The sequence below is a fragment of the Chenopodium quinoa genome, unplaced genomic scaffold (genome assembly GCF_001683475.1).
Source record: "Chenopodium quinoa cultivar QQ74 unplaced genomic scaffold, ASM168347v1, whole genome shotgun sequence".
Lineage (NCBI taxonomy): Eukaryota > Viridiplantae > Streptophyta > Magnoliopsida > Caryophyllales > Amaranthaceae > Chenopodium > Chenopodium quinoa.
Window position 1 is genome coordinate 3,482,500 of NW_018743503.1, and position 71,204 is coordinate 3,553,703.

Consider the following 71,204-nt stretch of genomic DNA (forward strand, 5'->3'; position numbering starts at 1 on the left):
GATCTGAAACAGCCAAATACGTGTATAGCTTCTCATATTTTAGGGGACTGACAAGTCGAGGAAGGGTATGCAAATGATTCTTCAACTATACAAAGGATTCCTTGGCCTCCTTTGTCCACTCGAACATTGCTTTTTTCTTGATAGTCTGGAAAAAATAGCAGCACTTATCCCCTAATCTTGATAGAAATCGTCCGAGTGCAGCTAAGCAGCCGGTCAATCTTTTGAACTTCTTTTATGGTTTTGGGCGATTTCATGTCTAAGACCACTTGGATCTTTTCAGGGTTGGCCTCAATGTCGCACTGATCAATTAAAAATCCGAGAAATTTATCGGACTCAACACCAAAGACACACTTCTTTGGATTTAACATCATCTTATGCCGCCGGAATTCGGTAAACGTTTCTCGGAGGTCACTCAGATGGTCGGATGGCCTCTTTGATTTAACAATCATATCATCAATATAAGCCTCCATGTTCCGACAGATATGATCTTTGAAGACCGTATTCACAAGTCTTTGAAAGGTGGCAGCGACATTCTTCAGGCCGGACGACATGACTTTGTAGCATTATAGCCCTTGCTCGGTCACAAATGTTGTTTTTTCTTGGTCTTCTTCCCACAAAGGGATTTGATGGAATCCGGAGTATGCGTTCATAAAGCTCATCAGGGCATGCCCGGCCATTAAATCAACCAAGCGGTCAATTTTAGGCAAGGGAAAAACTATCCTTAGGGAATGCCTTGTTGAGGTCATTGTAATCTACGCACATCCTCCAAGTTCCATTCGACTTTTTGACAAGAACTACATTGGCCACCTAGTTAGGTTAGTAACATTGTCAAATGAAACTGGCGTCCAACAGCTTCTTTACTTTGGTCGCAGCCGCCTGATTTCTTTCTTCACCATGATTCCTTTTTTTCTGACGGACAGGTTTTACAACCAGATTCACAGTCAGCTTATGAACTGCTAAGTCTGGACTGATCCCGGCATCTCATGAACTTCAAACGCAAACACATCTCTTAACTCTCTCAACAGATTCACCAAGTCATCTCCAAGCAAGCACATGGCCATAGTGCCCACTTTGACCATCCGATCAGGCTGGTCTGGGTCAAGCAATATGTCCGTATGTTCGCCGGCCGGCTGTGGCCTCAACTCTTCTGGCCGACCGACGGTGATTAGCTACTATGCTTGCTCTTTCTTGATGGACTTGGGCTTTTTGCCGACTTGGTATGCTTGGAGTGACCCTTCTTCAGAATTTTTCTCGAATGTTTTTCCTTGTCCGTGTGCTATTGGTTTTACGACCAGCTGATTACATTCTTTGGCCATCTTTTGATTTCCTTAAATAGAACCTATCTTCCCATCCGACCGCTCAAACTTCATCAGCATCAAATGAGGGACTATCACTGCCTTTTCTAATGTCAAAGTTGGGCGGCCAATGATAACATTGTAGCCTGTGAGCTCTTTAACAACTAGGAAGAGGACGCCATGTCCCCTCCTTCTCTTCTGCCCAAATCGGACGGGCAAGTCTATGCGTCCGACTAGGTGGATAATGCTCCCACCGAACCCAACCAACGGGTGGGAGATATCCTTTAGGGCATCCTTCAAAAACTTCAGATTCTTCAAACAAGCTAAACTAATTATTTCGAACGAGCTGCCTATGTCTATTAGCACTCGTTCGACCTTCAAATTGGCGACTTTCAAGATGAACACCATGGGGTCATTATGGGGGGCTTTGATTTTGCCTCGGTCAGCCTCACAGACTATCACCTCTAAAAAGGGCTCGTTCTTGACCCCTTCAGTGTGCATGATATTCCCCAAGTTCCAATCATCTTTCTTGATTCCCTTCATGGTTGGGCCGCCTGCAGCAAAGCCGCCTGATATGACGGCCATAAACCCTGAGTCTGTGCTATTTCCATCGTCATCTTTTTCTTTTTCTTTCTTTTTCTCGGACTTGTTGTCTGTCTAAGAGTAGGTGAACTTGGACTTTAGAACATATGAGTTGAGCATGCCCTTCTCGGCTAGCTTATCCAGCAACCTCTTCAAATTGTTACGATCGTTCGTGTCATGCCCACATCCTTATGGTAATGACAATACTTGTTCTTGTTTCTGTATTGGGCCGGCCCCCTCAAAGGCTGGGGCTTCTCAAACTCGAACTTATCTTTGATTTCCATCAAAATTGAATAACAACCTTTGTTGTAATCACACTGCGACTCGTACGTCTTGGCTTTCTTTGACTTTGTCTGTTGGCAGTCGACCACCCAAACCTCTTTTCTTTTGTTGTTTCCTTCTTTCTTTTTGCTGACCAAGTCTTGTTGAGAAGATGGTTTCTTCTTGGCACCCTTGGTCGGCTCTTCTGTTTTGGTAAGAGAACAAAAATCAGCTGCCTCTTATATTATTCGGCCTCCCGCAGAATACCTGCGTATGTCCGAATCATTTTTCTGATTAGAAAATTTGAAACCATTGTGCCTTAATCCTCTGAGAAACTCCGATTAGGCCGTTTTGTTTGGCAGATTATGAATTTATGCCTTCTCTAGATTGAACCTATGTACGTACGAACGCAGCCCCTCATTCTTCCCTTGGACGATGGTAGCAAAGTTAAGACTAATCTTTGCAGGTGGTATATTATAGGATAAGTTTCCAACGAACAATAAGCTGAGAGTTGTGAAGCAGTTCATGCATCCGGCCAGCAGACTATTAAACCAGTCTTGAGCCACACCCTTAAGGGTGGCCGTGAAGCATTTGCACCAAGTGGCATCATCCCCACTTACAAGTACATCAAATTTTTGTACGAGGAGATGTGTTCTTCTGGGTTGCCCGTACCTTCATAGGCGTCCACAAGTACACTTTTCACTTTAGCTGGATGAGGAGAGTTGAGAATTTCTTGAGAAAACAGAGGCGGCTTGTCACTAAGATTCAACAAGCGCATTTGCCAATCAATAGGCTGAGGTTGTGCGGATGGTCCGCTTAGGTATGCGGCCTGGTTATACGGCGGGCTATATTACCCATATTTCCCGTACACTAGGTTATAGGCGACAAAACTGCTCCATAATCATGCGGCATCTGAAACTGAAGTGGTTGAGTTAAAGGAACTAGAGTTGGAGTATAGTGAGCTTTACTTCTGCTGATCCTGGCCGAGCTGGTATGCTTGGAGAGGGTGTGGTTGGAGAAATCATGTGGCATGGTGGGAGTGGAGGCAGTGTCCGAGTAGTAGGTCTGTGCTCGCTCCTGCTGTTTGTGTTGGAGATAGTCTCTAGCATCTTTCCAGCGCTGAGACGGCTCGTGAGACTGCCTTTGAGACTGCTTGGTCAGTCCCCCAGTCGACTGCGTTTTCTCATTTAGCCTGGACCAGTTCATCAAGGGCACCCTTGGTGACCTTGCATGTCTCCTGAACGAAGTATTCTTGGCGTCCTCGGTATTGGCCGTCTTGCCCTGGGGTTTCTTTCGGACACCCTCTCCTTCTCTTCTAGACGGCTGTCTAGAAGAAGAGGGGATCTTACCCTCAAGCTCCTTTTGGAGCTTTTCCAAGGCAGCCTTTAAGTAAGCAACCGTGACAAGTGGATCCTCTTCCTAATGAAATGAAGTGGTCAAAGGATCGCTAGTGTTGATTATTGCAATGAGATTCTCTACATGGCCGTCCTGGCCAGGACCGGGTGTATGGCCATATTTAGCCATTTTAGACGTGGCTTCCTGGTCGTGGGTTCGATCCCCACAAACGACGTCAAATGTTTCGGGGTTTTTTGGAATCCCTCGGGATACAGGTCTTGAATACAGCCGGACGGTCTTGGATACCTGCAAACTTATCATCTTGGGAAAAGACGTTTTCGCCATGCTCAGTGTCGTGATTTGAATAACTTTATTAACTATGTAGGTCTTATAAATTTTGGATCTAATGGTAATCCATTTACTTGGAGCAATGCTCGTCAGGGTGCTACTTTAATCAAGGAACGCCTTGATCGTGCAATACAGGTTGGTTGGAGCAATTCCTCATACAAAGGTACAACATCTCCCCTTTACGTATTCTGATCATGCTCCAATTCTTATAGATTGTACAAATCCTACGGTTAGTGGTCCATTTCCTTTAAGATGCAAAGAAGTTAAATTTGTTTATCTCATCCAGATTTTATTTGCTAATTTTTTCACAAGTAATTGGTTAACACCAAATGATAATTATTTGCTTGGTTTAAAAAACTTTCATACTAAAGTCAAGGACGGGAATCACAATATATTCGGAAATTTAAAATAAAGAAAGGATAGACTTTTAGCAGATTGGGTGGTATCCAAACTTATCTTGCTAGAAAACATTCAACTTTGTAATTAATTTAGAAAAGGATTGATTATTAGAATTAAAAGATATTATAAAAAGGAGAGGATAATACGGGCTCAAAAGGCCATGATAAATTGGCGTAGGTATGGAGATTTCAATACTAAATATTTTCAAATTATAGCAAATAAAAAAAAAAAAAAAAAAAAAAAAAAAAAAAGTAGAGGAAAAAAGCACTTGCCTTCAAGATTCTGATAATAATTGGGTAACAGATGATTTAGTTTTGAAAAATATGGCAACAGAGTTTTACAAGAATATTTTTCAATCGAAAATAAAAAATAAAGGAGGAGCAGGTTCTTTTTTTTTTCCCAAAAAACAGGCTATCTCATACTGATGATCAATTTTAGCTTTATTTAAGCCAGCCTTTGAAGAAGTTAAGAGTTGTCTGTTTGGTATGGAGCCTATGAAATGCCCAGGGCCTGATGGATTGCAACCAAGGTTCTTTCAAGCTCACTGGGATTCTTTAGATGAGATTGTTCATAAATTTTGTGAGTGAAGTTTTGCTCATAGCTCTTTTCCAATACTAATATATAAATCCTACATCATCTCCTTAATACCCAAGTTGGATAATCCAACTAATTTATCCCAGTTTAGGCCTACAACACCATGTATAAATTGATTACTAAGCTTATTTCTTCTAAGCTTCACCCTTATTTGCATGATCTTATTAGTCCTTTACAATCGAGTTTTATACAGGGTAGGGGAATTGGGGATAATATCATTATCATAAAATAGATGGCTCATATTTTTTTATAAGGCAAAGACTGGTAAAAATATCATGGCCTTAAAACTTAATATCTCTCAAAAGCATATGATAGCCTAGAGTGGAATTTTATTGAAGAAACCTGCTTGGTTTTAATTTTCCCACAAATCTAATGAAGCTTATTATGTTTTGCATTGCCACACCACAAATTTCAGTTCTATTGAATGGAGAAATCACCAATGAATTTTGCCCTTCAAGGGGTATTAGGCAAGGTGATCTAATGTCAATCATGTCATCATAAATTTTTGTGCTGTGTCTTGAGCGTTTATCGCTTTGATTGAAGAAAAGGTGGGACAAAAACTCTGGAAACCAATTAAGGTATCTCAATCTATTTATTTGTCTCATATTTTTTATGCGGATGATGTGTTTATGTTTGGTCAAGCATAACTAAGTCAAATATTAAAGTTATGATGGATGTTTTATCTTAATTTGGGGATATGTATGGGTTAAGGGTAAATAATCAAGCTAAATCAATTGTTATTTTTCCTAAGAAAATGTGCCATAACATAACATTCAATTGGACCAAATCAAGGAGTTTAGTTTTCTCTTCTTCTATTTCCTTTGGTAGGTACTTAGGAGTTGAAATTAATCCTAATAAGTTGAAAAAAGGGGATTAATTTGGTCTCCTTGAAAAAACCTTTGCTAGGATTAAGGGTTGGCAATCAAAGTTGCTTAATATGGCCAGAAGATGCACTCTTGTAAAATTTGTTTTTATCTTCTTTCGCGGTTTATTTAATGCAAACAAGTCTTCTTCCTTATTCTATTTTGGATGATATAGAAAAGCAATGCAGTAAATTTTTATGGAATAAGGTGGATAGAACTAAGTACTCCTCTAGACTAAGTTGGAATCACATTACCAAACCTATGGAAATAGGGCGTCTAGGGATTAGGAGACTTAAATTATGGAATTTGTCCTTCATGGCTAAGTTAGGATGGACTATTCTTGCTTGAATTTTTAATGAGAGATATTTAAAGAGAAGTGCCCTTTTTTTTTGTAATAGTAGTGCTTCCCACTCTCAAATATGGAAGGATATTTTAAAGGAAAGGCATTTATTAGCTTCGGGTTTAAAAATAGGAAGTAGAAATGGTAAGACTACTTCTCTTTGGTATCATCGTTGGATTGGTAATGCTCCCTTGTATACTCTTATCAGTGTTCAAGTTCCTAATTCTAAAGGTCATTGGAATGTTGCAAATATAATTAGAAATGGATCTTGGTATTTGAATGATATTTTGCATCTCTTACCCTAACCAATTGTTGACATGATCAAGGCTACTCCTTTATCTAGAAGTAGTACTGTCAAAAACCGAACCGAAATGGTCAAACCGAACCGATTCAAACCGATCCGAATGAGAACCGAACCGATTAAAAACCGAATTTTTGAAACCGAAAACCGACCCGAACCGCATTTTAGTAAACCCGAAACCGAACCGATCCGAGTAATGTTAAACCGTTTAAGAACCGAACCAAATCTAAACCGAACTGAAAATGAACCGAACCGTTTCTAACCCGAAACCGTTTGAACTGGCATAAAAACCGTTTACATCGAACAGTTAACAAACTGCAAACCGTTTGCACCGAACCGTTTATAACCCGAACCGTTTATAAACCAAACCGCTTATAAACCGAACTGTTTATGAACCGAATCGCTTATAAATCGAACCGTTTACAAACCACTTACAACAACTCATCAAATCATGATTATGACACTATTAACTAAATGATCAAATAAGAAGCAGATAATAATCTGATGGTAAAACAATAATACATTAATGCATTAAACTTTTATAATCTACTTCGTAATAAACTAGTAAGATCAGTATGGCTAAACTTGAAACATAACATGATATGTATTTATAAAATTAATGAGAATTTGCATATAATATGATGTCTCAATATGAAGTGATGAAGTCTCGGCTTGATATAAAACTTGTTAACCAGCAAAAGGTTAGAAAGTAGTATAAAATTTCAAACCAAAACTGTTTAATTGCCCGAATCCAAACGACTCGATAAAAAACCAATTATTTGAAATCAAAAACAGACCCGAACCGTAATTTAGTAAACCTGAAATGAAACCGATTCAAATAATGTTTAATTGTAGAAGAACCGAACCCGTTAACGAACCGAACAAGTAATAAACCGAACTAAAATAAAACTGAACCAAAAAAGAACCGTACCGTTTCTAACCCGAAACTGTTTGAACCGGGATAAAAACAGTTTACACCGAACCGTTAACAAACCGCAACCCGTCTGCACCAAACCGTTTACTACCCGGACCGTTTACAACCCGAACAGAATTTAAACCGTTCAATAATAAACCGAAACCTAATCAAACCGATAATTGTTTAAACCGAACTGAAACCGACCCGTAAGACATTTGAATCGATTTCAAACTGACCCAATTTCAAACATAACCAAATTCAAACCGAACCGAAACCGAACTGTCAAACCGTTTTGACATTACTATCTAGAAGGAATGATATGGAGGATTTCATAATCTGGGATTTTAGTAAATCTGGCAACTTCACTATTAAATCTACTTACCATCATTTGTTAAAAGATTCTTGTACTCCTTCTACTTGTTTGCATTCTTGGAACGTTTTATATGGAAGATTCATGCCCCCTTTTAAGTATAGGATGTTTGTTTGGAATTGTGCTCACTCTATTTTACCTGTAGCCCTGAGTTACTTTCAGTTTATATGCCCTTAATCTCTTCGATGTGTTTAAGATGCAATTTGTATTCAGAATCACATATTCATATTTTCAGGGATTGTTTCTCATCTTCTATTTTGTGAAATGATATATTTGCTAGGGTGTACCAACCATCCAAGTTTGCGTTTTATGTTTTAAAAAATGCAAATTGGAAGGATTAGATGAATTACAACTTAAGCATGGACAGGACCATTGGTCTCAAAGAAGTATCATGGTTTTTGAGAATAAAAACATTTCTCCTTCTCTGTTCACAAAATTTCTCCTAGATTACCAATTTAGTAAGACTATTTTGCAGGATGCCAGGCATGGAGATGGAAAGAAGGATGGTCAGCCATCTAGCATGAAATGGGAAGCTCCGAAGGAAGGCTTTTCAAGATTAATACAGATGGAGCTAGGATGAATTCAACAATAGCTTCTGGTGGGGGGTTAAAAGGCGTTCAGATGGCACTTGGTATGTTGGTTTCTCATGCAAATATAATGTTGTCTCTCCCCTATCTGCTGAATTATATTCCTTAAATGATGGATTGTCAATTGCTGATGATTTAAGGGTTGAAAAGGTAGAGATTGAGATTGAGATTGATGCTGAGTCTCTAAGGACCATGTTGCTGACTTTAGGCCCTAATCCCCACCACGAATTAGCAGCAGCTATTTGTGATGTTGTTGTAGTCTTGCGTAGGTTTGAGGTTGCTATCATTTCACATGTGCCCAGGGAGAAGAATGAATTAGCACATAAGCTTGCGGTTTATGGAAAGGATATGGCTCTGTATGAATCAGACCTGGAAGGAGTGGCTGCACATTGAGGTGTGCCAAAATCAATTCCCATAAATATCACACCCTACCTTTCCTTTACACCTACCCTAGTGTGGTCTACGTTTGTTGCGTCTCTTATCTATTGTTCTTAGTTTTTACTTTTTCAAACTTCTTCAATTTCAGATTTCTGCCTTCAAGTTTTGGATTGGTTGATCGTTTCTGATCGGATGATTGTTTGTTTAATTCAATCCCTGAAGAATTAGGGTTTCGATTGAGTTATTAATGTTTGATTTCTCAGAATTTTATCGGTGATCTTTCTGATTGTTGCTGCTTTCTTCCTTGTTTCAGATCGATCAGTCGGATATTTGCTTATTTTGTGAACGAGAGATTGTTGAATTTATTGCTGAAGAATTAAGGTTGATTATTGATTTCCCGAATTTGCATCAATTCGATTTTTTGACGTTTGATGTTTTTGAAGTATATCGGCTGATTTGTTGATTGTTGCTGCTTTTTTTCTTATTCGGATTGATCAGTATTATAACAAGATTTGCAAGCGGGAGATTATTAATATTATTGCTGAAGAATTAAGGTTGATTATCGATTTTTTCTGAATTTACTTCGGTTTGAATTATTGATGTTCAATTTCTGCGAATTGTATCGGCTGTTTTGTTGATTGTTGCTACTTTCATCCTTATTTTGGATTGTTTAGTATAGTAGTTGCAAAATTTGTGAGCGGGAGGTTGTTGATTCTATTGCCAAAGAATTGTGTCGGATCATCGATATCTTAGAATTTACATCGGTTTGATTTGATTCGATTATATTATAGACTTAATTTTGTAATATCACTAGAGTATTAAGTTTTGGTTCAATATTTGGAGGATATTTTTTAGTCGATTTTTGATCAAATAGGCTTTGCTGCGGATTGCAATTTGCATAAAAGGCTCGCCCTAGATGAATATATCATTCTTTCGATTTGTCGTTTCCAATGTTAATGCAGATGAATATATTAAAGGTCTTTCGATTTGTCGTTTAGGCTGTTTCTGCGTTTTGTAGTAGCTGTTAACCTGGAAAAATTCGAAGTCTTCTTATGGGTTTGTTTATAACAATCAATATTAATTTCCACCAAAAAAAAATCAATATTAATTAATTTGTGGAGTTCGTTTTTTGTATTGTTCAATTTCATATTTCTGTTATTTCCAGATTGGTTCATCCTTTGTGATGGGAGGCAATTTGTTTGATTTGATGATTTTTATCTGTTAATTTCCCGAATAATGTTGACTGGTTTGTTGTTTGTTGTTTGTTGTTTGTTGTTGCCTTCTTCACTTATTTTGGATTGATGAGTATAATATCTGCATATTTGTCAGCAAGAGGTTGTTGATATTATTCTTGAAGAAATTAGGGTTTATCGATTTCTCTGATTTTACAAGGTTTCAATTTTTGTGATTGAATCCTTAGAATTATATTTTGGCTAACTTGTTGTTGTTAATGCGATCTTTCTTATTTCGTATTGATCAGTATAATAAATAGCAAGATTTTCAAGGAGGTTAATTCTAGGAAATTTTGACTTTTGCTACCACAAAAAACCTTGAGTTTCATTTTTGCTACCCCTTAAATTTTTTTTTATTTTACTACCACCTAAAAACACCTTTGTTAAAATTTGCTACCACTTAACGGAATCCGTTAAGATTCTGTTAAGTTTATTAAAAAAAATAAAAATTAAAATGTATAAAAAAAAAAAAAAAAAAAAAAAAAAAAAAAAAAAAAAAACCAACCACCCTTAATTGCGCCCCCTCCCGTCAGCCACCCTCCCCCTTCCCCTCTGCCGGCGGCCAAAACTTGGGCCAACGTCGGCGAGCCATCCCAATCCCTTTCCCCCACCAACGCCGGCGACCCCCACCTACGCAGCCACCCCCAATCCCTTTCCCTCTCCTACGCAGCCACCCCCTCGCTTTTCCCCCTCTTGCTGCCCCGACCCCCACCCTGAACCGGAAACCACCCCCCTCCCCATTCGCCCCACCGGAATCAGCCCCCCTCCCCATTCCCCCACCGAAATCGACCCCCCTTCCCTTCCCTACCCTTTTCGGAAACCCCAACTACCCCACCCTCGAAACTCTCACCGTCGCCAGTTGGGGTTATGGGGTAGTGCATCGATTTTGGGGAGCGGCAGGGGAAGGGGAGATGCGGGACAGGTGGCTAGGGGGTGGAGGGGGAGTGGCAGGGGAAGGGGATTGGTGGCTGGGGAAGGAGGAGAGAGAGGCAGGGGAAGGGGATTGGTGGCTGGGGAAGGAGGAGAGAGAGGGGCAGGGGTGAAGTGGGGCCCACAAACGGCAAAACTAACAGCTTCCGTCAACTGGTAGCGAATTTTAACAAAGGTGTTTTTAGGTGGTAGTAAAATAAAAAAAAAAAAATTAAGGGGTAGCAAAAATGAAACTCAAGGTTTTTTTGTGGTAGCAAAAGTCAAAATTTCCTTAATTCTATTGCCGAAGAATCAAGGTTGATCATTGATTTCTCCGAATTTACATCGGTTTGATTTAATAAAAATTTAATCATCAAATCAATTTTGAAATTTGAAATTTAACTAAAGTACTCAATTTTGATTCAACTTGTAGAGGATTATTTGGTTTATTTTTGATGAGCATAGTTATGTGTTGGCAGTTGATTAATCGGTGATTCTTGATCAAGTATGCTAACTGCAATTCGCATCAAGGTTTGTGCTAGACGATGATTTGATCTATGAAGTTGATTGAGTGCATAATTCTTTCGATTCTATGTTTTGAATGTTGTTGTGTTGCTTGCAGTTGCAGCCTCCTGAAATTCGCGGGATCTACAGAGCTGGTTAATATTAAAGTTATGTTGACTTGATTTTCTAATTGGAATGTTGCTGTGTTTTGTAGTCGCATGAACTCTTGCAGATTTCAGGCGTTCGATTTTTATCAACTTAATTTGGACATCAGAAGTCTTCCTTATCTCGTTAAAAAATAATCTATTTTTGGAGTTTATTTTACTTATTATTAAATTTCAAATTTGATGATGTTGATTCTAAACTGCTGACATTTCCTATAAATATTATCTGCAGTATTCTATTAGCAATGACAGTTTGATTTTCCCTGTGGTTAGGTAATCTGTCGTATGACCTCTGGTTTGCCTTCAATATGTTCAATGAATATTGCTGAGATTTTCAAACTTCAAAATTAACTTTCAGCGTTTCCAAAATTGTTTTTATGTGAGCTTATCCTATCTTAACTTTGTAAATAGTTAGTGCAATTATCCCTGCTTCTGATATACGAACATCAATATTGCGAAATATAAGAGGGCTAGAAGCTGTTGATTGGGAATACAATGATATGGTAAATTCCTAGGAATAGATTTTGAGGTTCAAGATTCCCAATATTGGTTTTGTTGCTGGAGGATACGTCAGTGTTGCTTTTGATGGTCATACACTTGCTTCTTGGCAGTTGAATTGTCGGTGGCTGCTATACCCAAGAATGTTATGATTTGCAAATAGGTTTGCTTTAGATGATTCTGGTCTACGTATTTCTGATTGATTTGAAGTTTCTGAATAGCTTTTTTCGACCTTTATTCTTGTGCTGGTCTACATATCTATGATATGGTAAAGAAGTTCTTGAAAATCTAAATGCACGGATGATGGTACTGTACTTAGCTAGTCAGATTATATTGTTGCTCTACATCTGAATTTCTTGCTCAATTAAAAATTCTAACACAGATTCACTTTCCCTTATTCCTGTTTGATCATGGAGTTTGAATTCATTTTATATTTCTGTGGGATGTTCAGATACCAAAACAAAAGGGCTAGAATTGGTTAACTACCTGAGATTGGGAACCCTATCACATGAGAAGTTTCTAGGATTTAATTTGAAGGTGTTAAATCCCCAATATTGGTTTATTTAACGATTATGTTTTTGCTGGAGGATATTTCTATTTGTTGCTTTTGGTGGTCCTATAGCTGCTTCTTTGCCGTTGAATTGACAGTGACTGCTTTGCCCAAGAATGTTATGATTTGCAAAAAGGGGTTTGCTTTAGATGATTCTGGTCTACATATCTACACATATCTATGATTGTTGTGCTTGTAGTTCTAAGACTATTGCAGATGTTATGCGGTAGTTTCAAGTTTTGTCCCGCCAACTCTTCTTGTGTGTGCTCATTGATTCTGCGATGGTGGGCTCGATCAAGTTCCCCATAAAAATCTAATTGCTTTTATGACGGTACTACACTTAGCTTTTTAGATTTAATAGTTGCTCCAGCTTTTTATGGTATTAGTCAATTCAGGATTCTATCATAGATTCACTTTCACCTTTTATTATTTATAATGGAGTTCGAATCTATTCAATATTTTCAAGTGATGTTCAGATATGAAAATAGGACTTGAAGCAGTTATTCTCCTGAGATTGGGAACGTTATCACATGAGAAATGCATAGGGTCAAATATTGAGGTTTTGAAATCCCTGATTTTGGTTTACTTATTGATATTTTTGCTGGAGGATATCTCTTTGTGTTGCTTGTAATGGTGGTACAGTTGGTTCTTGATGGTTGAATTTTCAGTGACTTACTATACCCAAGAATTTTGTGATTTGCGAACAGGTTTGATTTACATGTTTCTGGTCTACACAATTTTGATTGATTTAATGTTTTTGAATACTTTTTTGACCTTTTTGTGTGCTTGTAGTTCCATAACTCTTGTAGGTATCATCTATTTGTTTGATTTTTGGCCTCGTCACTTCATGTGTGTGCTGGTTGATGACGCTGATGGTGGGGTTGGTGCAAGTTCTTCGTGAAAATCTTATTGCACGGATGATGGTATTGTACTTGGGTTGCCCTGAATTAATTTTTGTTCTAACTTTTGATGGTGTTGGTCGACTAATGATTTTATTATAGGTTTACTTCGCCTATTCTTGTATGATTATTGAGTTTAAATTCATCATTTCCTTGTGATGTTCATATACTTTAATAAGAGGACTAGAAGCGGTTAACAACCAGGGAGAAATTTCAGGATTTAATTTTGAGGATTCAAATCCCCAATATTGGTTTATTCATTTATTTTTTGCTAAAGGACATGTCTTCATTTTGCTTTGGATGGTCATACATTTGCTTCTTTGCAGTTGAGTATTTGGTGAATTCGTTACCCAAGAATGTTTTGATTTGCATACAGGTTTTCTTTAGATTGTTTTGGTCAGCACACCTCTGATTGATTTTGAGTTTTGAATTGCTTTTTCGACCTTCGTTGTGCCTGTAGTTCCAAATTCTTGTAGATATTAAGTGTTTGTGATCTGCCAACTCTTCTTGGGTGTGTTCATTGATGACGCTGATGGTGGGTTGAAAGTTGTTCTTCTAGACAATCTATTTGCGCGGATGATGGTACTGTACTTAGCTTTTAAGATTAAATAGTTTCTCTGCATCTGAATGTGTTGGTCAATTAAAGATTCTATTACAGATTCACTTTTGCCTATTTTTGTTTTACCATGGAGTTTGAATCATTCAGTATTTCCGTGGGATGTTTATATAGCTAAACTAGAGGGCTAGAAACAGTTAACAATCTGAAATTGGGAATCCTATCACATGAGAAGTTTCTAGGACTTAATAGGTTTGAAATCCCCAAAATTGGTCTAGTTATTAATTATACATTGCCGAAGGAAATTTCTTTATTTTGCTTTTCATGGTCATATGGTTGCTTCTTGGTCGTTGAAACGGTGACTGCTTTACTCGAGAATTTTGTGATTTGCAAATAGGTTTGCTTTGGATGATTATGATCTGCATACCTCTGATTGATTTAAAGTTTTTGAATAACTTTTCCGACCTTTATTGTTCTTGAGCCATTTTCTTTCAAGTGATCGTCGAATTCATGGTTCAAATATTCGCCACTTTGATCCGATCGAAGTACTTTAATTTTCTTGCCAAGTTGATTTTCAACTTCTTTCTGAAATTCTTTGAATTTCTCAAGTTCCAAAACCCTGGCAGATATTATGTGTTTGTTTTATGTTTGGTTCTGCCAACTCTTCTTTTGTGTGCTCATTGATGACGCTGATTGTTTCGGGGTTTTTGGAGTCCTTCGGGAGAGTTACAATCCCTAGTATGCGCAGCCGACACCTGTACCTGCAAAACAACGAAGACTCCAGTTGGTGGGAGCTCCGCCTCCGACGATCAAGCTAGTATACGTCTGGAGTAGTAAATTGTACGGAAATGGTAAATACTTCTCTTTGGTTCAGAGAGAATTCCGCAATGAATATTACTCGGTTTTTGTGTATAGTGTTTATGGGTGAATTTATGAATGCCCAATAAATGAGGTTTGGTCCACTATTTATAGTGGGGGGAACCTGTCCCTCATCTAGGGTTCCATGGACACGTGTCACTAGGGGATTGGAGCCTTGTAGACCTCTGAGAGGTTGTCACGTGTCAAAGGGCCATTGGGCCACGTGTCTAGGGTAGTTTTTTACCCTAAACATTTGCCCCTCACAGGTGTGATGTGGCTTAGCCACGTGTCACCTGTGACAAGTTTCATGCTCTGGGGGAGTGACGGTTGGTCTACTTCCCGCCTTTCTCTCTTCTTACTCTTTTTTTTTTTTTTTTTTTGAATTTGAATGTTTGAGGCAGAAGGTGGCGGTTCGCCTTCTGGGTTTCTCTATAAATAGAGGAACCCTCTCTCTCCTCCTCACTTTTACAAACTTGCAAAAATTTTCTTGAGAGCTCTGGTACCGGCTGCTTTTGCGTTCAACCAGCTACTTTGATTCAGACGCGTCCAGACACCGGTTGAGTACTTCTTCGATCATCTCACTAAGGTACCGTCTAACTTAGTCATTTTCTTCTTTTTGATTTCAAGTAGAGCCACAACCGGTCTTACACTGTGTGGGGCACCTTTAAGCAATTTCTTTCACAAATTGCATTTAATAGACCCACAACCGGTATATAGGCATCTTCAAACAATTTTCAAAAATTGCATTCAATAGACCCTCAGAAATGTTCCGTCAGGGGGCATTTCTGAGCAATCTTCATAATTTGCTTTCTATAGACCCACAACCGGTCTTTTTACCGCCTCTGGCATCTTCAAGAAGTTTCTTGATTTGCATTCATAAGACCCTCAGCCAGTCTTGTGCAATCTTCTAAAAATGCATCCTATAGATACCGTGTGGGGTATCTTTGAGTAGTCTTCGAAAACAGCATTCTATTGATACCGTCTGGGGTATCTTTGAACAATTTTCAAAAAGGCTCTATAGATACCGTCTGGGGTATCTTTGAGCATTCTTCATAAATTGCCTTTTATAGATACCGCCCGAGGTATCTTTAGGCAAATTCCTTTCAAAATGCCTAACCATCTGCCTTTTAACTTTCTAAACAACCACAGCCGGACACTTCCGTCTGTGGTATCTTCGAGTGATTCTCTTCGAAAAACGCCTGACTGTTTGTTTTGTATTTCAGCTTTCACAACATACGCAACCGGACTCTACCGCATGTGGCATCTTCAAGCCACATTTTGGGATAACGGTCGTCTTCTACAAACTTCTTTACTACTTCAAGGTACCGTCTCTGCCCTTCGCAACTCTTTGAGTTTTTCCCGGTTGTGTAGTTTGTATAGTATAAATGGGCTCTCCCATAACACACACGGCACAGCCTAAGACAGAGGTCAGCCGGTCACCTGGGACGGCTGAGTCTAGGACTAGGGATGTCGTCTGGGGGTGTTTGGCCAGATGGACGGCAATTGACCCTGACTACCAGTCCGATGATGCAGTCGTGGATCTGGCTGTCTCTGTTAATAATGACCAGGCCGAAGAACCGACTGGGAATGTACCGAGTGAGGTACCGGGTGTGCCGAGTACACCCCGGTATCCTTGATGAATCTGACTCAAATGGCAAAAAGTCCGGTGAAGAGTCCGGCTCTGATGAGTCTTCATTAGAATCAGCCGACCCTAATAAGGAGGACGTCTATAAGTGGCCGGTTGTTAACAACCCCACTGAAGCAACTATGACCGCCAGGGATGTGGTCACCTTGAATGCCACTTTTCCCTGCGTTTTTGGAAAAGAAACCGGTAGGGGTAGGCTGGGAGGTTAGGGTCCCACCTGTAGATGCCACGGTTGTCTGGGAAAACGATTTGGAACATGCCGACGACTATTTCGGCTGCTATGAGGCGGCATTCAAAGCCGGCCTCCGGTTCCCCCTCCATAGTTGTATAAAAGCCATTCTAAGGGGTTACAACTTAGGCGTCTGGCAGCTGAATCCCAATTCCTGGGTTAACATACTAGGATACATAGCCGCCTGTGAGATGCAGGAAATAAAGCCTAGCTGGGAGACATTTGCACATATGCACTACCTCGGCCGAGCACCAGGCGGCTGGAATGCGTGGTATACTTTAACCACGCACCCGGAATATATGATGACCTTGGACAAGCCGTCCAAGTGAAGTAGTTGGAAGAGTAAGTTCTACGTAGTCTCTTCACCGACTCCCCAATTAAATCGCCGACTGGGTACCTACAATAAGAAACCGGCTCTTCTTGGGAAGAAGTGCGCTCTTCCAAAGGTGCCGGAGGAGGCCTGGGACCAAATAATGGAGACGGGTCTCTTTAAGAAGACGACCCTCCCTCTAGATGATGGGAGTGTTATTATAGATCCCAAGTTTTGGGTACCTCACCCGGATTGGTTCAAAGATGAGGCGTTCCTGTCCGCCTGTCATCGTAGTACTATGTTTACCAAAAGTAGGTTATCTTTTTCATCCGGTATATATTGTTGTTTGCTTGCCTCATCCGGGTATTTACTTGCTCTTTTCTTTTCTTTTGCAGAAGAAGCTTTAGAGATGCTGCTTGCTGAGAAGACACCGGCTACATCGGCTTCTGCCATCAGGAAGGAGCAGATAGAGAAAAAGAAGTCGCAGCTGGCGGCGAAGGACGGCGGGGTAAGCTGTATTCCCCCCATTTTCTGTTGCCGGCTGTACTACTTTGGTGTGAGTTTTGTGATTAACCGGTTGTCTTTCCTTTTTCAGGCGGGGAACAAAAATGTTCCACGCTCCCTGTCCAAGATGCTAAAGAGGACGGCTGGGGAGATAACCTAGCCAGCTGCTAAGGCACCAAGGGTGTCGGCTCCTGCCCCTGCTGCTACCCCATCCGAGAGGCCGTCTGTAAGTGACAGGCCAACCTCTGCTGGCAAGAGCCTGAGAGGTCTCATCCCGGCTACCGAGGCGGTGGTCGAGGCAGGAAAGGAGCCAGGTACTCCGGCTGGTCAGGGCCAGACCACAACTGGCTCAAATGCGGTTGGGGGAGCTAACCCCTCAACAACATAAAGGTATGGCTTCCACCTTCGATCCCCCCTGCCCGCTTGGGCCTCTACGAGTCAAGTCCCAAGTCAGCCAATCTGGGATTCCTCAGGCAGCCATCAGAATATAGGCACCGCCTATGCCCAGTACCTGACCCATGACTCTGTTGTTGCAGATGCTACCTCAAGGTGGCCCAACTTCCAACAATTCGCAAAGAGGATGCTCCGGACCCTCACCCGACAAGGAGGCGGTGCCGGGTATGCACTAAGTCAACCTTGACCGCATCAATTCTCTCCTGGTGGAGGTAATAAACCGGCTGTGTTTTTGGCTTGTAAACTCTTTCTTTTACCGGATATGTTGCCTTGAATGGGACTAACTATTTTGCCGGCTAATGCTGCAGGTGATGCTACGGGTGGATGGTCTAGGCGTGCCCTTGCGTAAAAAGCAAGAGGAGGTAAGGGATGCCCAGAAACGGGCATCTGACCTTATTGATGTATGTCAGTTCAACGCCATTATATATGACATGGAAACTAAACGCCGGGAGATGAAACAGGAGGAGCTTCTCAAGGAAGCTAAAGCGGTTGCTGAGACGGCAAATAAGAAGGCGGCTGACCTCAAGCTCCAGGTCAACAACCTCAAAGCCGATCTCAAGGCATTGGGGGAAGCCGACAAAGAGAACACCGGGCTACGCTCGGAAGTCAGCCGGCTGAAAAATGAGCTTGCCCTGAGCCAGTCGGCTTACAAAGAAAAGCTAGCAGCCGAACATCGACGTCTACGAAACTGACTGCGAGGAGCGCATCAAGCTGGCTTGGGGGCTGATCCATCCGGAGGTCGAGTATGACTTCTTCGACCTTAGGTACAAGTATGCCACTGAGGTATACGATGCTAAGGTCCTTGGCCAAGTCCCGCCGGCTCCATTTGAAGAGTGGGCTGGTATAGGCGAGGAAGGCGACAAACCGGAGGCTCAGGATCAGCAGGCGGAGGTTCAGGACCAGCCGGCTCAAAACCAGCAGCAGCAACAGTAGACTTCATTTTTATTTCCTCCTTTTACCGGCCTGCGAGCCATGTATTTTCAAATGTATTTCCCCGGTCAAGGGACCGGCTGACATTTGATTTTCAATGTATATTTCCGACCCAGTCGGTTTTCTCTATTCTTCATCTTTTGCAATTTTGTTTATTCGCAATTGAATTTTAATTTTTACAAGTAATATGACTCATACGGTTTACCGGGTGTGTTGGCTATATGTGCCCCTTGACGGTTGTCTGCTGACGTTCCAAGTAATATGCAGAGAGTCGTCCATATAAACACCCGGTTTCCTGGTTTCACATATTGGTTGTGGCTGGATTAGCAGACGGTGTCTGCTAACCAGTGTTCCTTTGAGCCGGCTGGGGTGTACTCATTGAGCACCCCTTTCTATGCCGTTAGATTGTATGAGGCCGGTTTTTTGACCGGCTGTTGGTATTTGAACCCTGGATTCTTAGTGCTAAGGTTTAAACCTTACTAGATTCGATAGCATAACCGTTTGGGGTGCTTTTGGGCAAAAGCCGGTTATGGCATGACCAAGATTTCATGTGCCGTCTGCACCGTCTGGTAGTACGGGCGGCTGTATTTTTGTGTTTGGGAGTACCGGCTGTAATACTTTGAAGTAAAGCCCGGGGGTACCGCTTTGCAGAAAAGACCGGTTGTATTGTTTTTCAGTGAAAACCGGTTGTGTCTTGGTTACAATGGATCATTCAAACATCCACGTGTTATCTTTTACCTTAGCCGGTTAAAGCCGTTTGATTTATGACCGCTAGAACAATGTACCACCCTAAATGGGCGTCGCCGGATGTCAGACGGTTTAAATTTCAGCTGGCCAGTTAGCCTTTTATTTTATAGCTGCCGCCTGTGTATTGCACAGAACATGGCGAATGCCGCCTGTGTTTTACACAGGATATGGCGAACGTATGTAAAAAGAAAATTTGGAAATAAAGCATTCTTATTAATATACTCTATTTCCAAAAATTTACAATTTCTCAGAAGTAGTACTTTTTCAAGTTGTCTACATTCCAAGTTTTGGCTAGCTGGCTGCCATCTGGTGTTTCCAGGCGGTAGGTGCCCCCTCTAACTTCTTCAAAAATCCGATAGGGGCCCTCCCAATGAGGGGTTAGCTTCCCTTGCTCATTTGCCCTACCGGTTGCCTCCATTTTCCGTAGCACAAAGTCCCCCACCTTGAGGGGCCATTTGTGTACTCTTTTGTTGTAGGCCCTCGTCATTCTCAGACGGTGTATCTCATGACGCAAGGCGGCTATGCCCCTACGTTCCAGGAGTGAGTCCAATGCAAGACGCATAGCCTCCCAATTAGCCTCTTCATCATATAGCATGACTCGGAGTGTTGGCTCATAAAGTTCAATAGGCAGGACGGCTTCAGTGCCGTATGTCATGAGAAACGGGGTTTCACCGGTTACCCCTTTTTTAGTTGTTCTGATGGCCCAAAGGACGTGAGGTAACTCATCCGCCCAAAGATCGCCAGCTCTTTCAATCTTCTTTTATATGTCGTATGAGATGAGCTTGTTGAAGGCTTCAACTTGGCCGTTTTCCTGGGGCCAGCCAACGGATGCAAAGCAATGTGAGATCCCTTGATCTCCCAACCAGCTGTTGAGGGTAGGCGTTTCAAACTGAGGGCCATTGTCAAAGACCATAGACATAGGAACCCAAACCGGGTGATGATGTTTCTCCAAATGAAGGAGATGACATCCTTTGTCTTGATGCCCTTGACCGCCTCTGCCTCAACCCATTTGGTGAAGTAATCCACAGCCACAAGGATGTATCTTCTTCCGCCTGATGCAGGCGTATAAGGACCTAAGATGTCCATGCCCCATTTTGCAAACGGAACCGGGCTGTAGATGACTAGTCAGATCTGTTGCCGGACGGTGTATGAGCCGGCCAAACCTCTGACACATGTCACATTTCTTCACCAATTCCATGGCGTCTGCCTCAAGAGTGGGCCAAAAATAGCCTTGCCGCCTGGCCCTCTTTGCTAGAGTTCTGCCGCCTATATGTGAAGCACAAATGCCCGCGTACAGATCGTCTAGCACCTCTTTTCCCCTTTTAGGGATAACACACTTCAGCAACGGCTAGAGGTAACCCTTTCTCAAGAGCTCCCCCTTGTACATTTCGAAGCTCAAAGCTCGCTTCTTTAATGCTGTCGCCTCTGAAGGGGCATCCGGCAGAGTGCCGTCTACCAAATAATCCCGGATGGGGTCCATCCAGGTAGAGCTTCAGTCAAGAACTCCAATGGGATCATGTTCAATGCTTCTTTTTTCCATGACCTCCCAAAAGGCTGATCTAGGCGTATCACGAGTGGCGGATGAGGCCAGTTTGGACAATGCATCCGCTTGATTGTTCTCTGACCGGGGCACCTGACTTAGATGAAACTCATCAAGTGTCCCAGCCTCATCTTTGACCGCCTGCAAATACTTGATCATTGCCGGATGGGTGGCCTCATAGTCACCGTTGAATTGGCTAACGATCAGTTGGGAATCTGAGCAGGCGTTAACTTTTCTTACCCCTGCCGCCTTACACATGCGTATACCGGCTAGCAGGGCCTCATACTCAGCTTTGTTGTTTGAAGCTTGAAACTTGAACCGTAGTGCATATTCATATGTATCCCCTTCCGGAGATTTACAAATTACGCCTGCACCACAGCCGTTCATTGTAGAACTTCTGTCGACGAATGATTCCAAACCTGATCAGTATTTTCTGGCTGTGCCGGCCTAGTCATTTCAACAATGAAGTCGGCAAACGCCTGACCTTTCACTGCCCGCCTAGGTTTGAAAGTTATCTCCAGGCTTTGTATTTCAACAGCTCACCTGATCATTCTGCCGGATGACTCTATAGTAGTCATTGGACGTTTACCTCCCGGTTGCAAACCTCTTGGTTGCAAGTGGATTTTCACTAGGAAAAGGAGACCGGATGGCTCCATAGTGAAATTTAAAGCCAGATTGGTTATCCAAGGCTTTAGAGAAAAACATGGTGTTGATTACTTCGATACCTATGCACCGGTTGCAAGAATTACCTCCATAAGGTTATTGATTGCAATGGCTTCAGTTTATAATCTAGTGATTCATCAATTGGATGTCAAGACGGCATTCCTTTATGGAGATCTAGAGGAAGAAGTGTACATGAAACAACCCGAAGGGTTTGTTTTGGAAGGACAGGAAGATAAGTTGTGTAAATTGGTTAAGTCATTGTATGGAGTTAAACAAGCACCAAAGCAGTGGCATCGGAAATTTGATGACACAATATTGTCCTTTGGATTCAAAGTGAATCAAGCTGATAAGTGTATATATAGCAAATTTGATGACAAAGGTCATGGTGTTATCATTTGTCCATATGTTGATGATATGCTTATCTTTGGTACAAGTCTACAACAAGTAGAATTGACCAAGGAATTCTTATTCTCATCTTTTCAGATGAAGGATTTGGGGGAGGCGGATGTCATTTTGGGCATCAAGATTATTAGGGACAACGGAAGACTTGTTTTAAGTTTGGAAGGACAGGAAGATAAAGTGTGTAAATTGGTTAAGTCATTGTATGGACTTAAACAAGCACCAAAGCACTGTCATCGGAAATTTGATGAAACGATATTGTCCTTTGGATTCAAAGTGAATCAAGCTGATAAGTGTATATATAGCAAATTTGATGACAAAGGTCATGGTGTTATCATTTGTCTATATGTTGATGATATGATTATCTTTGGTACAAGTCTACAACAAGTAGAATTGACCAAGGAATTCTTATCCTTATCTTTTCAGATGAAGGATTTGGGGGATGCGGATGTCATTTTGGGCATCAAGATTATTAGGGACAACGGAAGACTTGTTTTAAGTCAATCTCATTATATTGAGAAGATGATCAAACGGTTTAATATATTTGATAAGAGTCCTGTAAATACCCCATGGAACCTAATGTTAAATTGGTTAAGAATTCGAGGAAAATGATTTCCCAATTGGAATATTCAAGGATAATTGATCTTTGATGTATGCCATGACAAGTACAAGACCGGATATTGCATTGGCTGTAGGAAAACTTAGTAGATTTACTAGTAACCCGGGTGTACAACATTGGTTTGCAATTCGGAGGGTCTTGAGGTACCTTAAAGGTACATTGGATTTTGGTTTGACTTATAGTGGATTTCTTTCGGTTTTAGAAGGATATTCTGATGCAAGTTGGATCACTTACAAAGAGGATGACTCTTCTGTTAGTGGTTGGGTATTCATGTTTAGGGGAGGTGCTATTTCATGGTCTTCCAAGAAACAAACTTGCATTGTTGATTCCACTATGGCAGTGGAGTTTATTGCTCTTGCTTCAGCTAGTAAGGAAGCTGAATGGTTGAGAAATCTCATGTTTGAGTTGCCTTTATTGCCAAAGCCAATGTGTTAGAATCCGCCTCTTTCTCTATGTATCCCCCTTCCTTTTTCCTTGTATTTTCCTTATGTAGTGTCTTCTAAGTCTTTCTTTTTGCTTTCTAGGCTCTAGGGGAAATTATTGTGTTACTGTAGTTTCAGCGTTCACTAGTATTTTTCTATGTAATCAATATAAAGCTCTTTATGGGTCGAATGGTTGAATGGATGAAAGCTCCTATCCGGGTTGCCTTTACTTTAAGACTTGTGTGTTGATTTAAGCCTTTATAGATATTGTGCTTGCCTTGTTTTAAAGCCTCCCCACCAAACCAAGATAACCTCAAAAGACGCCTTCCTTATCGTCGGTCCCGCTTGTGCCCGCTTCGAAATATCGGCCGTCACAAGCCCCGACTCAGCACTCGTTGTTGACGAGTGCTTCGTTGAGATACCCTTGGTCCGTGCTGCTGTGTGCCACGAACCCCCTTCGCTCTAGGCTTGCGTCCTTGTCGTCAATAGACAAGTGCGCGCCGCACGATCCAGTGTCAAAACTCTCGGACCGTGACAGTTGGTATCAGAGCCGGGTTGCTCGAGATATGTCGAACGAAGAGATGCCAGGATATACGTTGGAAGAAAGACTTGCTTGGCTTGAAGGCAAGTCAGAACAGTGGGCTATGCTGGAAGAAAGGATGTCCAAGCTCGAAGATATTGTAATAAAGCAAGCTGAGGAAATGGAGAGGCTCGCGTCGACGGTGGATGGGTTGACGGAGCAACTTAACTTTGTGTAAGGCTTAGCTGATGAGGCACAAGACAAATGTGCCACCTTGATGCGTGCCTAAAGAGGGCTCGGGGATAGTGGAGGTACTAAAATAAAACCTCCTAAACCTCGGACCTTTAATGGCACGAGAGACTCGAAGGAGGTGGACAACTTCATCTTCGACATGGAGCAATACTTCCGTATATGTCGGTTGGAGGATGAACTGAAGGTTGATACTGCCACGATGTACTTAGTGGACAATGCTAAGATTTGGTGGCGCACCAAGTACGCCGATATTCAAGCTAAGAGAACGTCGGTAGACACTTAGGAGGATCTAAAGAAAGAGTTGATGGCTCAATTTTACCCCGAGAATACTGAGCTTGTCGCTCGCACCAAGCTTGCAACACTGCAACATAAGACCTCTATTCGGGAGTATGTGAAGGAATATTCGGCGTGCATGTTAGAGATTTATGACATGTCAGAGAAGGATCGCCTATTCAACTTTGTGCGGGGTCTGAAAGATTGGGCTCAAAGGGAGATATGGCGCCAGAAAATTGATACCTTATCGGGTGCTATAGCTGCAGCTGAAAGGTTGATGGATTACTCGTCAGACAAAGCGCCCATCCAGAAGAAGGGGAATAGTGGGTCAACATCAAGCACCCCAAGGAGTACCAGTGGTAATACTCAGGTTAGCTCGAACAGTGTGGGGAATAGGTTCAGGAATGGGGGAGAAGACTCGCAGAAGAATGTCTTCACCGCATCTACAAACAGAGGTGGGTCCTCGGGCTCATCATCATCATGGAATAAACCCCTCACCTGTATACTTTGTCGAGGGCCGCACAAATGGTTTGAGTGCCAACATAAGTCAGAAATAGACAACCTCCAGAAGATTCTCTCCTCAATGTCCTCTAACCCTCATAAAGGAGAGGACAAAGAGGAGGACATGGGAAGCGAAGAAGAACCCTCTAAGTTGGGGGCAGTGTATTGCATGTACGCTATGGGAAAAGAAACGTCGGAAGATAAGGGTCGGGCTACCAGCCTGATGTATGTAGATGTCTGGATAAACGAGAAGAAGGCTCGGGCGATGGTTGATACAGGGGCCACTCACAATTTCATCACGAAGCGCGAGGCAAACAGGTTAGGGCTGAGAGCCGTGCATAGTGGTGGTCGCATGAAGGCTGTGAACTCTGAAGCACAACCGACTTGCGGCGTGGCAAAGAATGTGAGCACCAGGATTGGGGAATGGAGTGGGAGCCTGGACTTCACAGTGGCAACAATGGATGATTTTGAGCTGGTCCTTGGGATGGATTTCTTACACACCAGCAAGGCTGTCTCGATGCCCCACCTAGGGTCCTTACTTGTGACAAGCCACCAACCGTGCCTCCTACGGACACACGCCCAAGCTGAAAAGGGAAAAGAATTGAAAGGCCCCCTTCTCTCGGTGATGCAACTCAAGAAGGGGATGAGGAGGAATGAGCCTACGTTCCTTGCCACTCTCTCGATGAAGGACGAGGAGGTCGAAGGCGATATCCCGGAAGTTATAGGAGAGTTGCTTGGGGAATATGCAGACATACTTCCTAAGGAGCTCCCAAAATCTCTTCCTCCTCGAAGGGCCATAGATCACAGCATTGAATTGGTGGCAGGTGCTAGACCACCTGCACGAAGCCCCTATCGGATGGCCCCTCCAGAACTTGCAGAGTTACGTAAACAGTTGGACGGGTTGTTAGAAGCTGGGTTCATCCGGCCTTCCAGAGCTCCCTATGGAGCACCGGTCCTTTTCCAAAAGAAGCAAGATGGGAGTTTGAGACTGTGTATCGACTATAGAGCCTTGAACAAGCTGACAGTGAGGAATCACTATCCGATACCGTTGGTAGCAGACTTGTTCGATCAGCTAGGAGATGTTGTGTACTTCACGAAGCTTGATCTAAGGTCCGGCTACCATCAAGTCCGAATTGCTCAGGGGGATGAACCAAAGACAGCTTGCGTCACCAGATACGGCGCGTTCGAGTGGTTGGTCATGCCGTTTGGGCTAACAAATGCGCCCCCAACATTCTGTACCTTGATGAATCAAGTCTTCCACGACTACCCTTGACAAGTTTGTGGTTGTTTACTTAGACGACATCGTAATCTTCAGCAACGCCCTAGAAGATCACTTAGAACACCTGAGGAAGGTGCTTGAGAAGTTAAGACAACATCACCTGTTCGTGAAGCGGGAAAAATAAGCTTTTGCGAAGGAAGAAGTAAGCTTCCTTGGACATTTTGTGGGAGGAGGCCGCATAAGGATGGATCCTAAGAAAATCCAAGCTATTAGTGATTGGCAAGCTCCGAAGAACTTCTCAGAATTAAGGTCGTTTTTGGGGTTGGCTAACTACTATCGCCGCTTCATTCAGGGATATTCAGAGATAGCAAGTCCCCTCACGGACTTGTTGAAGAAAGACAACAAATGGAATTGGTTGGAAAAACAACAAAGGGCTTTACTCAAGCTCAAAGAAGCAGCAATGAAGGAATCGGTTTTAGCCCTCCCTAACATTAACAAGCCGTTTGAATTTGAGACGGATGCTTCCCACTATGCACTGTGCGGTGTCTTACTCCAAGAGGGCCACCCAGTTGCTTATGAGAGCCGGAAGTTGAGTGGAGCCGAGAGGAGGTATGCTGCCCAAGAAAAAGAGCTATTAGCCATTGTTCACTGTTTGAAGGGGTGGAGACACTACTTGTTGGGAGCAAAATTTATTGTTCGCACCGACAACACTGCGGCCAGCTACTTCCTCACCCAACCAAAGTTAACGGGGAAGCAAGCTCGTTGGCAGGAGGTCCTAGCGGATTTTGATGTGGAGTTCACGTACAAGGCTGGAGCCAGTAACAAAGTAGCTGATGCCTTGAGCCGTCGTGCCGATCTGGCCCCCCTACAAAGATTGTCTCCCATGTCAGCCAGCAATGTCACCACCTCTGTCAAAGAGCAAGTCAAACAACACCTCTCACAAGACCCCATGACGAACACTATTAGAAGGCTGATAGAAGAAGGAAAGACAAGACGCTTCTGGATAGAAGACAGGCTCATTTTCACAAAGGGTAACAAGCTATTCATACCAAAGGCGGGAGGCTTGCGGAAGATGCTCTTAAAGGAATGTCATGATACCCTATGGGCTGGACACCCAGGGTGGCAGAGGACTTTAAGCTTACTATCCTTGGGGTATTATTGGCCGGGAATGAAAGAAGATGTCATGAGTTACACCCGGACCTGCTTGGTTTGTCAACAAGACAAGGTAGACCGTCAGAAACCTGGTGGCCTCCTAGATCCTCTTCCCGTGCCGACACGTCCGTGGGAAAGCATATCAATGGACTTCATCAGTGGTCTCCCCAAAGTGGACCAGTATTCCGTAGTGATGGTGGTGATTGACCGATTCTCCAAATATGCCACCTTTCTCCCCATGCAGAAGGCTTGTAGTGCGGAGGAGACGGCGACATTGTTCTTTAAACATGTGGTGAAGTATTGGGGGTTGCCCCAGAACATAGTCAGCGACCGAGATACAAGATTCACAAGCATATTCTGGACAGAGTTGTTCCAGCTGCTGGGGTCAGACTTAAACATGTCTTCAAGCCACCACCCTCAATCTGATGGCCAAACAGAGAGATTCAATGGTCTCTTAGAGGAATACTTGAGACACTTCGTTAGCGCCAACCAGAAGGATTGGGTGAAGCTCCTTGATGTCGCCCAACTTTGCTTCAATTCCCAAAAGAGTACTGCATCCAACAGAAGTCCGTTTGAATTGGTGATGGGCCAACAACCTCTCCTGCCCCACACCATAGCAACATCCGAAGATGGGAGGAGCCGCGAAGCACGAGAGTTTAAGCGAGAATGGCAGCAAAACATGGAAGTTGCTCGCGCATACTTGGAGCGGGCATCGAAGAGAATGAAGAAGTGGGCCGACCAGAATAGAAGACCGGTGGAGTTTGATGTAGGGGATATGGTGATGGTGAAGATCCTCCCAAAACAGCTCAAGTTCCTTAGAGGAAGAGATCGCAGGCTGATCAGGAAATATGAAGGCCCCATCCGCATCACTAAACGGATTGGGAAGAGTGCGTACAAAGTCGAGCCGCCTACGTGGATGAAGATACACCCTGTTTTCCACGTTAGTCGTCTCAAACCCTATCATCCAGATCCAGAAGACAGCAACCGCAACACCAGCAACCGCGCCAACATCAGAACCAGGACGAGAGCCACACCAGCAACAGAAGAGTGAAGCTGTTATTTTTCTTTACATATATGTTTTGTTTTGTAAGTCGACGAGGTCGTCGACAGCTTAAGTGGGGGAGGATGTTAGAATCCGCCTTTTTCTCTATGTATCCCCCTTCCTTTTTCCTTGTATTTTCCTTATGTAGTGTCTTCTAAGTCTTTCTTTTTTATTTCTAGGCTCTAGGGGAAATTATTGTGTTACTGTAGTTTCAGCGTTCACTAGTATTTTTCTATGTAATCAATATAAAGCTCTTTATGGGGCGAATGGTTGAATGAATGAAAGCTCCTATCCGGGTTGCCTTTGCTTTAAGACTTATGTGTTGATTTAAGCCTTTATAGATATTGTGCTTGCCTTGTTTTAAAGCCTCCCCACCAAACCAAGAGAACCTCAAAAGACGCCTTACTTATCGTCGGTCCCGCTTGTGCCCGCTTCGAAATATCGGCCATCACAAGCCCCGACTCAGCACTCGTTGTTGACGAGTGCTTCGTTGAGATACCCTTGGTCCGTGCTGCTGTGTGCCACGAACCCCCTTCGCTCTAGGCTTACGTCCTTGTCGTCAATAGACAAGTGCGCGCCGCACGATCCAGTGTCAAAACTCTCGGACCGTGACACAATGTCACCGGTGGCTATTCATTGTGATTCGAATTCGGCTTTGATAAAGGCATATAGTCAAGTGTATAATGGTAAGTCTCGGCATATTTCACTTAGGCATATCCTAGTGTAATAGCTTATAAATGATGGGGTCATAAGTCTTGACTATGTTCCAACTAAATTGAATTTGGCGGATTGCTTTACTAAAACATTGCCAAGGCATTCCATCATATTTGCTTTGAACGGAATGGGTTTATGTCCAAGAAACACGAATTTGTGAAACCCAATCTAACGCTTAGAGAAATATCAAGTCTTAGATTCAATGTGGTTGAATTGAATGTTTGATGTTTGTTAGCAATGTTTTGTGACCCATATTGCTATGATACTTGTGATGTTATTAGGTAGCGTTTATTCAAAGTTCTCCAGATTTAGAGTTGAGAAGCTTTAGATGAAGGTGTCTTATCACAAGGGCACTATTACGTATGTGAGAACCTACCTATGTAAGTTCGAAGTTTAGCCGCTTCAAGAAGTCTAAATGGACATATTGACCTTGATGAATTTATGAAAGATACGGACACATGGCTGTATAAAAGTGTCTAGTGATGTTAAACTCGATTTGTCTTGTGTGTATTTTACCTTCGAATGGTCAAAGATATCCGGGTGATTCAATCCATAGGAAAATCATAGGATATGATCATCGTTAAGTGCGTTGTACTAGGTGTCAATTCAATCCGTAGGGACATTGACATTGATGCATGAGATGTAGCTTAATTGATAGAAGTGAAGGTGTTTAAAGGTACACTCTAAATAGGGGAGGATTGTTGATGATTTAGAGTGTCGGAGTGGAGTGCCTGCGCCACTGTTCAGCGCGCCCACGCAAGGTCGGCGCGGCCCGCGATGAAAGCGCGTCAAAATCGCGTCAAGTCTCTAGATCAAGGCAAAATTTTGGCAGAATTGGGGAGGCGCGCCCGCGCTGCTTCCCTTGTCTGCGGTTTTTTGCGGTTATTTCCTTTTTAATTAAAGGAGTTTCGTTTTTACAGAGATTGATTTTCAGTTTTACTCTCCTCTCTAATATTCTCCTTCTCTACACTTTCTTTGAAGAAACTTGCAATCTCTTCTTGGAAATCTCTATCAATTAAGTTTGCATTTGAGAATTTAATAATCTTACTACAAATCTTAGTGCAAAGATCGTAGTGTCGTCTATTGTATCTCAAAGTGACTTTCCGGTTCAATCCAAGCACCGTTGTGGGGGAAATAATCACTTTAGGAAAGTGTATTCATGCCTTAGATGAGTATCAAGTATTGAAGACTCACGTGGTCATACTCATTCTCATGTTCTTGTTGTTTTCGTTGGCTTGGAGTAAGGCAAGTGATTATCTTTCATACTTGTAGTTTAGTTTGTAATTTTTTGTAATTTTCATTCTAAACTTGTTAGTGCTTGGTTTGTGTGTGTAGTTGATTATAATTATATATTGTAATTGCTTTTTATTCCCACAAATTCGTAGTACTAGAATTTGTACTAGTAGGAGGATTTCCTAACAAATTGTATGCTATTATGATGAGCTCTACTCAGTAAGTTAGACCTAGTTTTTCTACTTCAGTGGTGTTCACTGTGATGTTAGGAATTTCGACTAGATCATGTGGGTTGTGAAGGATTTAAGTGTAGTTTTTCTTCTCCTCCAACTAAGTATGCAAAATGTTGACACAAATTTTTCTTTGGTGGAGCTAATAGTCTTTCCAATAGTAGCTGTATAATTTTGTATAATAGCTGTAAACTGTTCTATAGATTGGGCAGTATCGAGCATTTGTACTCACGGTGAGATATGATTGATTGGCATGTCCGCATGTATTTATTGTTGTGTTAAGTTGTATTTCACTTGTCGAATGTATCTTGTATATAATGCATACATATGGCCATGCTGTTAGCCCTCTTTTCAAAACCGGTATTTTATATTGTTATTCCTGATTTCCTACAGACTAGCAGACTTATGTTGGAGGGACATTATTGGATTATTCTTGAGACCTTAATTTTTGTAGTTCTATAGTTTGCTGTTTGCTTTCGGTATGGAAAACTTCTGGTCTTTTTTTTTTTTTTTTTTTTTTTTAAGATATACTGTTTGGTTGTTTTGATGGTGTAACACTCTTTTGGATCACAGTCAATTTGGAATCTCTCAAGTCCTTAGATCCTGTTATCCTTCCAACCAACAGCCACTTTGTAATTCATACCGTCAATAAATTATTTTGTCAATTTCTATTGAGTTGAAGGAGTTTATTTCCAATCCCTTCACTTTCCTAAATAAATTTGTGTGTATACATCCTTAGGTTATGGTCTATTGTGTAAGTTTAGTATATATACAAACATTTGCCTTTTGCATTGGACTTAATTTTGCCCTTGTTGCTCCCTTCTCTTCTTTTTTTTTTTTTTTTTTGAACAATTGCTCCCTTCTCTTCTCATATACTTTGTGGGATGGAAAGCGTTTAGCTAGCAACTTACATTTAATGATGCTTGTGCGTCTCCAAAAAAAATAAAAAAAAATAAATTAATTATTAATGATACTTGTGAATTAAATTGAGTTTTATGGGGTACTCGAGCTGCACTAAAATAGATATATAGGTATTTCTTTCTCCTTTTATTTTACCTTTATTCACAATGGAGCTGCTGAGCCTGAGCTGCTATATTCACACTCCTGCTAGGTGGTTGGCTTTTCGGCTATTTTCTGATACTCTTATGCTGATACAATTTTTGGGTCTTGTTTGGCAATATTGTATGGTTAAGAGTTATTACTTATGTAACTGAGATTTGGATGGTCATTTAGTGTCCTTGTCTTTTTGTTATGTTCCATTGGTGGGGACTGTGTGCGCAAAAGTGACGTCTATGTTAAATTTAATCACTATCTAAGGCAATGGGGCAGTAATGCTGCTCAGTAGAATAGCAGATACCCTTTTCTTCTCTTTTTTCTCCCCCCTTTTTAGCTGAAGAACCCATCCTTAACTCCGCCTGTGAGTGGCACTTTGTGGCATTCACCACCGGTCTCAAGCCCGGATAAAGGAGGAGAGTTATATTAGACATGTGAATCGAGACTTTTATGCAAGTTTGGATACAATAGTATGGGAAAAGGACATTTTTAGACTTTGTATGAAAGATATAGGAAGACTCGAGATATTAGAAAGGTTAAGTGTGTCAAGGATGTCAGCCAAAATATTCTGGTTGGAGACAAGGAGATAAAGGATAGACCGATAGAGATCTTACTTAGATAATTTATTCAATAGAGATCAATTTTAAAAAATTGGGGATGTTTTGGTAGCTAATGTGCTGTAAAACGACTTTTAGTTTTCTTAGTGCTTTTTATTCTGGTGTTTGTCTTTATTTGAGATCTTCTAGAACACTGATGCATCTTGATCATCAGATTTACTGTTGATTTGTAGTGTCTAGAGGATTGATATGTTGGATCATACACTCATATAACTCCTGGATTTCTTCAGTAAGATTGTTGTGGTTTAGAAAATCAAAGGCTTATCTTATATGCAATTTTTTTTTTTTTTTTTGGTAAATATCTTATGCAATTATTCCTGCACTTCGATTCTCAATGTTGATGTTTGTTTTGTTGCTCTGGCCTTGCTGGTTTAAGCTCTTACAACAGGAAATATGTATGCAGATCTTGTCATGGTTGTTAGGTCCTACTGCTATAACAGATAGTCACCTCTCTTTGCAAGAGTGATAACAAATTTATAATTTCTCTCAGATTTGATCTGCTTCTATTTTCTTTGGTTTTGGTTATTGTCTTTGCTACTGAAATGACCTGTAGTAAATGAAGAAACTGTGATTGAATATGGTCTGACAGCAGTCAGATATTATAAGTACTAAACATCAGGGGGATATTCTGATCCTTATTGGTTAGTGTGTCTTTCAATGACATCAGAATGGGTTTACGTGCATAAACGCATTATCTTTTCCAGCACTTTTGTATAGACAGGTTACTTTGGGATAAGCGATCATTATATTGAAGCGAGTTATATAGAGAATGAGTTGGAATTTTTATAGTACATTTAGGACTTGTATACGCACTCTTTCCTACTTGCGGGATTTCTGGTGGAAAGGCTTTCTTAAAGCTGGGACTTTGAGGAGTTGCTATCTCAACTTCGAGTCATCCCTATTGTTACAGCCTTACAGGTTCATGATTGTGCTTAAGGTTGATGCTTTGAGGTTCTATCTTATTGTATTTAGAGAGTCTATGGTCCTTGCTACATTTTTTCCATTAGTTAGCAGCAAAGATGTTTATATGACAGTGACTATAGTTTGTAACTTTGTATGCTGTAGCTGATTTAATTTTTTCTATCATAAATATTATCTGGTAGACATGCTCTTAAGAATTACTTCATATTTCTCATTTATAACTAGCGATTATCATGAATGCCCCAGGTTCTTACTTTTGATAATTTTATGTTTAGTTAGGAACATGGCTTGCGTAAAACTTCCCACCTAATAAGAAGGTACCATGCTCCAGTTATGCGTCTTGGGCACTAGAAATTAGTGAAAGTGACAGTAATGACCAAAGGGTGTTTGTAATGTGTACTGTGTTTGTAATCCTACCCCTTGCATCATAGGCTTATTGCTGTCTTGCTGAAAGGTGGTTGGTACGGAGTATTAGATTTCCTACTAAATTACTGTCTTGAGGTTGTCAGTAACTTGTAATTTATGTGAATCAAACTCATTTAGTAGCTAATTACTAAAGTATGTTTAATAAATACCTACAGAAGAGGATGTCAAGTTGTCAACTACTTTTGTGGTACCTTAAATTTGAATCAACTTTCATCAATATGTTGTGTCTTTTGTGGCTCCCATCTTCTTCAGCACTCCCTCTAGTTAGCGGTGATAGTAATACAGATAAAAACCGCAAGCTAAATCGAACCAAACCGATTTAATAATTTGAATTGGATTTTTTTTTTTCAATTCGATTTGGATTGAATTGGAAAAATTGCAAATTCGGTTTTTCGGTTTGAATTCGGTTGTGGGCTTCTCAAAACTGAAAAAAGGAACCAAATCGAAATATACTTTATATGCATGCTCAATTTGTAAAGAGTGTAAACTAGGCCCAATTTAAAGCCCATTGCTACCCTTATATATATATATATATATATATATATATATATATATATATATATATATATATATATATATATATATATATATAGGGTCGGGATCCGGTGAGAACCACCCTTTATGTGAGAACTAGCATTTATATGAGAATCAATACCAACCGTTAGATTTTATGAAATTCAACCGCTAAGATCTCCACTCTCACGTTCTCTTTCCTCTCCTTTCTCTCTCCTCCTCTCCATTTTCTCACGCATCTCTCCTCTCCATTGTCTTTGAAGCTTCAGAAGCGGCTCACCGCCGATATTCTCAAGTGTGGTCGTGGTAAGGTTTGGCTTGATCCTAATGAAGGCAATGAAATCTCCATGGCTAATTCTCGTAAGTTCTTTCTCTCTTCTTTGATTTCAATTTTCTTCGGTTGTCTTTTTGTTTTAGTTATTTTCAATCGATCGTCAGATTTTATTGTTTTCTACTTTTTCTGATGATTATCTAAATTAGAACCCTATAAATTCTTACGGTAGTTGATGTAGTGCTTTTTATGTGATTTTTCTGGAAAATAGTGATCGTTTGATGTATTATTGACCGAATTGTAGGAAGTATTATGAAAACATCGTAATTTTTTGTGAATTATATTTGTTGATTGATTTCATTAGTGTTTATTCTATAAACTTGAATTTGCAAATGACGATATATCTGCAAATTTCGGTTTTAATTTTGGAAGAAATTATTTAATTGATCAAGTTGAATGATTTAGTTCGTATTATGAATAAGTTATATGCTGTTATATTTACCTTGATGATTTTGTGATCTTGTAATGGTTTTGTAAAGTTCGTTGGAGTTGATATGGCTTCATTATGCAATTGAAGTTTATATTATGTTGATTGTTTTGGTAATTAGGTTTTTTTTTTTTTCTGTAAGATATGAATGAATAGGAATTTATGTTAAATTGATTTGTTTAGGTCAAAATATCAAAAAGTTGGTTAAGGATGGTTTCATTATTAGGAAGCCTGCCAAGATTCATTCAAGGTCTCGTGCTCGTCGTATGATGAAGGCGAAGAGGAAGGGTCGTCACTCAGGATACGGTATGCGCACCATTAACCTGTGTTAATTGTCGAATTTTCTTCTGTCTAAATTTGTTGGTTTGTGTATTGACTTAATGTGTAGCTGTTGTGTATGAAGCTCCTCACATTAAGTAGATTAGCTACCGGAAACACTGATGATCACTTAGAGAGCATTCAACAATAGTGGCTTGTGATTTAAATCTTGGTCTGATATTTCTTCTGGTGTGCCGTGTGATGTCTTGGCTAGTTTAGTGATAATTCTATGCTAGATCTCATAGTTTAAACATCAAATAGTTGAGGGATGGCTGACAAATGTCTTGTGTAAACTTATAATTCTAATTTTAAACGTGTTCATTCTAATTGGAAACTCCTTGTGCTGTATAGAGTCATCAGCCATTGTGTCATGGGCTTTCAAGAAAGAGTTGTGGAGCATGGTGATGTGAAGCAAGATGATCAATCAAGGGCTCTCAGCCTGCATGCATTTTCTGATTTGTCATGCGTTTCACCCGTTGTATTTCTTTTTTTATTAAAAGAATCTTATATCTATGGTAGTACTTCTGTGTTGCACAATATTATTAGGTGGTAGTTAATCACGATTATTTCTCATGTTCTTTACTCTTCTTTAAATATTTTTTGTGAACTAACTATTGTCTTGCGGACTCTTGCCTTTTCCTGTTCTATTGAGTTACTTCAAATACTTTAATCTGTATCATACAGGTAGGCGGCAAGTTCATTTGTCTCTTGCTCTAAAGTTATAGGCATCTGAAATTCTGGTTGTAATAAATGCTGATTTATGTTTTTTTTTATTTTCCTGGAGCATTCGGTATAGTGCATAGTCATTAGTCATGCATTTCTCTTGCTTGTTTATAAATTTTATCAGTTGACAAGTTGTTTTTTTTATCAATAAGGGAACTATGATTCTAGCTTGGCTGATAAAAATTGATGTTAATGAGGTTCAGCAAATAGGCATTGCAAGTAGAGTAGTAATGTCCAACTTTTACTAATTTATTATAGCCTTCTTTGCCAAAGAAGGTGAAGAGAGGAAGAGGTGACTTACAAACTTTATGTGTTTTGGAACGTGGTTTCTGCCATTGTACACGCTGTAAATTACAGGACTGTTTTGTCAAAAAAAAAAACAAATAATAAAAAATAAAATTACAAGGTCGTGCTTTCCTATATAGCAGTTAACATAGTACGACTATATGAGCAATCACTTTTGTTAAAGCTAAAACCCTAAGATTTCCTATTTGCAGTGTAGTTGGATTTTAAATTTGCAACATGTCATATGTGAACCTATTAGCTCAATTGGTAGAGCACTATGCTAATGCATAGGAGATGTAAGTTCAATTCCTACATAGGTTATCTTTATAAACAAAATTAATTAAAAAAAAAATCAAATTCGTACTAATTATAAGAGCAAAAAAATGGTTTGAAATGATTTATAACTATATAAACTTTGTTACAATTAAACTCTCATACAAACTTGTGTCTCCACTTACATAAATAAACCTACGTGGGATTCGAACCCACATCTTTTGTGCATTTGCACAATACTCTACCCTTGAGCTAGTAGGCTGACGTATTTAAAACATTCAAACACACTCACAAATGAGCATTAATTTGACAAAATGAGCAAATAATTAATTGCTCATTTGAAAAATGAGCATTAAATAATTTGTTCATTTGACAAATGAGCATTGAATTTTTTTGCTCATTTGACAAATGAACAAAAATATTATTTTTTGCTCATTTGTCAAATGAGCAAATAATTAATTGCTCATTTAAAAAATGGGCATTAAATAGTTTCCTCGTTTGACAAAGGAGCTTTGAATTTTTTTGCTCATTTGACAAATGAGCAAAAAATTAATTGCTCATTTGTCAAATGAGCAAATAATTAATTGCTCATTTGACAAATGAGCATTAAATAGTTTGCTCATTTGACAAAGGAGCATTGAATTTTTTTGCTCATTTGACAAATAAGCACAAAATAATTGCTCATTTGACAAATGGGCAAATAATTAATTGCTCATTTGTCAAATGAGCAAATAATTAGTTGCTCATTTGACATGATAAGAGGTTGAGAGAGATAGTCGAAGTACATTAGTACAATATCATTCACACACATTTATCTCATTTACATATGGCTGATAAAATTTTCATGATATGAAGTACTTTTTGCCTGAAGCTCAAAATGCTAAATAAGATCTTCTTTTATTGACATTTATATTTCATAAAGAGATAGTCACTGGTTAAAAGTGCCAATTACAGGACATATATACTAATTCATTACTTTTGCTCAAACAACGGTACCTGAAATTGAATTTACAAACCAAAATAGACACCTGTCCCTTAAATTGCAGCTTTAATAAAACTGAAGCAAATAATTAGTAACTCGAGCAGAAGCCACTTAGTCTATACACCAGGATTAAGAAATGTAAAGCATAAGTGGTCAGATGTGTACTCTTTAAGTTGAACCTAAAAATCACACAAAACAGTTCATCTATCAAGGAAACAAACTAGCAAACTTTTAGCCATTCAAGGTCAAATTTATATTACTAGTCGTCAACTATGTGTTCAGGACAAGGACCCTCCCTCACCTCCACATTGTACCTTTCTTACATTGATACATGCATTTGACTGAGAAGAACATTATGTGAGAATAAGGGTTGGACAAAAATTCCAGTTTTAGACAATGTGATTTGCCCATTTCTTGTTAGTTCATCTAGTTAGAAGGTACGTCATAACAGTAATACAATTAGAATACGTCACAGCAGCATGAATGATATTGTATAAAACCATTTAATCTAATGAATTATTCAGTTGAGACAAGTAGAACAAGATTAAGAAAAGCCATCCAATTCATATATGTTATTATAAGTCTAGCAAATTGATTGGGGGAGGGGGCCTCTAGAAGTCTAGAATATCCGAGCAATTACCTATAACTTCAGTTACAAGAGGCCTGATAATTTCATGAAACAAACAAGTATTTTATGGCAATGTTTGTTACTTTATCTAATTATATATACTGTATATAAAATAGACAAGATTATAAGGAAACAGATCACATACTTCTTCCAGTCGACGAGCTATCTCCTTTGTTGTGTGAAGCAGCTCATTATCAGTCTTCAAATGCGGTTTATCCATGTAAGCAATGACATTATACTTGCTCACACTTCCTAAAAACATTCTGCCACCAAACAAAGTTCACAAGTTTAGCAGCATTATGAATAAGTATTAGCCTAAAATATCATCCGGGTGAACTCAAAAGTCAGAAGAGAAAATTATATGCTCGAGTGTATGCTTTTGAATGATAACATCCTGATTAGGAATCAAGTGAGAATATCACTTATTCATAGACAGAAAACAATCTTGGGGAATATTACATAAGAAGATCATCAATTAAATATGTACTACATTTGAAATTGATAAAATAATAGGATTCATTGGGGAATATTGTCAAACACTTAGTGTGCATCAAAATTTAAGTACAAATTAGTGAAATGCAAGTACTAAAATTGACAAAATCAATCTCTATAACCATTCATAACCTCAGAAATTATAAATAAAAGTTCGAATTACACTATAAAGAACCCTAAATTAACAAAAGCATTTAATGATAAACTACTGAAATTGAAATCGTGATTTAAAAAAACAGAGAAAAATATCTTGAAATCTAAAGAAAACAAGGGGATGTTAGTAAACAACACAAATAACAAACGGAATCAACAACATTAACTTCCTAATCGACAATTCAGTAAGTTATAATTTATGAATTTCAATTAATGTTGACATTTTCAATTGGAATTTTATTATTTTTATTTTTTGTAATATGTGATGATTACCTTAAAAATCGCTTTAATGGAGGAGAATAAGTTTAGAGGTCGCTTCATGGGAGAGAGAAAGCTTAGATTTCGCTTCAATGGAGGAAACAAGTCTTAAGAATCTGCTTCGATGGAGGAGAGAGAGAGAGATGGGTATATGAAAGGTTACTGAATGTTTTTGGGGAGATAAAGCAAATGACGTGAATAATAAGATTGAGGGTATATGTTACATAATATTACGAAAATTCCATTACTCATTAATTAATCTCAACCTTCAAATGAAATGTAATCAGTGGTCTTGATTTGTTCTCACATAAGAAACTGGTCTCATATAAGAGAGGGGTTCTCACATGATCCTATTTCTTTATATATATATATATATATATATATATATATATATATATATATATATATATATATATATATATATATATATATATATATATATATATAAGAATACTCTTGTAAGACATAAGGAAGGCTCTTGTAAGAACTCTCCTCTATATAAGAATACTCTTATATATAAGAACAAATCAGGGCTGTTGATTGATTATGATCCAACCGCCCAAAATTACAGCCATAGTAATGGAATTTTTGTAATTTAGTGCATTAGTCATACACCCCTTCTCCTCTCCTTTTCACGCATCAACTTATCAATCTAAAATTCCAAGCAGCTACTCCGTATCTTTCTTTTCTCTCTCTTCCTAGTGTATTTTGGCGAAAATTCATCATCAAATTTTGGTATGTTTATCAATTTCATCATCAAGTTCTTTTTGTTAATCGATTGTTTCAATGTATAATGTTCAATCTATTTATTCATTCTTATTATGGCTATTTCACCAAATGTCACTAAATAATTTCAAAATTCACCAAATGCCATCAAGTTTTTCAAAATTCACCAAATGCTACTGAGGTTTAATACAATATCACCAAATGTCATTTCCGTTAGTTAACCGTCAGTGTCCGTTAGTTGACCGTTAGTTGACCCCACCACTTGCCACGTGTCACCTTCTGATTGGTCCGTTTTTAAAAAAAAATTAAACAAAAATTTAAAAAAAAAATAAAAAAAAACCAAAAAAATTAAAAAAAATATTAAAAAAAAAAAGAAAACCACCAAATTAAAACCAGCCACCCTGCCCCAACCTCCGCCACCCTACTCCCCACCCTAACCACCTCCCGCTGGCGCCGTACTACCCCTGAAAACGCGCGCCAGATCCAGCGACACCCACCTCAACCTCGAACCACCTTCCCCTTCCCCTAAACCACCTTAACCCCCCCTAAAACCCCCTTCCCTCGAAAAACACTCCCTCCCCACCGGCCGGCGCTAAAACCCCCTCCCCGACGTCGACAAACACGATTCGCCTCACCCTCTGCCATCTCCACTCCCTTTCCATTAAAACCGAACCCTAACCCTAACTACCTGAGCTCTTCGACCGTAGCTATGGCGGCACAATCCCTCAGGTTAGGGGCGAGAGAGGAGGAAAGAGGCACAATCCTTCAATCTCTTCGAAAAGTTCTCTAAATTGATTTCTTCTTTCATCATCAGAATAATCGAAGAAGATTATTGAATCGATGATGAAATATTAGGGTGTCAAACAAGTTCTTCGACTGTGGTAAGGGAGTACGATTCGAGAGGAAGGTGAACCCGAATTTTGCACTACTATCAATTTCGAACCCATCCTTAATTTCTTCAGCTGCAAATTAATTTCTTCACTGCTGCAAATTAATGGCGGGGCTTTTATTGTTGGTGCGAGGATCGAGAACGACAGCAAGGCTGCTTTTCGTGAAGGAGAGGGTTGGTTTCGGTTCGTTGGCTGTGGTTTGTGGGAGTTTTTGGTGGTGGAGGTTGGCTGCGATAGTCAGTCCGGTGCGTTGCAACGAGGGAAAAGGAGGGGAAAGGGAGGGGAGCCGGTGCAGGTCCCGGCGGTAGGGGCTGGGCTGGTGGCTGCTGGGGTGGTGGTTGGGGTTTGGGGTTTTCTTTTATTTTTTTTTATTATTATTTTTTTTTAATTTTTGTAATTTTTTTTGGATTTTTTTGAATTTTTTTTATTTTTTGTTTAATTATTTTTTAAAAAAACGGACCAATCAGAAGGTGACACGTGGCAAGTGGTGGGGTCAACTAACAGACACTGACGGTCAACTAACGAAAATGGCATTTGGTGATATTGTACAAAACCTTAGTGGCATTTGGTGAATTTTGAAAAACTTGATGGCATTTGGTGAATTTTAAAATTATTCAGTGGCATTTGGTGAAATAGCCGTTTTTATTATTTTCGGTTTAATTTTTACAGTTATATATGGTTCGATTTTTTCGGCTTAATGTTTTCAGTTTTTGTTCGATTTTTTGGGCTGAATATGTTTAATTGTGCTTGGTTTTTTCTGCTTAATTTCAGTTTGTGTTTGATTATTTTGGCTTTCAATTTGTGTTCGAATTTTACAACTTATATTTTTCGATTGTGTTCGATTTTTCAGCTTAAGTTTATCATCTTGTGTTTGATTTTTCGGCTTAAGTTTATCAATTTGTGCTCGGTTTTTTTTAATTTCATCATCAAAATTTCTGAATTTTGTATTTTTGTCCAATTTATTTTGATGATATTTTGCTGATTTTGCTTTAAATTATTTTGTCTGATTTTGCTGCATTTTACTGATTTCATGTGTTTATTATGAATATCAGGTTTAACATTTTTCATTTTTAATTCGAAAGTTTATCCTTTTGTTTAAGATACAATTCAATTCCTGTAAAATACTAAAATTCGAAATGTTTTTATTCTTAAAAAAAACTGACTTGTAAGTATTTTGATTACTATTGCATCTGATCTAATTAAGTATATCAAACAAACAATGTTAGTATCAAGGTCTAACTTTGTTTGCTATGGATTCTTTGTGGTTTCAACTTTCAATTAATCATGTGTAATGGACTTATAATCAGAATATTATTATCTTTATATAATGAGTTGTTGTTGGACAGTGGATTGCTTGATAAAATTAGTTGTTTGGACATTGGTTAGATGATGTGTTTAATAATGCACCATTCTATTTCACTATAGATAATTAAGAGTTTACATCAACAAGACTTTCCTCACCCAAATTGGTATCCAATTTGGCAGAAGGCTTGGTCTTAAGGAAAGGGTAAAAACATAACAACTAAATGCTAAATAAAACATAGAAAATCACTCTACTGGCACAAAGCACTTCCTTGCTCTACTACCTCATGGATATCATTGTGGTAAGTAGCTTCCAGACATCAGTTGCTTATGTTAAATGCATATACATGCCAATTTTCTGTTGCTGCTAGTTGAAGCTGGATATACCTTGTTAAATAGAGATAATTTAGAAGAACTGTTATTTTCAAAATGTGGGATGATGAGAGGGTGGTTCTTTATGCTTTTCTTACCAGTAATAAGAATAGAGAATCATGAGGCCTGAAATTAAATCTTCTCAAGTATCCCAGTCAAAGGATGTGTAGGTACGTTTCATTGTTCTGGCACATTTATGTGGTTAAGGACACTGTTTTCTTGTAAAGAGTCTAGGACCATTAGACCAATAATATTGTTTCTTAATCAAGAACTGACCACCTACACCTTGTTTCATTTTATGAGGGGATACTTGCTTCATTTCATTTATTTGCATTATGTAATATGCCCATCTCTTCTACTTGGCTCTAATTCATTGTGTTTGCTATGAAGCTGGGATTTTTTTATCAGTCAAGAACGGGAAGCTTGACTTGAGTACACATCCATGGCCTTCAAATTCTGCTCGTGCCAAAGACTTAATTGCTAAATTGTTTGAGAGAAAACCTAAGGCAGAGGCACTTGGTATTTTTTTTTTTTTTTTTTTTTGCTCAACTAAGGTTTTTGATGATAGGGAATTATGACATGAAAACTGCTTTTAACTAGCTGGATTTAGTTTAATTTTTTTTTAGTTTGAATGTTTTATATACATTAGTCTACTAGCTCAACGGGTAGAGCATTGTGCAAATACACAAAAGATGTGGGTTGGGTTCGAATTCCACGTTAGTTCATTTTGGTAAAGTGAAGACGAGAATATGTAATAAAGTTAGTTGTAACAATTTTTTCTGTTATCATTACTCATTAGTTTTTTAATATACTTTTGCTATGATTTATTTTTGAGATATATTGATTTATTTTTAATTTTTTAGTTATTTTTAGAGATAACCTATGTAGGAATCGAACCTACATCTTCTATGCATTTGCATAGTGCTCTACCAATTGAGCTAATATGTTTTTGCATACCTAATAAAAGTTAAATAGCGTAATCCAACCCCTTTGCTATGATAGAAAAACACATTGCCTGATTTGCAAGAAATGAGACTAAAAATCTATAAGCGATCCTAATTATGCATACGTTCTATTTTCCACATCATGTTCTAACTATAGCTAAAAATTAAAAATATATCTGAATTTAATTAGAACATAATAATCATAACTCAGAACATAAGAAGAATTTTATTTTATTTTTCCTATGTTCTAAATTTTCTTTGTCTATGTACTAATTTTGTTTAACTATCTATGATCTAATTTTGTTTTATACGTTTTTGAACATATGTTCTAGATTTTTTTTCCTATGTTCTAAAATTTTTCTATCTGTGTTCTATTTTTTTTTTCCGTATGTTCTAAATTTTTTTCTATGTTCTAAATTTTTTTCCTATATTCTAAATTTTTTCTAATGTTCTAAATTTTGTTCCCATGTTTCAAACCTATATGTTATAAAATTTTCTACTTATGTTCTAAATTTTGTTCCTATGTTTCAAACCTATGTTTTAAATTTTTTCTACTTATGTTCTAAATTTTTTCTGCCATGTTTTAAATTACTTCCTATGTTCTAAATATTTTTACTATGTTCTAATTTTTTCTGCTTATGTTGTAACAAAATTTTCCTATGTTCTAAACTTTTTTTCTACGTTCTAAATATTTTTTACTATGTTCTAAATTTTTCTGCTTATGTTGTAACAAAATTTTCCTATGTTCTAAACTTTTATCTATGTTCTAAAATGTTTTCCTATGTTCTAAATTTTTCTACCTATATTCTAAATTTTTTTTATGTTCTAAAATTTATCCTGCATTCTAAATTTTTTTTTGGTTATGTTCTAATTTTTTCCATATGTACCAAATGTTTCTACTTAAGTTCTAGTTTTTTTTTTTTTTTTTTTTTTTTTTTTTTTTTTTTTTTTTTGTGTGTGTTCTATAATCTAAATATATGTTCTAAAATTTTTTCCTATTGTCTACATTTTCTTTCCTATCTACTAAACACATGATCTATTTTTTTTTTCTTTTTTGTTTTTTAGGTTCACAAATAAAATACAGAACCAAATAATCAATGGGAAAAGATTCTCATTCAACAAAATTGAAACAAGCATTAATGTAAGAAACACAACTAGCTATGCTATTAAGCCACACATTGTTTATTTTTACCCAAAATAAAAATTCTAGAATATCAACCAAAATAAGCATCTAATATGATTCTCCATCTCCAATACCTCTTTAATTTCCCCCCAAATATCCAATGTATTTGTATATAGAAAAGAGACAAGCATTAAGAAACCAGGGTAATTAATTAACGAAACCAAGTATATCAGATTCCCAACTAATCAACCACTAAAATAAAGGAGCAAAAAATTGCAAGCCTTCAAAATATAAGTACTAGGCACAATATTGCACAGACATGACTAATCACACTAAATGACTACTCCTAGTCCTAACCAAACAACTATCAGCTTTTTGTTATTAGAGGTACACATAATCAACATGTTCTCAACATCAAAGAATCATTTAGTTCTACTATAAAACTCGAGACTATTAGAAATATCAACCAAAAATAGCAAAATAAATTTATAAATAGTTCGAAATTACTGAAATAGAATGATGAAATATAAAACTTGGGCAATAAATAGATGATAACAATGAATTTGAACTTATAGTGAACATAAGCAATGAACATTAAAAAAAAAAAAAAAAATTAAAAAAAAAAAAAAACCAAAAAAACAACTAGACCTGAATTTGAAAATTTGAAAATTAGGGTTTTTTTCTCCAAAATTAGTACTAAATTGAACTAGTATTACGAAAATTGTTGAAAATCCTTGAATTAATGTAAATAAATCTTTGAAAAAATTTCGAATTGCAGCTACAATGGCAGTTTTTGGGAGTTTGAGGAGCGAGAAATTGAATGACGATTTTTAAGAGAGAGAAAGGAAGGAATGTTTTGTACTTTGTGTTAGGTGAGGGAAAATTAAAAGTTTTGAGTTTACTCTTTTAATCTGAACCGTCTACTCCAATCTAATCCAACAAATTAGAATAATTCTTATATAGGGAGGAGTTCTTATATAAAGAGGGGTTCTTACCAGATCCATATATATATATATATATATATATATATATATATATATATATATATAGGGGAGGGATCCGGTAAGAACCCCTCCTTATATAAGAACCCTAGTTATATAAGAACCAATCTCAGCCGTAGGATTAAGGTAATTTAGACGGTTAAGATTAAAACACGTATTTTTCCTCATACCCCCTACGGCCCTACCACCCGATCAAAATTTTCTCTCTCCTCTAACTTTCTCTCTCTTCGTGCTCATCACATTCTCTCTCTGCAAACCCCCAAAAATCTCCATAGAAATTGCAATTTGAAGGATTTTCGACTCAGGTATGTTTTTATTTTTCGATTTTGTTCAAATTTCCATGAACTTAGCATGTTGTTTAAGTAGATTTTGCGATTTTTTGTTTTGATTTTTGCGATTTTATGTTTTCCGATTTTTTGATTTGATTTTGCGTTTTTTTTTTAGGTTCGGCAGAACTTCCGCAACCTCTGGCACACTGACCTTCTTCGCACTATTCAGGCTGATACTCCTTGTAAGATATTTCTTCTTCTTCTTTTTCAATTTATCCAGTTTTCACAACTTCGGATTTTCACTGCGGAAATCACTGTTTTCTGATTTTTTTTTTTTGGAATTTTTTGATTTTGTTGCAGATTGTTGTTTGTCGTTGTTCTGGTAAATTCTTTGATCCGCTAATTTCTCAATTGCTGATTAGTTGAATTTTAGTTTTGTTAGTGTGTTTAGTGATTGTTTGACGAGATATGGATGATTTTGCTTGTTGACTTTGCGGTTTATTCGAGATGATTGATTAGGTTTTCAGTTTTAAGAAAGAACTGAAATGTAGGTTTTTAATTGAATTTTGATTGTCAATTTTGTGCTTTGTAACTGAAATTCGTGGTAAGGAAAATTGGAAAAATTAGTGATTTTTTCGAATTTTGATTTCGAAATTGGTGATGTTGGTGCGATTGCCCCTGTTTGTAGGGGTTGTGGTGTGGTGGTTGATTTATGCAGCATCAGCTAATTGGTTAGGGGTTGTTGGTAGTGAACTTGTGATTGCAGGGCTGAAAATAAACTTTAGAACATAGGTAGAAAAAATTTGGAACATAGGAAAAAATTAAAACATAGGTTGAAATAATTTAGAACATGGGCTGAAAATAAACTCAATCAAACCTTATCATGTTTCTGTTTCATTTGTCTTTTAAATTTCTAGTTTACTCATTCTATTTTGGGTTTTTCACTCTCCAACATGTTCTAAACTCTTTTTAAGCATGTTCTAAACTATTTTTCAGCATATTCTAAATTATTCCTATGTTCAAAAATATAATAATAATGTTGGAATGTTACTAATGTTTTTGATTTCTTAAAATTGCAGCAAAATGCAAAGCCAAAATGAAGAAAAATCAGAAGGAGGAGTTACTAATATACAAGAAGAAGAAATTACTTATGTAAAAAAAAGGTAACTAAACTAATGTTCTAAACTTTACCTATTATGTTCTAAATTTTTCCCTTAAGTTCTAAAGATTTGTACTAATGTTACTCTATTTAATGTTAGTTGTATTCTAATTATTTTTAATTGTTTTTAAAGGAAAGTTGAAAACGTTGAAGCGGAAGTAATTGATAGATCGGAATTTGAGAAGCATATTGAAAGTAAAAGTGTTGCTATAAGACATAGAAAACTTCCAACAAGGCTTCAACCACCTCGAAAATTGCAAAAAAAGGAAGGAAGAGAAAAAGATCAAGAAGAAGGAAAAGATCAAAAAGAAGAAGAGGGTAATAATGTTGAGGATGATGACAAGAATAATGATAGTAAAGATGATGGTGAGGATGATAATAAGGGTGATGTAAAGATGAAAGAGAAAGATGAAAAAGAGGAGATGGAAGATGATAGTGAGGAGGAACAAAAAATCAATAAAAAAAATCAAACTCAGGTAATAATACTCTTTAATCTTTACAATCTTTATTTTTATGTTCTAAAGTGCACGCTTATGTTCTAATTTTGCTTATCTATGTTCTAATTATGTTTATCTATTCATGGTGAGGATGTGAAGAAGAAGAAAAGAAAGATTGAAAAAGAAGAAGATGGTGAGGATGTCCAAGTAGTAGAAGCTAATGAGCAAGATAAACTAGTTAAGAGGCAACCTTATCAAAGAGTACCTCCTACTCAATTCATGAAGGATGTGTTGATAAATCTTTCGGAAAAACAAAAGCAAGCTATTCGGAACATTGGTTTTGGAGGCTTTTTGGAATTGGATTTACCAATCCATATTAATTCTACGTAAGTAGTAGAATGTTATGTTCTAAAATCATATTCTAAAATCATAAGTATTATCAATGTTATGTTCAAAATTATGATTTGTCATGTTTGAATTGCTATACACTAATGTTCTAAATTATAAGATTATGTTCTAAATTAGTTATGCTCTAAATTTTGTGCATATGTTCTAAATAATATGATTATGTTCGAAATTAGCTATGTTCTAAATTATGTGCATATGTTCTAAATTGTATGATTATGTTCTACATTATGTGCATATGTTCTAAATAATATGATTATGTTGTAAATTACTTATGTTTTAAAGTTACTTCTTGTATTCTAAAATTATGAACTCTCATGTTTGAATTGCTATACACTAATGTTCTAAATTAATTTTTTGTTATGTTCTAATGTATGTTTATTATGTTCTAAAATAGACTTTTTTTATTATATAAAGTTCTAAATTATGTTCAAAAGTTTAAATATTATACTAAATGTTTTAATCTTCTATGTTCTAAAGATTGACTATTATATTCTAAATATAGCTGTATTGTGCTTTAAATCTTACATTTTTCATTATAATTCTAGGTTGACAGAAAACTTGGTTACGAATTTTGACACGGAGAGATGTTGTTTGATGTTAACAAAGAGAAAACAAGAAATCTTTTTGGAGGCAATTGATGTTCATTTGGCTTATGGGTTGCCATTGGGAGGCAAAAGGATTGAGCAACCAAATGATGAGTCAAATCTGAAATGGAGCAAGTTTCTAAAAGCTTGGAGAAGCAAGTTTGGCCTCAAAAAAGTATGATGATATAATGTGGTTATGTTTTAAATTTTATGTTCTAAAGTATGAATTTTATGTTATAAATTGTATGTTTTAAAGTGCTTTGCTTATGTTCTAAAGTGTTTTTTGCTTTAAAATAGATCTATTATCTCCATAGGTTTCAATTTATATGTTTTTTTTTACTTCTAAAAGGGAAGTCCAACCAACAAGAGATTGATTGACAGAATTCAAGAATTGAAGAAGGAAAAATCAGTTTCTAATGAATTTCTTTGGAACTTTGTGGTATGTGTTGTCAATTGTTGCATTCGATCAACAAACAACCCACAACTATACATTAAATTCTTGTATAGTTGTATGGATGTAAAGAAAATTGCTGAATTGGATTGGTGCACATTTGTGATTGAGCACTTGAAAGATTCTGTAAGTGTATGGAAGAAGGGAAATTCTTACTTTACAGGTCCTTTACCTTTTCTAATGGTAAGTTTTAAATTCTTACCATTATGTATATATATTATTCTTGTTATGTTGAAAATGTGTGAAAAATATTCTAATTAATTCTTAACATGTACTAAATAGGTATTCTATTTTGATCGTCTACAAAGAGGAGGGTTAGAAAAACCAAGAAAATGTCCACTAATTTCGGTGTGGACAAAGGAAAGAATTCAAGTGAGATATAAGTTTGAAAAAGATCATGGATTTGGATATGGAAAACTCTTGGAAAGAATGGAATCAATTGTGGTATGATATTTGTATATGTTTATGTTTAAACACTACACTTTATGTTGTTGTTTTCTAAATTTTATAATTTATATACTAGAAGGCACCAAAAGGAAAAAAGAAACAACCAAAACAAAAGGAAAAAGAGAAGAGAATGGAAAAATCATCAATAGGTTCTAGTTCTACAACTTCTCGAAATGACATGATGGTATGATTTAGTTTATATTGTAAATTATATTTTATGCTCCATTTAATCCTTTTCTGTTAAATTATTCATGTTATGTCCTTTATGTTCTAAAATATTTTTGTGTTCTAATGAAGGGCTTTTTGAGCAAATTTGGAGATTTGGCAAAAACACTTGCCTCGAATGTTAAAGAGATGTATGGCATGTTAGAACAAGCAAAAGATCTTTTTGTTGAGGAAGAAACAACAGGAAAAATGCAACATCTCATAGACAACATATGGTGCAAGTACACAACAAAGGTATTATAATTATGTTCTAAAGTATTTTCTGGTTGTGTTCTAAAGTATTTTCAGCTTATGTTCTAAAGTATAATAAATTTATATAAATATTATGCATATTATGTTCTAAATTATAATTTCTTATTTTATAGACATTCGTGAACCAAGAAGAAAAGAAAAGCCCTTCTATACTCAGCCAAGATCAACATGTCTTCGATGAACCGGCATTTATTGAAGAATTGGATATGGTTATGGATAAGGCATGGAAGAAATTCGAGGAAACAAGGTCACCAAAGTCACCGACAGTTGGTAATTTCACATGTACATGCTTAATTTCCAAATTATACTTATGTTCTATATTAGATGCTTATGTTTTAAAGTACTTTTTTATGTTCTAAAACATGCGCTTAAATCACATGCTTATGTTCTAAATTATATGATTATGTTCTAAATTAGTTATGTTCTAAATTAGTTATGTACTAAATTAGTTATGTTCTAATTGTTAAGCAGATTTGAGATCAAAGGAAGAGGAAAAAGATAAGAACAAAGAAGAGAGAAATGAAGAGAATAAAGACAAAAACTTGTTGATTCCCTCACCAGTAGTTGGTAATTTCACATTATTTTCAAATTCATTTTTTATGTACTAATATTTACTAGATATGTTCTAATATACTTCTTATGCTCTAAATTTTTTCTGGTTATGCTTTAAAGTTAATTCTTAATTTTTTATATTCTAACTATTTCTAGGTTGTCTCCTAATTGTATATATTTCTTATGTTCTAAAGTTACTTTTTATTTTCTAATTATTTTTTGCTATTTCCTATAATACTTAATTTTTATGGTGTAATTGCTATGAAGATTTGGGATCAAAAGAAGAAGAAAAAGAGCAGTGCAGAAAAGAGAGAAACGAGGAGGAAAAAATTGAGAAGAAAGAGAAAAGGAATGAGGAGTCACCAAAAACCCCAATTCCTCCAAAAAAGAAGCAACCTTTTGATATAACTCCTCCAAGTTTCAAGTTATTGACCCCCTCACCAGCAGTTGGTAGTTTTACATTATTTTCAAACTTTTTTCTTTTGAAATAATATTACTAGATTTGTTTTAAAATTACTTCTTATGTTATAAATTTTTTCTGTTATGTTCTAAAGTTATTTCTGATGTTCTAAATTTTTTCTAAATCAGATGCTTATGTTTTAAACTACTTTCTTATGTTCTAAATTATGTGCATATGCTCTAAATTATATGATTATGTGCTAAATTATGTGCATATGCTCTAATAATATGATTATGTTCTAAATTATGTGCATATGTTCTAAATAATATGATTATGTTCTAAATTAGTTATGCTCTAAATTATGTGCATATTTTCTAAATAATATGATTATGTTTGAAATTAGTTATGCTCTAAATTATGTGCATATGTTCTAAATTGTATGATTATGTTCTAAATTATGTGCATATGTTCTAAATAATATAATTATGTTGTAAATTAGTTATGTTCTAAAGTTACTTCTTGTGTTCTAAATTTTTCTGGTTATATTCTAGTTATTTTTAATGTTCTAAATTTTTTCCAACTATTTCTATGTTGTGTCCTTATTGTTTCTACTTATGGTTTGATGTCCCAGAAAATCAAGAAGATAATGAAGCAGAACTCACTTACGAAGAAGTGACAGCAAATGTTCTAAATTGTGCTTTTCTAAATCCAGATCATCCACCTACATTGGATGAAGAGGAGAAGCAAGAAGAGGAAAAAGAGGAGAAGAAAGAAGAGGAAAAAGAGGAGAAGAAAGAAGAAAAGGAGAAGAAGAAAGAAGAGGAAAAAGAAGAGAAGCAAGAGGAGAAGAAAGAAGAAAAGGGGAAGAAGAAAGAGGAGGAAAAAAAGGAGATCCAAGAGGAGAAGAGAGAAGAAAAGGGGAAGAAGAAAAAGGAGGAAAAAGAGGAGATCCAAGAGGAGAAGAGAGAAGAAAAGGGGAAGAAGAAAAAGGAGGAAAAAGAGGAGAATCAAGAGGAGAAGAAAGAAAATGAAGGAAGCAAGAATGAAGAGAAGAACAAAGAAGAAAAAAATGAGAACAAGAAAGGGTAATCATTTTGTAAACTTTAAAACAAATGTTGGTTATGGTTTAGTTAAATTTTAATTTAGAACTTGGTAATAATAAATTTTGGTTTGATTTGGTTATGGTTTTTGTTATCAATAAATTTTGGTTTGATTTAGTTATGGTTTGTGTTATCTATGTGATATTTTTTAATTGAATTAAGTAGGAAACAAGGAGAAGAAAAAGGAGAAGAAAAGACACGGAAAAAAAGAGGAAAGGATAAGCTTCCAATGTACTTGCGTTCACCTTTCATGGTTGAACATGAAAAACTTTTCAAGAATGTGGACAATAGAAAGGTAGCTGAGTATGCGTTTGCTCAAGGAGATAATAAGTAAGACTTTAAAACTTTAAAATTATATGCTTATGTTCTAAGCTATATGCTTATGTTCTAAGCTATATGCTTATGATCTAAGCTATAAATTATGTTCTAAACTTCATTCTTATGTTCTAAACTGCGTGTTCTAAGCTCCGAGATTATGTTATAAAGTACATGTGTAAAACTATATGCTTATGTTCTAAAATAGGTACTTATGTTCTAAACTATATTCTTATGTTTTAAATTATGTGTTTATGTTCTAAACTACATGCTTATGTTCTAAACTACATGCTTATGTTCTGATTTTATTGTTCTGATTTTAGGGAGCTTTTGTATGCTGATAACATGGGGACAACGATTACGAGAGATGAGATTCATAGTCTCATAGAAGATAAGCACATGTTGAACAATGTTGTGGATGCTTATGTTTGCCTATTGAATTTTGAAAATAAAAGACGTGGTGTAGACAAGAAGAGTAGATTCTTTTTCACTACTGAATGCTATGTATGTTTTTGAACTTAAAATTATAACTATGTTCTAAGAGTAGATTCTTTTTGTTTCTCATATAGATTATACTATGCACCTATGTTCTAATTACTTATGTTTTAATTTCTTTTTCTTTTTCAGCTCATACGTTGTACAGAAAAATACTTCAAATCAAATGAAAGGCAAGATGATAGAATGAAGGCTTTGTTTGATAGAATGCAACAAGAAATGACAACGACCGAAGTAACAAGCTTCAAAAGCATTCAATTGGTAATTTGGTATCTTATTATGTTGTACTTTTTTATTATTATATGTTCTAATTATTGGTTTTGTTTATGTTCTAATTATTTTTATCTATGTTTTAAAGTATCTACTTATGTTCTAAACTACTTATTTATCTTCTAAACTACTTACTTATGTTCTAAACTACATGTTATAAAAATTATATGCTTGTGTTCTAATCTATATGCTTATGTTCTAAAATGCATGCTTATGTTCTAATTTTGCTTATCTATGTTCTAATTCTGTTTATCTATTAGGTTTTCTTCCCGGTCGTTTTACCAGATCACTACTATTTGCTGTGTGTCAACTTTGTGGAAGGAACATTTGATTTGATTGACAACAGATTTCTTCCACCAAGTATTCCTTTTCACAATAAATATGGAAATTACCATAGATTAATGGTAAGACATCAAGTTTACATTTTTTTAATTATACTTTTGTTCTAACTTTTGCCTTATATGTTCTACAGTTTTTCTTTATGTTCTAAAGTTTACCTTATATGTTCTAAAGTTTATCCAATTTTTCAGTTGAATGCATTTGCTGATTTCGTTCACTCAATTGACTCAAATATAAAGAGTGACTTTGTATCCTCCTTCAAAACAAGAAACTTGAGTATGTCATGGAAGAGCAATAAGAACAAACATGATTGTGGAGTGTTCCTGTTGAAGCACATGGAAACATATGAAGGAGAATCTGTAAAACAATGGAATTCGGGACTAGAATTAGACAATGTAAGTTTAAAACATAAGATACATGTTTTAAATTAGTTTCGTTTATGGTTTTGGTGTTATGGTTTTAGTGTTGTGGTTTGGTTTGGTTATTGTTTAGATATATTATGGTTTATTATATTTATTTATACTTATATGCTAAATTATATTCATGTTCTAAATTATATGCTTATGTTCTAAAGTATTTCTGTTTATGTTCTAAAAGTTACTCTTTTTTTTTTTTTTTTTGCAGTTTGACCAAATGTTTATGTTTATGTTCTAAAAGTTACTCTTTTTTTTTTTTTTTTTGCAGTTTGACCAAATGAAAAAATTAAGAGTGGAGTATTGTGGGAAGATAATAACAGCAGAAGTAAATGAAGAACGGAACAAAGTGATTAGGAGATCAAAAAAGTGGTCAAAGGAGAACAAAATGGATATATGATTGTTAAGATCTTAAGTTTATATTTGTAGAGAGATATTTGCAAAGAATATAACAGTAATTTTTTATGTTCTATGTATTTACCAGTTACAAGAAATATATTGTTGAATCATATTAAATGCTAAAATTTTAATATAAAATATATCATATAAACTTATATGCTAAATTATATTCATGTTCTAAATTATATGGGTATGTTCTAAAGTATTTTTGATTATGTTTTAATAATTATATGCTTATAAAGTTAGGATATTGGAATATATTATTATATATTAATTTTGACTTAAAACTTAAAGTGTAGAACATTAGAACATAAGAAAATTAAAAAAAAGTAACAAGAAATGACAACAGCCAAAGTAACAAGATTCCAAAGCATTCAATTGGTAACTTGATTCTAATTATATCTTATTATGTTGTACTTTTTTCTTATTACATGTCCAAATTATTGATTTTGCTAATCTTCTAATTATTTTTATCTATGTTCTAAAGTATTTGCTTATGTTCTAAACTGGCTGCTTCTAATCCATTACTTTTGCTTTATTTTTCCTTTTGAATACAATGCATACACTCTTTAGTGCATATCTAAGAAGGCATATGTAAATCAATGTTAAGAAACTTGAATAAATAAAAGTTGATTAAAGCAAGATTCAACTAAATGTTGTTTAATAAAGGTATCTAAAATGCTTGTACTATCATTACTCGTAGTTCAAATTGACTTAATAAAACAACTTATAATTACGAAAAGGGGGGAAGATGAAGAGACAGGAGATGTTATAAAACATTATAATCAACTTTAATTAACATAAAAATTGATAAGAAAAACACTAGTAGAGATACTCTGAATAATAATTGGACAAAAAAGAAATAAAAATATATTGTTTCTAAAAGTAAATAAATTGAGTTCTTATATTTTAAGAATTACATGAATAATATTTTACGTGCTAGTAAATGAGATATTGTTTCTAAATATATAACATCTCATGCAACTGGATTAATAGTATATTCACCAACCTGTAAAGAAAAAAAAATAAAACAATATTAGAACATAAGCACATAATTTAGCATTAAAAAATGTTATAACATGCCATTTCTATTAGTTTAGAACACATGATATTATATAGAGTAAAAACTTTAGAACATTTAAAGAAACCTTTAAAACATATAAAGAAAACTTTAGAACATATAAAGAAAATATTTTGAACATAAAGAGAAAAGTTAAAATATAAAGGAAAACTTTAGAACAAAATGAATAACTTTATATTCTAAACATTAGAGCATATTAAATTACACTAAAACAGAAAGAATAAACATTAGAACATAGAGAAAACACTTTAGAACATAGAAAAGTAACTTTAGAACAAAGAGAAAACACTTTAGAACATATTGAATTACTTTAGAACATATATGAATAACTTTATGTTCTAAACTTGCTTAAAACATAATTACTTTAGAACAAAATAAATATAAGAAAATTAAAAATAAAGTTTACTTACAATATCACTTGACTTTTCCAGGGCAATTACGACTATCATGATAACCAAGCTCCCCACATGCTCTACATAATCTCTTCTTCTTTTGACTTTGTTCAATAGACTTTTCTCTGTCACTCTTCATTCTTTTGTCACTATTTGGAACATGAACCTCATTTGGAACATGGACATCATTTGGAACATGGACATCATTTGGAACATTTACCTGATTTGGAACATGAACCTGATTTGGAACATGGACATCATTTGGAACATTGACCTGATTTGGAACATGAACCCCCGTGCCTTTGTTCTTCGAAATTTTAGGAGGTTTGATTAAAACATTAGAAGGTAGACTAGCTCCAATAAGCATTTCAATGTCTTTAACTTTGTTCGAAAGATTGTTGCTTCCATTTGTTTTCTTCTGTTCCAAATCTACCCTCATGGCTCGAAGTTTTTTGACAAGATCACTAAGATCATCTTCATTGTTTTGCACTAAACTCACACAAGCATGAATTTCAGACCACAAATCATTTAATAACATTTTCTTATCTACTGCATTAATACATTCCTCCAACACATTACCCTCTAAATCAAAAATGGGCTTCTTATAAGCCATTGTACACCATCTATTTAGAATGTAGGCCTTGGGAATTTTTTCTAACATCCTTGCCTTCCACACCCAAATCATATGCCTACAAGGCACACCATCACGTTCAAATTTTTTACAAAAACACTTGGTATCAAAGGTAGTTGGATCAAAAACAACATCAAAAGTCCTCCTTCTAGTGCCTTCCCTCAAATTGAAAATGTAAAGCTCATTGTCCTTCCTCATCTCCTCAACACCACAATTAAAACATCCAATTTCAAGCTCATATTGAAATTCATAGAAAATTGTTGTTGTAAACAATTCAGAAGCATCTTTCTCTAAAGGAATTGGAGTCTTACACTCCGGACGCTTATTCTTCGAATCATTATCCATTTTATTTTGAGTGTGCCTTTGAGCATCCAATGCACATTCAAACCTATAGAAAATAGAAATTAACTTTAAAACATAGAAGATAATTGTAGAACATAGAGTGAATTACATTAGAACATATAAATATACATGACATGTTTATTATGATCTAAATATTATTAAAACATAAAGAGAAAAAGAAAACATAAAAGAGAATTATAAAATAAATAGTAAAACTATAAAGCATAAAAAGAAAACTTTAGAGCATACAAGGAAAACTTTAGAACATAAAGAGTAACTTTAGAACATATATAGACAATTACTTATTACCTCATGTAGAACTCAATCAAAGTGAGATGGGGATTTGTGAACATAGTGAAAAAATTATTTTCACTTTCTGATCTAGATGTGGTTCTCATAATGCCACCCAAAAATAAATCTCTGAAATACGCTGGAATCCACATATCACGTATGTTGTACATGTATGCCAACCATTCATGATCGTTCAAATGGAATTCTGAAATAACTTTGTTCCACTTTTCTTCAAATTCTGCCGGCTCAATCTCTAAATGCCAAACACATGAACACAGTTTTTTCAAGAAATCAGTGTCTTGGGCAATCGCCCGACCTACTTTTTCAGGCACCTTTTTCATAATATGCCACATACAAAACCTATGTTCTGTAGTTTGAAAAACATTACGAACAGCAACTTTCATTGCAGGGTCTTGATCGGTAATCAAACACACAGGCTCGTTATTTCCCATTGCTTTAAGAAAAGTTTTGAAAACCCATTCAAAAGATGATATATCCTCATGAGCTACAAAAGAAGCCGCAAAAGTAACACATTTTTTATGATGATCAACTCCAGTAAATGGACCAAAGATCATATTATATCTGTAACATACACAAATTATTTATGCAGAAAATAGAGGTAAACTTTAGAACATAGAGGTAAATTGTAGAACATAGAGGTATACTTTAGAACATAGAGGTATACTTTAGAACATTAAGGATAAACTTTAGAGGATAGTAATTTACTTTAATTATTAAACTTGGCAGTAATATAGTTGTTTTAAAACATAATGAATTACTCTAAAACATAAACACTAAACTAAAAATATACAGTAAAGCTTTAAAAACTTATAAGTAAACTTTAGAACATATAGACATAATGTTTAGAACATGATGGATATTAGTTTAGAACACAAAGAATAAAGTATAAAACACAAAAGCATAATGTTTAAAGCATAAAAGCATGATGGATATATTTTAAAGCATAAGGTAGAACATTAGCAATATATGTTTAGAACATAAGGCATACATAGTTTAGAACATAAAGAATATTTGTTTAGAACATCAAAACATGATGGATATTTGTTTAGGAACACAAGGCATGATATTTAGAATATAAGAACATATGTTTAAAAAATTAATATGTAAAAGTAAAATATTAATTACATTATGAAAGAAATTTATATTTAAAACATCACCTGTTTGTTTTGAATGTGGTATCAAAAGAAACCATATCACCAAAAAGTGCATAATTTTTTCGACAGATTGGATCAGCCCATAAAGCTCTACAAAGTCTATCTTCTTCATCAACATCATAGGAAAAAAAAATGCACTCCAGAGCACTTTCTTATTTTGAAAATTATCCACAAACATTTGGGCATCTGATCCATCAATATAAGCCTTCAAATCTCTATAAAAATTTTTGAAATCTTGTTTAGATGCACCAACATTATCATGTGATCCAGCTAATTCTTTCATCATAGTATAAGACCTCACAGGACCAACATTTACCTGTTAGAAAAAAAAAATATTACTAAGATTAAGAATTAACTTTAGAACATAGTAAATCAAAACAAAAAAAAAACATTATTTAGTACATAAAAATAAATCACCTTTGAATTATCAACAATCAACTTTTTATGCATAATATGCATTTTTCTATTATCCTTCTGAAATTTTGCACAACTTGGAGTATATAAAGGATGATTATGTTCTTCTTTGAAATGAGTTACAACATACTTTCCAGCATCATATCTCATACATATGTGAGCATTGCATCCTACACGAGTGACTAAACGTTTCCTAGTAATATGAACTTTTCCTTCTTCATAAACTGTTTGTTGAGCAATAGGTTTTCTTATTGCCCTAAAACCTTCCTTATTGCAAACTCCATATTGAAAAGCAATTATATCTTTGTTATTCTTCTTCCTTTTAGTAGTAGATTTCCTAGAAGTAAACCCAGCGGCATTTGCATATGCTTTATAAAAACTAAGACCCTCTTCAGGATCTTTAAATATCATACCCAAACTGGGTTTTAACTCCTTGGGAACATTTGGAATCCATTCCTTAGTGGTACCACCAGGGCTAAATGATCCAACAACCTCTGGAGTACGATAAATATCACCAACTGCATTAGAACATGAAAGTAAACATTAGAACATACAATGAAAGTCATAGAATATGAAGAAAACATTAGCACATAATAAAAAACTTTATAATATAAAGAGAAAGATACATAGAAAACTTTAGAACATACAGAGAAAACTTTAGAACATCAAGGATAACCTTTAGAACATAGTAAATTAGGGACATCCTTATAACATATTGCTTTAGAACATAGTGAATTACTTTATAACATACATAATAAAATTTAGAATAAAGTAAAAAAATTAAACTAAAAGGTTAACTTTAGAACATACAATGAAAGTAAACATTAGAACATAAAAAGTAAAATTTAAAACTAGAAGGTAAACTTTAGAACATAGAATGAAAGTTTTAGAATATAAAGATAAAGTAGGATTCCCTACTCCCTATGTCAGATTGGTGGGGCCATGGTTTGGTGATTCCAGTGGCAGTGACATGCATCAACTATCCCTATGTCAGATTTCTAGGATAAAGTAGCATTCCCAACTCCCAAGCCCCCAATGCCCAGCTCCAAGACGAGCCTTGAGGTTGTTGTGGCATTATCCAATAATGATCGATATTGTTTACCCACAGTTTACTTTGAATCATTACAAATTATTTAAAATGGATTAGATATTTTTTATTTATCAAATTAATTAACTTCCTCAATAATGATCAATATTGTTTACCCACACGTACTACTTTTTATAATCCTTCATCAACCACTCTTTCATACTCCGATGTATTCTGCATTCTAAAAGGAGTTCAATAGGCAACGGAACATGGCATTTGCACTTATCATTCGGATGGGAACATATAGAGAAAACTTTAGAACATTACCGATAAACTTTAGAACATAGTAAAGAAACTTTAGAACATGTAAGTAAATTGAAATTAAAACATTAAAAACAATAAAATTACCTGAATGAGTAACACAAGAAGAAGGATAATTAGGTTGAACACCATCTAAATCCATCAATATGCAAAAACCTATTTAAAAAAACACATATTGTAGCAAAAAAGCAACTAGAAATTAAAATCCATTAAAAAACAAAAATATGGAAAAAAAAACTCAAGCAAAGGAAAAAACAGAACAATCTGGAAATGAAAAATCACAAAAAAAACAGAAAATTAATGAAAAAAAACTGAAGAAAATTCGCAAAAAAAAAAAAATAGATAAAATCGAAAAAAACAAAAAATAATTGCTCGAAAGTAGGAAAAAAAAAACAAAAAAACATATAACATTGAAAAAATCTGGAAATGAAAAATCGAAGAAGAAAGAGAAAACTAGAAAATGAAATTGATGAAATTAATGAAAAAAACTCAAGAAAATTCGCAAAAAAAAAAAAAAAAAAAAAAAGATAAAATCGACATAAACTTACATTAATCTCAATAATAAAAAAAATGAATGATGAAATCGCAAAAAGAAAAAAAAAAACAGATTTTTGCTGATTTTCGAATTGATGAATTGCATATCCACAAATAATATGAAAAATAAAATTTCACACAAATTCGCCAAAATAAAAAAAAAATCAACAAAAATTCGCAAAGAATAGATATCAATAAATAAATTAACTAAAAGAATTATCAAAATTATAAAAATTGAATAACAAACCTTAATTTCTTGAAGGAATTTGCATCCAAAAGTATGAGAAGAGAGAGAGTTGTAATGTATGAGAGGAGAGAGAAAGAGTTGTAAATTTGTAATGTATGAGAGGAGAGAGAGAGCTGTAATGTTCAAAGCCCAAAAAAAAAGGAAAGAAGAACCGTGAATGAGGAGAAAGAAAGGGAAAAGAACAGCAAAAATTACTAAAATGCCATTACTAATCATTCATTTTCAGCGGTCAGATCAAACTAATTGTACGGTCCAGATTAGTTCTTATATATAATGGGTTCTTATATAGAGGAGGGTTCTTACATGAGCCTTCCTCTATATATATATATATATATATCAGAAATCCTAAATACCTTTGTCCTTCATCCGCCCCATTCAGCTTTCTCCATCATCACTCTCTCTCATCTTGTGATCTTGTCCCTCCTCCTTTCCTTTTCTACATAAAATGCAATCTTCTATTTATTATTTTCCTTCATTGTGTATTCATATAATTTAAATATATATTAATTTTTTGGGGATGTTGAAGATGAAACGAAAACTCAATTTCATTAAAGTTGTATGCAAGGAAGCACAAGAGTGACGTACACGATTTGATTTTTTTTTTTAATTATGTATGATGTATCTCGGTTATTTTTGAGAATATTGGTGGGCACATTTAAGCCTGTAAAAGTTGAATTTGTAAAATATTTTAGACGGTTTATCTATTAGATCTTGTTATTTTGTCATTAAAATTATAAATTTTGCTTAGAAATATCACAAACCTAAGAGAAATTAAGTAAATGGATTGGATTCGGTTTCAGCATTGGAAATTTGGTTCGATTTGAATAATTGGACTGAATTTCAATTCGGTGTGGATTTGGATTGAAAAAACTAAAACCGAATTATTTGGGTTTGGGGCATAATCCAAATCGAAAATCGAAATTTCACCCCTACCTCTTGTATTGCCCTTACCTTATTTATATTTGTTTTTTTGTTTTTCTCTATCTTAGAGTAACTTTTTTTTTTAAACTCTAAAATGTATTACTATTATTCATGGTTTAGTTGAAATCACTGTTCTATGTACTTCCTCCGTTTTTTTATTGTTATTTGGAATTCTACACTATTCACGCACACTCCTTTGATCATTTTTCATGATTTATACGTTGGAAAATATAGTCACGTGGAATCTTATTAAATTCGTTTCCGAAGTACATTTTCATAAAGTATTACTTAATTTCATGTGTTTTTATCATATAATTGAATTATATAAAATAATTTTTTTCCCATATGATTATCGAATGTAGATTATACCAACGACTCTAATTTATCAAATGTTAAATCAAGTTCAAGGGCACCAAGAATCATGTTCCAAAGGATCATGAAGATGGACACAACTGTATATGGAATGACTGCTTACCCTCCTATATTCTCTCCCCACTTATTTAATTTTGTCAAAGATTTCATGTGAAGATGCTATGTATAAAAGGAAAATTTTGAAGAATGTCATTCATTCTTTCAGCAAAGGCAAGACATTATGAGTAGATTTGGTGCCTGCATAACTTATGACACCTCTATTAATTCCGTGGATAGATGATTGCATTCGAATTAGTACATCTTCTTGCAAGATATTCCCTACAACATTTTGTTAAAGAAAATGTCACTTTAGTGACGAATACCTCAATAAGTACAATGAAAAAGATTTGGTAGTCTACTGGGAATTGGAGAACGTCGAGTATTTCCAAGGTTCCATTGATTTATGCATTGGTGATGGAATAGTTGTCCACTTCGGTTGAAAGGTATAATTTCTAGAAAAGCAAGTAAATTCACATTGATCTTGGAAGTTGAGCTATCACTTGATCTTGGGATCTGGCATGCTTTTGTTGGGATACCAAGTAGTCGTAATGACATTAATATCCATGATAAATTCCCTTTATTTAATGATTTTTTTTGCACTACCTATTATCTATGTTGTGAATGATTGTCAATATAATATGAGGTGTTATCTTAATGATGGTACATATCCTAAATGTGCAACATTTATTCCTACAATTTTACTAGTTTAACTACTACAAAATAAAAAAGGCTTTTTTGCCAAGCTACAAGAAGCTAGGCAAAAGAATGTTGAGCTTGCTTTTGGAGTACTACAAGCTCGTTCAGCAATAATACAGAATCTTGTGCTAGCTTATGATGCATCAATGTTAGGAAAAATAATGGTAGCTTGTATCATTGTACACAATATGATCATGAAGGACGAAAGAGATACATATGAAATGTATACCGAATGAATATCAACAAGCCACACCAACATCTTCAAGTAATGAAAATAATGAAGAACCTTTTTAGTTCCAAAGTAGCCACTACCAAATTGCAAGTTTGAATTTTACATCTTAATAGAGCTCGTTGTCACAAGTCATCTCCCTCATATCATCAAATAGGCGTCAAATAGGTCACTATACAACAAGGCATAATCATGGCTAAGGGTGCTTGCCCTTAGTGCCTAGTAGCACACTTCTCCCTATAAGCTTTACTTTGTATTGGTCTTATATTTCTAATGAACACCCGTTCGATGCTAACACAATAATGGGCCATTTGGAGGGACAAATGAACTCTAAATGGGCTTCATATTGGGTGTCCACCATATTTTGGTCCAAAGAACATAATGGAAGTGTCACTTTTCCAAGATGAGATCCCAAAATATGAGTTTAGGCAGCAAGGAGCACGGAAAATGCGAGAGAGTTCTAGAAGGTTCTGGACATCTCTTGGAGGTTCTTTGGGGGAGTATTCTAGAGGGGATAACTCTAGAATATCCAAGGATCATCTTGTACTTAGTAGAAATTTTCTAAGGTCAACATATAATATTCTAGAATGTGCTAAGCTTCTCTTATACATTCTAAAATGGGTGTGTGTAGAACCTCCTTGTATGTAGCTCCTTTGGAGGTGGGAACTATCTAGAAGGTAGTCTAAAACCTCTAAGTAAGTTAGGAAGAATCTAAAGAAACCTTGTAAGTAGGATAGAGCACTATAAATAGGCTCCTAGGATCATTTGTACATATTAGTCAACAACCTTCAAATTGTATTCTTTCTTCGAGTAATCAAAGCATTATCTTGAAAAATACTTGTGAATAGGCTTGGTTATTGGGCGGGTTAGAGTGGGTCAGTACGGGTCAATAATGGGGTGGGTCTGTTGAGGGTCAGTGTGGGCTACGGTTGGGTCAGGGTCAGAAGCTAAGTAGAAAAGGGTAATTATTGGGCTCCATACCAGGAAAAATTTCATAATGAATGAATTGCATTTTATCCATTAAAAATATTTATAAAAGATAAAAAAGTAAAAAAGTAAAAAAATAAATAAATAAATAAAGAAAAAAAAATTGAAATGTGAAAATTGGTTAAAAATAGATATTTATTTACAAATTTAATATCAATTTACAATTTTATTTGAACTATAGAGAAGTAGATTCAGAGCACCAATTATTCGGGGGAAAAAAAAAATCAGAGCAGCAATTCTTCAAGATTAAAAAAAAGGATTCAGCGCCGTAAAAATTAGATACGGAATACGAAGAGGAGAGAGGGGAATGAACTGACAAATTAAAAATTTAATGTTGACTGGCTAGGCCGATTATTGGTTTCCAATAAAAACACCATTTAACATAAAGTTCAATAATAACCTTGTCCATTAAAAGTAAAAGGATCATGACATTTTAATCTATATACTATGTTGATATATGAAAATTATGGAGTTAAGGGGTTGCAATGTTATAAAACTAATGGAAGAATTGATATTGATGATAAAATGGGTTAGTTGTTATCGAATATTAATAAAAGAAATGGAAATTTCCAACAAAATTGTTAAATTTATCTACAATATATAATGATAATAATCTTATTTTATCACATATTTCTCAACCTTTAATTTCCAAACATTTTTTTTTATTATTGATATTTTTTTTTATTTACTATTGCCTCAGTTATTTTTTATTTATTTATTTTTCACTCTTTTATCTCTGTCTTCAAAAATGCTAAAGAAAATATTAACATTTCAAATAATATATGCCATGCATTATTTTACTTTACCTTTTTACCATAACATTATACTTCAACATCCAATAGTTAGTAACCTTCACATTCTGCAGATAGCCAAAAATTCTTGATCTACATTAACTATATATACCCAAAACTTACAGCAATGAATGCATCATCTAGTAACCCTTCCATAAAATAATCAGATCAGCTAGTAAAGCATCGTTTACCCCATCGATCACTAGCCTAAACAATTGGCGAGCATTTCAGGAAGATAAATTTGAGGACACATACAAATCATTGATCAAAAGAAGGTAGACCCCACGACTCAGGCTGAAAATCCAAAAGAGACTGAAGACTGGAATCGGCCAAGGCAGCAGCATCAGCCTCAGATTGAGAAGGGACAACCACTACCTTCATTCCAGCCGCTTTTGCAGCTTTAACACCTATCCTGTTGATTTATATGACAAAAGATAATCAGCTTCATACACAGAATGTAAATTTTGTCCATAAAAACATCTGACATCAATTTTCAATCATCCTAACCTTGTTTAATCAAATGTAAAGAACATATTAAGTATATTAGACCATTTTTTATTTTTATTTTTTAAAAATAATTCTATTTAACAAGGCTCCCTTGTTTAAGTCCATTTATGACTATACCGAGACCTATCTATGCTATACATTGTTTTGTTAAGTCTTAAAACTTGGTATGATATATTGCCAATAAACGGTTTTGTTACGTCTTAAAACTCGGTATAATATATGTCATGTTGCTGACATGAAATGACATGACATATTTCTCACTCCATACCAAGTTTCAAGACCTAACAAAATCATTTGTAGCATTAGAGTAGATAGGATTTAGAGTATTGAATGGAGTCTTGAAAAAATCAAATCTCAAGTTAAGACGCAATTTGTTAGTAGAATAGTATTATTAGTACAAAAAAATAAAGAAAAAAAAAATAATTGGGAGATATTAAATGGATACAGGGGTAAAGGAAAGGATTCGGTTGAGTTTGAAGAAATATAACATTATTACTCCCTCCGTCCCTTATATTTTGCCCCATAGTGTAATGTTACTTTATTAAGTTTTGATTGGAAAAAAGTGATGAGAGAGAAAAGTGGTGGGGTTAATGGGGTGATTGTGAGATTAGAAATGTGGACCCATATGTCCAAAAATAGAATGGGGCAAAATTAAAGAGACAGACTAAAAAGAAAATTAGGGCAAAAATTAAGGGATAGAGAGAGTACATGTTATTGAAAGACGTGTCATAAGGTAAAAGTCTTAAAACAAAATTATGCTAATCTTGCTCTAAAATCTTAAGATATTAATCTTAATATTGAATTATACGCATTAACTTTCATTTGAATTATACAATATCTTAGGGTTGAAAATATCTCAAGACTGGTAATTTCAAATGAAAATTTCTTAAGATTAATGTTTTTATTTGAAATTATCTTAATTCTTAACCAAAAGAAATTCAAATTGAAAATTAAATCTTAAGTTCAACAAATGATATCTTAATTTTCACCGTTGAACATTGATTGATTAAACTCTCATTAACCACGCTTCTTCTTTTTTGGTAAGACTATCGGGCCAAACATAGGCTAGTGCAAGGTCTTAAGCCGCAAAATACCAAGTCACATGCACCTTTCTTAATCACTCTCGAAAAATAACCCAGCATGGTCCTATAAATAGTAGTTGCATTACTTTCAATTCATCTAATAGGAACACAAACAAACACACCTTCAACTAAAATATCTTCTACATTCGAGTACTATGTCATTAGATCTTTTATAATCAGTGTTTTTTTAACAAAAAAAAAAAAAAAAAAAAAAAAACTATCTTTGGTAACTTTTTAATCAAATAGTTATCTTTTCAAAGCCAAAAGTTTATATTTCAGTATCCAATAATGAAAACCATATATTTTTGGTACTAATAAAAAAGAAAAATATTGGTACTTAGGGTAATAACAAACTATGTTACATGGACTCGGAAACCCATGTCCGACATGGGTACATGTTTAAGTGTCCGACTCGATTTTATAAAAAAGTTCCATCATTTTGAACTAAAAGTGAAGTGTCCAAGTGTCATACCATGTCCGAGTGTTGAGGGTACGACATGGTACTTGAGGTGAAATGAAGAGTCCATATATGTAAGATAGATAACAAAGCCTATATTTTAATCAAATCAATCAATAACATAATACTAAAACAGACACCGTATCACTTCCTGGTGTAGTTTTTTCCCTCCAAAACTTATTTCCAAGAAAAAAAAAAATTAGTAATGAAAGATATTCTTAATCATCATTCTATATATTTTTTTGTTTACTATGTATTTATGGAAATAACTAAAAATAAAATATTATAATAAACTTAAATAATTAGACTTTATAGTACTAGATTATATTATAATATAATAATAAAAGGAACTAATTTGCCGCATACATTATTTATCGCATTAAACATAGAATGATTGTTTAAGTTAATCAACCATAAAACCTTTGATAACTAAGTATTATATTTAAAATGGATATATCAAATGTATACATATTTTAACATCTATATATTTTGGCATTAATCATACATACAAGTTGCATGAATTTGTAACTATCTTTTTTTTTTTTATTATTATTTTTATTTTTTATTCAATCATAATATTTTTAGATCAAAACTACACTTTTATGAGTAAACTGTAAGCACATATTTAATTCAACTAACTGATACTCTAATAGAACAATTATCTTAATAATGTACAATTAATATATTTTTTTTGAGTATATGAGTCATATTTTAGTGAATATTAGTCAAATTTTACATAAGCCTTCTGAATAACTAATCATTTTCCATAGCCTTATATAATTGATTTTTTTTTCCCCCTGTAAAACCTATGTATAGAGTTTTTTAGTAAGTCCTTTACTAATTTGAGGTGTTTATGATAAAATTGACATGACTCCTTCTAAAATTAGCTCCGCCTATATAATGTGAATTGAAAATTCATTCCATAATTTTTGTGTTGGCCATTATTGTAAATTACATATATAACATGTAATGATGCATTTATTAATATACTAGAGTCCAATAATACTTAACAAATAAATTTATTTTAAATTATCAACAAAATAAATATATTTTTAAATCGTGCATCGCACGGCCACTTTACTCGTTGCTACTAATAAAGAAGTGTAATAGTACTTATTTATTACCACTTAAGGACTACTTTAGTACCAATTAATATTTATCAGTACCAAATTGAAAGAATTCATTAGTTGGCAGTGAAACAATTTAACTTTAAGAATTCATTATTTGATGTTGTTGATGTTCCATTTTCGGGTCCGAAATTTACTTGGACAAATATGCGGCAAGGTGATGATTTAATAATGGAAAGATTGGATAGGGGTTATGTCACTTCGGGTTGGTTGGAGGACTTTTCGGATGGCCGGATTTTTCATGAGCCAATCCTAATCTCTGACCATGCAGCTATTGTGTATGACTCGAATCCACTACAAGTTCGGTCAAATCGGTCGTACCAACTGGAACAATGGTGTCTTAATTTCCCGGAGGTTAAAAATCAGGTTGGTTGTTTTTGGCCTACTCTTTTCCAAGGGTCCCTGGCTTTTATTCTTGCTAGGAGGCAATGTCTGGTTTGTTCTCATATTCAAAAATGGTGCCTTGTTAACAAAAAATTTTGGGGGGTGAGTTGGAGGGGGTTCACGAATGATCTTTTGTCTCTTGGTTCAGCAATTAATACCATTCATGAAGGGGGTGCTTTTGTTCAATCCCTGTCGAATATTGTTCATCAATGTCGTCTACCGGCGGCAGCACCTTAAGTGTAACTGGCTAAAAGAGGGTGATGCTCCAACTAAGAGGCTTTTCCTACAAGTTAAGAAAAGGAGTAAATTGAATGAGATTCTCACTTTGCGAGATGAATAAGGTTCATGGGTTGAGGGTCATGCGGCTGTTTCTACGTTGATTACTATTTCTCTGCAAACTCTTTTCAATCCTGTTGTTGACAATGAACATGGCACATATATTGATCTCCTCTTACAGGATATTCATTTTCCTTCTTTGTCAAATGCGGATGTTGTGTCTTTGGAACACCCTTTCACACAGACTGAGGTCCAAAATGCAATGTTTGATATTGCTGCTTCTTAGTCTCCGGGACCGGATGGGTTTATTGCTGAATTTTTCCAGACTAATTGGGCGATTGTTAGAGATTCGGTAGTGGACAGTGTTCTTCATTTCTTTTCTACAAGATACTTGCTCAAGGAGTTCAATTCCACTCTCTTAGTCATGATTCCGAAAGTTGATACACCTGAATTGGCCTCGCAATTCCGACCGATTAGCCTTTGTAATACGATCTATAAATGTATTCCCAAATGCCTGGTTAAGCGTCTCAAGTTGGTGTTGCCCACTTTAATTTCGGATTATCAGCATGCTTTTATTCCGAGACGGCATATGGAGGACAATATTTACCTTTCACACGAGCTTTTGAACTTTATTAATACTAGACGACATTCAACTCGTCTAACGGCAATTAAGGTGGATATGTCCAAAGCTTATGATAGGGTTGATTGGCTTTTTCTGATCAAAGCTTTGCGGGCTTATGGGTTTCCAGATCGATGGCTACACTGGATCTCACAGTGCAATTCCACAGCTTCCTTCCGCACTATAGTTAATGGCCAGTCGTCAGAGGCTTTTCGTCCACAGTGTGGTCTCTGACAAGGAGACCCTCTCTCTTCGTATTTGTTCTTATTCTGTATGGATGTCCTTTCTCGAAAGATGACTTTGGCTGAGGACATAAAGCTCTTTCATGGTGTGAAAATTTCAAGAAGGTCACCTTCTATCTCTCATCTCTTCTTTGCGGATGATGCTTTATTTTTCTTTAAGGCTAGTTCAGAGTCATGCTTGGCAATTGCAGATATCCTCCATAGATTTGGCAGAGCATCGGGTCAACAGATTAATGTTAACATGTCATTTGTTAAGTTTAGTCCCTCAGTCTCTTCATCTGATGCAGCACTGTTTAAGGACATCCTTAAGGTTACGCCAGTGTCTCACATGGGGAATCATTTAGGGGTTCCTTTTGATATTACAGGGAAGAAGTCGGACCACTTTGGCTATTTAGTTGAGAAGGTGAAGGAGAAAATCTTGTCTTGGTCTACTTATAGACTTTCGAAGGCAGCTAAACTCATCTTGATGAATACGGTCCTTCTTGGGATATCCTCCCATGTTATGAAGTCTTTTAAGTTACCTTTGGCAGTCACTAATAAGATTGACTCATTGATCACGCGGTTTTGGTGGGCCAAATAGGGAGTTCGTAGTACACATTGGGTGAAAAGAGAAATTATCCAGCAACCAAAAGGAATGGGGGGCTAGGCATCTGGTCAGCTTCTGTAATGAATGATGCCTTACTTTTCAAGCAGATTCAGAGGATGCATGTTCATCCTCAATTGCTGGCAGCTTGACTCTTCAATTATAGGCAACCGTATTTTTTATGCCCTGGCATTGCTCATAGTGGCTTCTCGGGTACGGTCTCCTGGGCTAGACGAAGTTTGGTTAATGTTATGCTTAAAGTTAGGCAAGGCTGTGCTTGGAAGATAGGATTAGGACGAAACTTGCTTGCTTGTAGTACTAAATGGGTCAATTCGAAGATTCCAGTTGTGCATTCGAACCAGAACTTAGCGGCAAGTATGTCTTGGAAAGTTATTGACCTCATTAATCAGTATACTAGGACTTGGGATGCTGCAATTGTTCGTCGGCGTTTTGAGTGGGAAAGTGCCAAGGAAATCTTAAAATTGGAGCTACCGCCTAAAGAGGAGGCAGATTTGTATTAGCCTGTACAGGTATTTATACGGTAAAAACAGGATATACTTTCCTTACTGACTTTCAGAACCGCCCCATCGGAAGGAAAGCTTTGATTTTTTCAAATTTATTTGGTGCCTTCAGATCCCCCCTAAGTGGCATATTTTCTTGTGGAAATTGGGCCACAATGGTAAACCTGTGATGGCTAACCTTGAGGCCCGAGGTATGGATTTAGATACTATGTGTCAACTTGTGATAGTGGTGATCGGGAAGATGCTATGCATTAGTTTTTGTTCTGCTCTTTGGCTAAGTATGCATGGAAAACAGCTAGTGCAACTTTTGTCAACAATTACTCTGCATTTATTTCTATTCAGGAATGGGTGCAGAAGCTTTTCCTTCTTTTTTATAGTCAGGATGGTGTCCATAGTACGGGTATTCAACACTTTGTTGCTACTCTGTGGGCTCTATGGGTAACTAGGAACCAATAGGTCCTAGGTCTCAAGTGTTACCTGGGTCTACGCAGGCTTACAAGTTAAAGTATCCAAGTGTCATACCTATATCCGAGTGTCGAGGGTCCGACATGGTACTTAAGGTGAAATGAAGAGTCCATATATGTAAAATAGATAACAAAGCCTATATTTTAATCCATCAATCAATAACATAATACTAAGATAGACACCGTGTCACTTCCTGGTGTAGTTTTTTCCCTCCAAAACTTATTTCCAAAAATAAAAAAAAAAAATTAAAAAAAAAATTAGTAATGAAAGATATTCTTAATCATTCTATATATTTTTTTGTTCACTATGTATTTATGGAAATAACTAAAAATAAAAGATTAAAATAGACTTAAATAATTAGACTTTATAGTACTAGATTATATTATAATATAATAATAAAAGGAACTAATTTATCACATACATTATTTATCGCATTAAACATAGAATAATTGTTTAAATCAATCAACCATAAAAACTTAGATAACTCAATATTATATTTAAAATTGATATATCAAATGTATACATATTTTTGCATCTATATATTTTTGGCATTAATCATACATAAAAGTTGCATGAATATGCGACTATCTTTTTTTTATTTTTATTCAATCATAATATTTTTAGATCAAAACCACACTTTTATGAGTAAGCTGTAAGCACATATTTAATTCAACTAATTGATACTCTAATAGAAATATTATCTTAATAATGTACTATTAGTACATTTTTTTTGGAGTATATGAGTCATATTTTAGTGAATTTTAGTCAAATTTTACATAAGCCTTCTGAAATAACTAATCATTTTCCAAAGCCTTATATAATTGATTTTTTTTTTCTTGTAA

The 71,204-nt window shown here is 35.8% G+C and overlaps 6 protein-coding genes and 2 long non-coding RNA genes across 13 annotated transcripts in view; 5 read left to right on the plus strand and 3 right to left on the minus strand.

Moving 5' to 3' along the window:
• The first annotated feature begins 3,990 nt into the window (after positions 1 to 3,990).
• LOC110739541 lies at positions 3,991 to 19,793 on the plus strand. Of its 5 annotated transcripts, none has more exons than XR_002514849.1 (6): positions 3,991 to 5,392; positions 8,080 to 8,235; positions 8,883 to 9,123; positions 11,190 to 11,241; positions 11,333 to 18,092; positions 18,189 to 19,793. It is a non-coding gene; the product is annotated as an uncharacterized LOC110739541 (long non-coding RNA). The 5 variants fall into 5 exon arrangements; XR_002514847.1 differs by having other exon boundaries at positions 11,333 to 17,817; positions 17,964 to 19,793; XR_002514848.1 differs by having other exon boundaries at positions 11,333 to 17,234; positions 17,319 to 19,793.
• Positions 19,794 to 24,276: 4,483 nt separating this feature from the next.
• LOC110739487 lies at positions 24,277 to 26,019 on the plus strand. The gene has a single exon (XM_021919931.1). It carries the CDS (start codon positions 24,277 to 24,279, stop codon positions 26,017 to 26,019), a length of 1,743 nt encoding a protein of 580 aa, XP_021775623.1.
• Positions 26,020 to 33,961: 7,942 nt separating this feature from the next.
• LOC110739475 lies at positions 33,962 to 35,759 on the plus strand. The gene is made up of 3 exons (XR_002514828.1): positions 33,962 to 34,226; positions 34,808 to 34,930; positions 35,294 to 35,759. It is a non-coding gene; the product is annotated as an uncharacterized LOC110739475 (long non-coding RNA).
• Positions 35,760 to 46,917: 11,158 nt separating this feature from the next.
• Positions 46,918 to 48,132, plus strand: LOC110739489. The gene is made up of 3 exons (XM_021919932.1): positions 46,918 to 46,998; positions 47,110 to 47,345; positions 47,913 to 48,132. The coding sequence occupies exons 1-3, from the start codon at positions 46,918 to 46,920 to the stop codon at positions 48,130 to 48,132; spliced, it is 537 nt and encodes a 178-aa protein (XP_021775624.1).
• Positions 48,133 to 51,303: 3,171 nt separating this feature from the next.
• LOC110739542 lies at positions 51,304 to 53,686 on the plus strand. 2 transcript variants are annotated; one of them, XM_021920001.1, is made up of 6 exons: positions 51,304 to 51,363; positions 51,544 to 51,708; positions 52,017 to 52,449; positions 52,719 to 52,862; positions 52,989 to 53,192; positions 53,482 to 53,686. In XM_021920001.1, the coding sequence occupies exons 3-6, from the start codon at positions 52,375 to 52,377 to the stop codon at positions 53,608 to 53,610; spliced, it is 552 nt and encodes a 183-aa protein (XP_021775693.1). In that variant the 5' UTR covers positions 51,304 to 51,363; positions 51,544 to 51,708; positions 52,017 to 52,374; the 3' UTR covers positions 53,611 to 53,686. The 2 variants fall into 2 exon arrangements, with proteins under 2 accessions (XP_021775693.1, XP_021775694.1); XM_021920002.1 differs by having other exon boundaries at positions 51,313 to 51,363; positions 51,541 to 51,708.
• Positions 53,687 to 55,017: 1,331 nt separating this feature from the next.
• Positions 55,018 to 57,639, minus strand: LOC110739543 (protein FAR1-RELATED SEQUENCE 5-like). Its single transcript, XM_021920003.1, has 3 exons — positions 57,525 to 57,639; positions 56,365 to 56,928; positions 55,018 to 56,101 (listed from the first exon to the last, which is right to left on the minus strand). Exons 1-3 carry the CDS (start codon positions 57,557 to 57,559, stop codon positions 55,105 to 55,107), a joined length of 1,596 nt encoding a protein of 531 aa, XP_021775695.1. The 5' UTR covers positions 57,560 to 57,639; the 3' UTR covers positions 55,018 to 55,104.
• Positions 57,640 to 57,735: 96 nt separating this feature from the next.
• Positions 57,736 to 59,524, minus strand: LOC110739544 (protein FAR1-RELATED SEQUENCE 5-like). Its single transcript, XM_021920004.1, has 2 exons — positions 59,371 to 59,524; positions 57,736 to 58,453 (listed from the first exon to the last, which is right to left on the minus strand). Exons 1-2 carry the CDS (start codon positions 59,423 to 59,425, stop codon positions 57,894 to 57,896), a joined length of 615 nt encoding a protein of 204 aa, XP_021775696.1. The 5' UTR covers positions 59,426 to 59,524; the 3' UTR covers positions 57,736 to 57,893.
• Positions 59,525 to 64,079: 4,555 nt separating this feature from the next.
• LOC110739545 (bifunctional riboflavin kinase/FMN phosphatase-like) overlaps positions 64,080 to 71,204 on the minus strand; it is an 11,384-nt gene continuing 4,259 nt past the window's right edge. The window contains exon 6 of the mRNA XM_021920005.1: positions 64,080 to 64,511. Coding sequence (XP_021775697.1) covers positions 64,358 to 64,511 — 154 coding nt within the window. The 3' untranslated portion in view covers positions 64,080 to 64,357. The remainder of the gene's footprint in view (positions 64,512 to 71,204) is intronic.

Excerpts from the sequence above, each read along its gene's own strand:
- LOC110739487 (XM_021919931.1), top strand. The coding sequence starts at position 24,277 with ATGGCTCAATTTTACCCCGAGAATACTGAGCTTGTCGCTCGCACCAAG.
- LOC110739489 (XM_021919932.1), top strand. The coding sequence starts at position 46,918 with ATGAAAGAGAAAGATGAAAAAGAGGAGATGGAAGATGATAGTGAGGAG. Across the intron at positions 46,999-47,109 it reads ATAAAAAAAATCAAACTCAG|GATGTGAAGAAGAAGAAAAG; the intron begins GTAATAATACTC and ends ATTCATGGTGAG. Across the intron at positions 47,346-47,912 it reads CCAATCCATATTAATTCTAC|GTTGACAGAAAACTTGGTTA; the intron begins GTAAGTAGTAGA and ends TTATAATTCTAG.
- LOC110739542 (XM_021920001.1), top strand. The coding sequence starts at position 52,375 with ATGAAGGCTTTGTTTGATAGAATGCAACAAGAAATGACAACGACCGAA. Across the intron at positions 52,863-52,988 it reads GAAATTACCATAGATTAATG|TTGAATGCATTTGCTGATTT; the intron begins GTAAGACATCAA and ends CCAATTTTTCAG. Across the intron at positions 53,193-53,481 it reads CGGGACTAGAATTAGACAAT|TTTGACCAAATGAAAAAATT; the intron begins GTAAGTTTAAAA and ends TTTTTTTTGCAG.
- LOC110739543 (XM_021920003.1), bottom strand. The coding sequence starts at position 57,559 with ATGGTTTCTTTTGATACCACATTCAAAACAAACAG. Across the intron at positions 56,929-57,524 it reads ACCACATTCAAAACAAACAG|ATATAATATGATCTTTGGTC; the intron begins GTGATGTTTTAA and ends TGTATGTTACAG. Across the intron at positions 56,102-56,364 it reads TTGATTGAGTTCTACATGAG|GTTTGAATGTGCATTGGATG; the intron begins GTAATAAGTAAT and ends TATTTTCTATAG.
- LOC110739544 (XM_021920004.1), bottom strand. The coding sequence starts at position 59,425 with ATGGATTTAGATGGTGTTCAACCTAATTATCCTTCTTCTTGTGTTACT. Across the intron at positions 58,454-59,370 it reads TTCTTGTGTTACTCATTCAG|TTGGTGATATTTATCGTACT; the intron begins GTAATTTTATTG and ends GTTCTAATGCAG.